The sequence below is a fragment of the Erythranthe guttata genome, chromosome 5 (genome assembly GCF_056151865.1).
Source record: "Erythranthe guttata isolate IM_541 chromosome 5, IM_541, whole genome shotgun sequence".
NCBI classification, from domain to species: domain Eukaryota; kingdom Viridiplantae; phylum Streptophyta; class Magnoliopsida; order Lamiales; family Phrymaceae; genus Erythranthe; species Erythranthe guttata.
In genome coordinates, this window is record NC_142537.1 from 7,824,448 (window position 1) to 7,896,536 (window position 72,089).

The 72,089-nt window shown below is 36.6% G+C and overlaps 2 protein-coding genes, 1 long non-coding RNA gene and 1 pseudogene across 6 annotated transcripts; 2 read left to right on the top strand and 2 right to left on the bottom strand.

The window, feature by feature from the left end:
- Window positions 1–5,266: 5,266 nt before the first annotated feature.
- Window positions 5,267–11,543, bottom strand: LOC105968190 (putative plant SNARE 11). The gene is made up of 10 exons (XM_012992812.2): window positions 11,054–11,543; window positions 10,703–10,795; window positions 9,458–9,551; window positions 9,323–9,360; window positions 8,770–8,858; window positions 7,813–7,892; window positions 7,283–7,339; window positions 7,112–7,204; window positions 6,954–7,028; window positions 5,267–5,701 (listed from the first exon to the last, which is right to left on the bottom strand). The coding sequence occupies exons 1-10, from the start codon at window positions 11,113–11,115 to the stop codon at window positions 5,612–5,614; spliced, it is 771 nt and encodes a 256-aa protein (XP_012848266.1). The 5' UTR covers window positions 11,116–11,543; the 3' UTR covers window positions 5,267–5,611.
- Window positions 11,544–23,026: 11,483 nt separating this feature from the next.
- LOC148770546 (uncharacterized) lies at window positions 23,027–24,815 on the top strand. The gene is made up of 2 exons (XR_016031403.1): window positions 23,027–24,130; window positions 24,530–24,815. It is a non-coding gene; the product is annotated as an uncharacterized LOC148770546 (long non-coding RNA).
- An 8,820-nt stretch (window positions 24,816–33,635) lies between these two features.
- On the top strand, window positions 33,636–34,333 carry LOC148770547 (uncharacterized; annotated as a pseudogene).
- Window positions 34,334–39,156: 4,823 nt separating this feature from the next.
- LOC105950313 (putative casein kinase II subunit beta-4) lies at window positions 39,157–44,855 on the bottom strand. 4 transcript variants are annotated; one of them, XM_012973664.2, is made up of 6 exons: window positions 44,358–44,855; window positions 41,214–41,432; window positions 40,141–40,250; window positions 39,891–40,056; window positions 39,594–39,734; window positions 39,157–39,422 (listed from the first exon to the last, which is right to left on the bottom strand). In XM_012973664.2, the coding sequence occupies exons 1-5, from the start codon at window positions 44,479–44,481 to the stop codon at window positions 39,604–39,606; spliced, it is 750 nt and encodes a 249-aa protein (XP_012829118.1). In that variant the 5' UTR covers window positions 44,482–44,855; the 3' UTR covers window positions 39,157–39,422; window positions 39,594–39,603. The 4 variants fall into 4 exon arrangements, with proteins under 4 accessions (XP_012829118.1, XP_012829119.1, XP_012829117.1 ...); XM_012973665.2 differs by having other exon boundaries at window positions 40,141–40,235; window positions 41,214–41,435; window positions 44,358–44,812; XM_012973663.2 differs by having other exon boundaries at window positions 41,214–41,435; window positions 44,358–44,812.
- Between the last annotated feature and the right edge of the window lie 27,234 nt (window positions 44,856–72,089).

Genomic DNA, 72,089 nt, shown 5'->3' on the forward strand with positions numbered 1-72,089 from the left:
GTAATTTTACCATACCTCGAGGGTGGTTGTAATTTACCCTATAAAATAAAGAAGTGGTAGGGCAACATTAAGCAACCCTAGTCATAATAGAGTTATATGATTATGTTTTAGGAATTAAGATTGTACATGAACATAGAACACGATTATATAGTTATCAAGGCCCCGTTTTGGTTGGCAAGATAAGATTAAATAGTCTAATGAAACCCAATTATTTTACTGGAGCTTGCGACGTCCAACAAAAAAAAACACACTAGAAGGCGAGATAAGTCATGATTACATAATTTTGGTGGATCGACCCGGTAATTGATTGAGGATACCCAACATCAAATGAAGTCCTACTATTTAGTTAATCTTAGCTTATATATATTGACAACCAAACGAGCCTATTAATTAATTATGACATATTTTTGCGTAGAATGATATATGTTTCAGGCCCACGCGCTCATGTTGCAATTGGGTGCTATTCAAATCAAGCAAGGAGAGATATAATTACGTGGATGAATATTTTCGTGTTTCGTTGTATTATGAAAGTTATTGACCCGCATTTAGCTGTCATTGGTCCTAATGAGTACCAGCCTAAACGTGGTACAGGAATCCTTCAAGAGGACCCAATGTCAGATGCATGCACATTTCCGTTAAGCTTAAAGTCATTTATTTAATTATTTTTTCCTTTTTTTTTTGTTTTTCTTTTTTAAAAAAAAAAAAAAAGGATAGATAGCTACTGGTTCTCCAATTTCCTCACAGTGACTCGAATATTATCACAGTCATTGGTGGATACCGATCCACTTCAATTTTGCGAATTGGAGATCGATCAACAACTGCATAATAGAGTACGTAGTTATATATATATATATAATCATGCTAATTAATAACACAATTTCTTCTGCTAAAAGTTTGCCCCATCGCAAACCCTGATAAATCAATCGAATTTGGAAACCAAAATTCTGTGAAAATTGGAATCCAAATTCATCGGAATATTAATGTCAGAAATATGCATGTATTCTTTTCCGAGTTCTTTCAGTTCGTGAATTATTTTGAAAACGACGTTAGCATCGTATCCGAGTGATGTATGTAAGTTCTAGAATGAATTTTATCCCGTCATCAACACATCAAGAATTAAATTGCATGCTTACAAAATTTTAAATAAATCTTTTGTGAATATATATCACTAGCTCCTGGAGTTTGTTTTCCAACAATTGGTATCGTATAGCTCTTTTCGTAAATTCATTTAAAATTTTATTGAATGTATAATTTTTTTTAGGGATAATTAGTGAAACCCCCCTAAAACATTTGATTATATTAGGATGGATATACCCTCATTTTGCATATTAGTGAGAACCCCCCATATTTATATTTTAATTTAGCATAAATCCAAATTTTATATGGTATGTCTATATTACCCTTAAATTACTATATAAAAACACCAAACCCTATTTCTCTAATTCATTCTTCATTTTTATTCCACTAGCCGTCACCTCTCTCGCTTCTCTCCTCTGCCATCTCGCTTCTCTTCCTTTCTCTTCCCTGCCATCGAACCCCATCTCAGCCCAGCGCCTCTCAATTGCCATTGCTCCCCACCATCTTCTCGATATCCCCATCTCCCTAGACGAGGATTGGCGGCGCGACAACGGCGGAGATTACACTGCCCGACAACATCTCAAAGAGGGAGGTATGGAACAATGTTTTAGGCTTCCTCGGCGGCGATCTGATGTGGTGGATTGGTAATGGGCGGATGACACCAGAAGGTTTTTGTCCTTGCTCCACTTGAGAGTGATTGGTAGGTCGAAGATGTGGAGCGGCTGAGACGCGGCGCGGGAACCCTGACATCCATAGCACACTAACAAAAGCTCTTCGAAACGGCATCGTTTGATTTCACGAAGCCTGTAGTCAACTCTCTCTGAAATGAGGGTTTTTTATTTTGTGGTTGATTTAGATAAATTATAGTTGTTTTCGATTTTTATAGTTGATTTCAATAATTTTATAGTTGATTTCGACAATTTTGTAGTTGATTTTGATTTTTTTATATATGATCGAGATTATTAATTTGTAGTTGATTTTATTTGGTACACCTGCTATTGAAAACCACTACTTTTTGTAGTCGTTTTACAAGTTTCTTGTAAACCACTAATTTTTGTAGTCGTTTTACAAGTTTCTTGTAGTTGCTTCGGGAAATAAAGAAACAAAAAAATAGTTGTTTTAGTAATTTTATAGTTGATTACGAAGAAAATTGAGCCAAAAAAATTATAGTTGATTTCAAAGAAAAATAGTTGTTTTCGGAATTAATAGTCGATTTGAAAAACCAATGAAAAAAATTAAAATTATAAAAAAAGAATTAAAAAAATATGGAAAATAATATATTTAAAAAAACAGTTTTTTTAAAAATAATTATTTTTTAAAATAAATAAATGAATATTATAATTAATATATATATATATATATATATATATATATATATATATATTAATTATAATATTCATTTATTTATTTTAAAAAATAATATATTTAAAAAAACAGTTTTTTTAAAAATAATTATTTTTTAAAATAAATAAATGAATATTATAATTAATATATATATATGAGTAAAAAGCAGTTTGCCCCCTAAAGTAAGGCTCGTTTTGCACTTTGCCCCCCAAACAAAAAAAATTTGCACGTTTTTACCTAAACTCGCTATTTTGTTGCACAATACCTAAAAATTGCCATTTTCCGGCAAAATTCACCGGAAACCCGAGCACGCGCACCACACGTGAGATTTACAGGGGTAATATTGTCTTTCTCTTACATTCTTGACTAGGTTTAATTTTCTCTCTTTTTTTTCCATCTTTTCTGCCTATTTTTCTGTTTCTTTTTTCTTTTTTCTTTTTTCTTTTTTTCTTTTTTCCCTTTGTTATTTGCGTGCCTTTCTCTATAAAATTCATTGAAATTCTCCTGTTCTTTTTCCCCTCATTATTCTTCTTCCCCATCCTTTCATCAGTTATCGCGGTAAGAAAATTCTTACCCCAACTTCTTTATCCCCACCATTTCATCACCTATCGTAGCAAGATATTGTTAGTGAATATTATATTATAGAATTATCCTAATATTAGGATTCTATTATGATTCGATTACCTAGATTAGTTAGGATTTAGTTAACTAGTCAAACTCTATTACCTTGCATTATTTCTCTATATATATTCCATGTAATCAACCCATAACACAATGGGGGTTTTCTAGTACGTATTATTTCTCTCCTTTCTCAAATCTCTATTCTTCCTATATGGTATCAGAGCACCAGGTTTAGATTTTTTAACCTAGCCGTCTTTCTTCTCCATGGCGGTGAAAACCTAGCCGCCTTTCTTCTCCATGGCGGTGACCACCCAATTTTCTCCCTCCCCCGGTGGTGGTACTCTAATATTTATCTTTTTCTTTTCTATCTATCTTTTTATGAACACCACCCGAATTTTCTCCCTCCCCCGGTGGTGCTTCTCTATCTTTTTCTATCTTCTTCTTCTTCTTTATGGCCTAAAACCTAGCCGCTGCTTCTCTTCTTCTCAATGGCCGGCGACCACCAAACCGAATTTTCTCCCTCTCTCGGTGGTGTATTTTCTCTATCTTTTTCTTCTTCTTCTTCTTCTCCATGGCCTAAAACCTAGCCGCTGCCTCTCTTCTTCTCCATGGCCGGCGACCCCTCTCTCATCTCTTCTCTCTATCTCGATTAAAAAAAAAAAAAAAAAAAAAAAAAAAAAAAAATATTCTTATTTTTCTCTCACCCGTTATTATTATTATATTTTTTTATCAATTGGACAGATATTTCTACAGAGGAATTCTCTAGCGATGTGTTTCGCGATTACTGTCCAGTCTTCGCGTTTGAAGTTTCCAGTCTCCAGTCTTCACGTTTGAAGTTTACTCGTTTTGAAGTTTATTCGTTCCGACTGCGGGAGCGTGCTAGCAAGTGATTGTCCAGTCTTCACGTTCGTCACGTTTCGACTGCGGGGGCGTGTTAGTGAATATTATATTATAGAATTATCCTAATATTAGGATTCTATTATGATTCGATTACCTAGATTAGTTAGGATTTAGTTACCTAGTCAAACTCTATTACCTTGCATTATTTCTCTATATATATTCCATGTAATCAACCCATAACACAATGGGGGTTTCAATTCTATTCTTCCTATAGATATTATTACCCAAATTGTCATAGGGAGAGAAGCGAGTAAATCTTGTGGATTTCTCTCAAGATTGTTGTACAGGCAACGACGTTGAGAATCGACCTTTTGATTATTTTTTATTCCTCCAACAAGACGGTGTGATTCCGACGCATATTCGGTGCCGGAAAATAATATTATTTGTAGCCAAAAGTGGGTGTATTATGAATTCGCGTCCATTTCTCGATCTCGCAAATCGGGGAAGAACAGCTTTTGACGATGATGATGTGAGAGAAACTAGTTTTGTTGTAGCACTCTCCAATTGAAGCAGCAACATTAATCTATGTAATTTTCTTGATTTTTTTTCCTTTTCCCTTCTCTCCTCTCTCTCTCTAAAGTACCCACATGCTGATGTAAGTAAAACACAATTTGAGTACAGGTGTCTGACAATTATTGGAGGTTTTTCGAGGATTTTGTTGCAAGGAAATGTTTATCTCAAAAAATTGATGAAAGAAGAGGTTGTATTATGCGTTGTGTTTCAGCACTCTGTTTCACTTTATTCGAACAGGTGAGTTGAGAAAGAAAAAGAGAAAAAAGGAGAAAAAAAGAAAAACAAAAAGGAAAATACAATTTTGCCCCTGTTAATCTCACATGAATGGCACGTGCACAACATTCCGGTGAAAGTTACCTGAAAATACTACTTTTAGGGTACTGTGCAACAAAAAATCGAGTTTAGGTAAAACCGTGCAAAAAAAAAATTGTTTGGGGGGTAAAGCGCAAAACGGGACTTAGTTTAGGGGGCAAACTGCTTTTTACTCTATATATATATTATAGTAATGGAAAGTGAATAGGAGAGAGGGTAAATTTGGAATAATAGAAAAGTTGGATCTATCACTAATAATGAAAAAGGGACTGGATCTCCCATTATTAAAAAAACACTAGAGGGGGTTATGACTAATAGTCCCTTTTTTTTTAACTATGTTTCGCATAACAGAAATATCGCTTTTGATAAGTTCATTTAAATTTTAATTGGATGTATAATTTTTTTAACTAATTACAACGCATGCATGCACACTCTGTGTCTAAAGTGAAGGCAGCTTGAAAGTTGACATTTTTCCAAAAGAAAAAGGGAGCAGTGAATCTGGAAATAATGGTAATATATAAGTACATAGACACCAATAGATTCAGAAGAATACAAACCGCATATACATCAAATATTCCTCATCCAAATGCAAATTAATTTAATCTTTAGAAAAATTACAGGGGAATTAACACAAACAAATTCCCAGTTCCATTTAATTTTGATTAAAAAAAAATAAAAAAAAAATATGGTAGCTGCCAATTGACAAAAATAATTGTGATATGGATACACATAATCGTACCGATTAATTTTAGTTGATCAAACCTTGTCTTTGGTTTAACTCCGATTGCCTCCAGTAGTGCACTAACCAAAGCCAGGTAATGTGTAATAACATCAAAGTTGATCATCAATCAGAAATCCATAGTAATTTCCGGGCGGGAGCTGGAGGAGCTAATCCTGGTATATCTCGAATATCTTTGTTTTGTGGGTTCACTATCTGAAAAATTCAACCAAACGGGGTTATGAACTAGCGATGGAACGATTAAAGTTTAAATTAGCTTGCATTGCCTTCCAGACAGTATTTATTTTCTACTTCGGTTAGGTTGAATGTTCGAAATTGTTGGGAACTGAAACAGTTATTTGATAACTATTTCTCTAACAAAAGCATGGCAACAATCTGATTTTTCCATGCCGACAAAGCAAAGAAACACATATCTTCTCTCCTTAATCTTCTATTCTGATTTCCATGTGCCTTATTACTTCTGCCATTGTGTATTTCATCTTCGGAGTAAACCTTTTCCCGAATACAAGGTGATCAAGGTTTGGATGTGTGTCTCACTAATAATACTGTCATCTAAGGCCGCGTATGGTTGCCACGATAGGATTAGCCAAGATAAGATTAAATAATCTAATGAAAAGTTCAATTGTTTTATTGGAACCTGGAAGTTCAAACAAAAAACCTCCTAAAAGCATGCTAAGGCATGATAACATAATACTTCCGGCCCGACGCGGGAAGTTATTGGGTTTACCAAACATCAAAATAAAGTCCATTTTTTTTCATTTAGTTACTCATGGCTAATCTCTCCAAACAAACGAGGCCTAACAGAACATACAACTTTACTATATACTAAAAATCATCCTAACATGAACCAGGTATAGCTTGTCGGAAGTGCCAAAATACCAACTTAATATGCAAGCCTACTACAAATATGCAAGTATATACTAAATTCATCAAGAAATACTAATAGATTGAGCTACATTTGGATTAGCATATACCCTAGAATAGGGGTGGTAAACGAGCGGCTCGATAAAGGATCGAACTCGAGCTCACGAGTTTGAGGTCACGAGTTCGAGCTTCGGACGAGCTATATATATATATATATATATATATATATATATATATATATATATATATATATATAGAGTTCATTATTTATTTTATATTTTTTTTTTCATTTTACTATAAATATTTTTTAATAAAAAAATTAAATGATTTTAATAAAAAATTAAATAATTATTAAAAAAAAAAAAAAAAAAACCCTATATGAGCTCGAGCCGGCCAAAACAGCCGAGCTCGGCTCGTTCACACCCCTACCCTAGAATCCACTTCTATAGGTGACTAAGAAAAATTCAAATGGTAAGTTGCTAATATAGGTTATAGAATGCGTTGCATATGGTGAGAAATATGAGGACAGCAATTTAATCGGGAACCAGATAAGAAAATTAGTGCAAACGGATGTATGTCTGACCTTCACTATAATGATAGTTACAACACCAATAACAATAAGGAAAAGGAGCGCCATGATACACCGATCAGTTGCAACCTAATTAAGAAACCAAAGTAAGTACGATGACCAAAATTAGACATATATGAAAAGAAGAAGGGATGTGTATTGTAGATATTGACCTGCCTACCGATTTCCTTTACTAGCTTTGTTGCCTTCTTTATTGAAAAATGAATGGAGTCCAGCTCATTAACAATTCTGCTCATTTGTTCTGTCTGAAAAATACACGAAAAATTGGATAAATTATTGTCATATCTCAAACTAAGAAATCTCGGGTAAGCCAGAACACACACCTGTGCTTTGAGAGCTGCAGCTGTTTCGGTCCCAACATCAATAGTCTCATGGACAACCTATAATAATAAACAAAGAATCAATTATCATATTTTGGAGTAACAAATAGCACTTCTAAAACAATTTTCTCACACCTCTTTTACCAGTATACATCCTTTAGACTCGTCTAGATGTAAGCAATGGGTACGTTTGTGTACTAATTCAAGAGACCACAATCAACAAAAGTAGACAAAAGGGTTTTCTTTCTTCTTTTAAAACTCGTAAAAAGATAGACCAGATGCAAATAAAGTTGCTAGCCTTATAGCTTTTGAAAACAGTCAAACCCTCCTTATAAGAATCATTTCAGCCTCCTAAGAATCATAGACAAAACAACTAAACAATGAAGAAATAAAACTGAAAGGGAGAATTTGGCTTTTATTAATTTTATCACTAAAACTGAAAACATGAATTGATGATAACAGATATCACCCAGCGAGAGAACTGATAAATTCTCTTACGTAACAAGAATCTTGAAATGCACTAAAGAACACACCTTTTTTGCTCGGTCAATAGCTTGATCCGTTTCATCCATCATCTGATTTCCATGATCCATTAGCTGCTGATTATTCATATCTGCAGTATCGCATTTGCACAAAAAGGATTGAAATCGAATACAAAAAGTACATCGAATTGTTTCGGCCAAAAATGTCAAGTTTCTCTATATATTTAAAACTAAAGGTTAATTTTACCTGGACCCCTCTTACCCCTATCTACGAGGAATTACAAGGACCTCCTCTTTTAGATGAAAAATTACCCAAACGGAATGGGTGAAATGTCAGTTTTACTATCAAAGGTTAATTTCACTTGGACCCCATCTTACATAGTAAAATCAAGGGACCTCCCCCCTCAGATTCAGAGTTATTTTTTTCTTTTCCACTTTTAAATTGCTGCAGGAAACTTTTCATATGACCTTTCAGAAAAATGCATTGAGAAATGTGAACTACATTTGCTTTAATTTTGTGAATATGGTTCTTTGTATAATTATTAGGATATTTCTTCAAATATTTTGAAGGAAATATATTGTTTTGGAGAGAAATGTATCAGGAAATTTGTCATATATTTGTTTTAATTGGTGGAAAATGTATGATTCTTCGAAAGAAACCAGAACTTCCCTACATTTTTTAACCTCACACAGTTAGATCAGCAGCTTGAGATAAGTATATTAATTGTCATCCTAGAGAAGCATAATTCATTAAGTCAGTCTACCTCTGAATTAGCTTGAATCTTTTTTTCTCACTGCTGATCTATTATTTCTACTACCCCTTTCTTTATGCCATTATTATTATGGGTACAAAAGGTGAATGCAAATAACTGTAATATCGATTCCTCTAAATCGGTACCAGGGAAATTAGGCACTCCTTAAAACTATAATATATTGCCAATTGCTGTGCTAACAAACGTTATAGGGTCATCAGTCTTCTTTTCTTTAGAATGATAAAAAAAAGCATACCGGAAGCAAGTAGCACATTCTCTTCTACAAATCCTTCACCTGGACCCTCGAAGAGATCAACTCGCTTGTTTTCAAGATTACTTGCATACCTACAGCATCACCAAGAAATTTGTTGAACTACAAATAATAAAGTTTCAAGATTTAATGTCATACATTAATTTTCAAATAATGCTGATAAACATAACAAACATAATTTAGAAGGAAGATAGTGGGAAAGCAGGACGGAAAACATCAGTTAATTACACCAAGGTATAGATAGTGTCAGAAATATCAGTAGTTACTGCTAAAATAGAAAATATGGATCCCGAAAGGTGTAATTATTAAAACAAAGTCCGGTGCGATTGTTGCTGATATGCAAACAGGCATTTTCAAGTTGAAGCTTTCAGAAAAATGATTTTATTTACTACAAATAAAAATAAAAAACAGCACTGAGACATTACTTAACCAAGGGTAGAGGAGAACAAATAAACTGATGTAGTGAAACTACAACAACCAGTTGCATAGCATATTAAATGCTACACACTCTAATACTGATGATTCCAGGTGAACTTACTGTTTCTTGAGAGCAACATATGAATTCAATTCTTTGATCTGCATAAAAAGGCAGAGAAATCCGTATATTAAAAAAATATATAATAATTATTTTGTAGCATCAAGAAAAAAACAGACTGCATGAATTAGAGCTGACCATCGATTGCTTTTTCTCAGTAAGCATCTTGTTTGTGTTGGGGTCATTTTTGTAGTCTGAGTCCTTTAACTCCCGGTCAAACTCCTTAATAAGCCTGGATCACGGAGAAAGATCATCTTATACATTTGAAATTCATGGGTCTACTACACCTATGTGCATTCACAAACAGGTTTGGATGTGTGGGGTTTGAGGGTGTGGGCATGATGGCTTGTGTGTGAGAGAGAGAGAGAGTGTGTGTGTGTGTGAGAGAGAGAGAGAGAGTGCGTGTGTGAGAGAGAGGGGGGGAATGTTTTTGGTTCGATGGCATATTATGATGTAGATAAATGAAATTAAGAGGGTGTTTGGATATTTTAAGCTCCTTGAAACATATACGAGGTATAAGCTCAAAAAACAAGATGTTATGTTTTATGAGAACCTTTAGAAAAAGTAAAAAGTTCCTAATTATCTTAAGATCTCAACACATCCCTTCTGTTTTTTTACAATTCAAGGAACAAAATTTTCATTACAAAATCCACAATGTTATTTGACCAAACATTTTGAGACCTTATTTTTAATCAAGGTATAACATCTTTCGAGTTCCATAAATCATCTCATAGGAACATCTCCAACAATAAATTTGTCTCGAAATTAACATTTCAAGGTCAAGTTATCCATAACTAGTCTTGTCATCTCAATGTTGTTACTTCTCCAATTACAACACTCTCGTTGTATCCTCATTCTTCAAAGGGTCAAATCAACATCAAATCCCATATGCAAAATCACTACATAAACGAAGATATTAAGAAACCAAAGAGTAATAAGTTACACTATTTACTAAAAGGCTCAACAAAAGTCTTAAACCATGAGAGTTCCAAGACCTTCCCAATTAATCATTTGCGTCCTTTTTTCAACGTCCAATCACAAAACCGAAAGAACTTCTTGTTTCAAATGTCTTTGATTCGATATCCAAGTTTTCCAATAATTTTGTAGCAAATATAATGGGTGTTGCATGTACCAATGCGACAGAAAATGGTAATTGTTTTACGGACAATGTATCTCAATTCAAATGAAATAAATAACGACTCCCTCAAAATGCCACATCTAATGTATCTCAATTCAAGCCCCCATGGCGAGAGAACCTAAAGTTGTTATCTATTAACTATTATAGCATCGATAATTCATCATTTAATATATTTTAAGAAAGAAAACACACACACACACACACATTCATGAACAAGAACGAAATCCATTGACGAAATCAAATACCTCTTACATTCACGCATCTTGTCCGTGAGCTCCTCCAGCTGCCGGCTCTGCCTGCTGGAGTCTTTAATCTTCTCCAATTTTTGGAATCCATTCCTTCATTAGACAAATCAATAATATAATTAACACAACAATGCTTACAAATTCAACATTTATATAATTCCACTTCATTGACTTTTGGCTTCAAAATGGTTCAGGATTTCGTCTGTACATTTATATGTAGATATATACATACACACGCACATACATACATATTTATGAATAAACATTCAACAAAATGTCATATATACACATTCGCATCTCTTCATCCTTTTCACGAAAAAAAACAATCAACAATGGGGAAAAAAAACTTACGAAAGAGCTCGAAAAATATCCGAAATCTGGCCTTCGATCTCCGCGAGCTCTTCGCTCGCCATTGATCCAGAGAGTCAAAAACCAAAATCGGGAGTCAAAGATCTTCAAAAAAATAAAAAAAAAAAAACTTTAATTCAAACAAACTTCCGCCGGGAAAAAAATGATAAAAAAACAACGTGGAGATGAATCAAACAAGCGCAACAATGGCGGAAAATAAATTGGGATTAACGAAATGTAGGTAGGGTGATGGATGGATCTGATTGAATTTTTTTGGAGGAGAGACGGCCTGTTGTTCTATGACCTGGCGCTCTCGTGATTTACAGACATTTCTCTCATTCTTTATACTCAGATTATTATTTCTCATCCATTTTTTTAAAATAAATAAATAATAAATAAAAACAATTGACACTACTAATTTTTTTCTTAGGGTAATTTTTTTCTTTTATTTTCGTAATGTTTTGACTTAGCCGTTTGGGCATTCTTCTAATCTAATCTGTATGGTGACAGGCCGATTAATTTATATTAAAAAAATATATACAAAAAGGTATTTTTTATAGTTTTGTTAGCATAGTATTGGTTTAACAAACAATAATGTCTTTTTCTTGACTTATTACATTTGAGTTTAACTTTGGAAATTACAAAAAAATAGAACATAATCTTGTTTCAAAAAGTCTTATGAAGAAAATAAAAATCTTGAGATGCATGAAATAATCTACTCTCTAACACCTCGTTCGATCGTTTGATACGAAGAATATAATTAGAAACTATATAATTATTTTGATTCATGGTTCGTGCATCGAATCATAAATCATTTTATCTAAAATACAAATAGTATATGCTAAGAGCATCTTCCATTTATCATCGAATCCAATCTTTATCATCTAATTTAAGTGTTTTTAACTCCCAAACTAAAATTTTAAAGGGGTAATATGCAATACCACTCATTTAGAAAATATTTGAAATTAAACCCAATTGACTATAAAGAGTCCAAAAATCTCAATCTGAATTAGTGAGACCCTCCTGACCAGACATGATAAAACTAAAGTGCTCTTATGTGGTTAGGTTTTTAACGTGATATAATTTTATATGTGTTGGCGCCATATTTCCGGCTATTGAAGATCGAGGAAATCCGCCAAGTTCTGGAATTAAAAGATTGGCAAAGATTTGTTTTCCATATTTATTTTGGAATTTATTAGAGTCCTATTCTTATAATACTTCTATTAGGACTTAGATTTATTTGCCATTTATCTTCCATAGGAACTATGAATGCTCATATGGAAGGCGGTTTCACGACTCGCCCACCAATGCTTACTGGAACCAATTACTCTTATTGGAAGACCAAGATGAAGATGTTCATCAAGTCAATGGATGAAGATGCATGGCGCACAGTTCTGACTGGCTGGAAACGACCTGTTGCCACAGATGAAAAAGGAATTCAAACTGAGAAACATGAAAAAGACAGGAGCAAAGCTGAACAGTTTGCCGCAAATATGAATTCCAAAGCATTGAATGCCATATTCAATGGAGTTGATATCAATCAATTCAAAATCATCTCAGCATGTGAGTGTGCCAAAGAAGCATGGGAAAAATTACAAACAGCTTATGAGGGAACAACCTCTGTTCGATTATCAAAACTTCAGATGCTCGCTACTCGCTTTGAGGATCTTCGAATGGAAGAGAATGAAACCGTAAGCGATTTTAATTCGAAACTATGCGATATCGCGAATGAAGCTCATGGGCTTGGTGAAACCTATCCTGAAGTCAAGCTTGTTCGTAAAGTGTTGAGATCAATGCCAGACCGATTCGCATACAAGGTCACAGCTATTGAGGAAGCAAGTGATGTGGACTCATTGCGACTTGAAGATCTGATGGGAAATTTGCAGACCTTTGAGAACAAGTTGAACATCAGCAAAATAGATAAAGAAAGAAAAATTGCTCTACAAACAGTCGCTGTTACAACTTCATCAGTGCCCCCAGTTCCCATGACAGCACTCGAAGTCGAGCTAACAAAATCCATGTCTCTAATAGCTAAAAACTTCGGAAAACTCGTGGATATGAATGGACATCCTACAAGTTTTGAAAGAAAACCCGTAAGTCCTACAAATAAGCAAGAAGTGAGGAAGGGGATTCGATGTAGAGAATGTCGCGGCTATGGTCATATTCAAGCTGAATGTGCAAACACTCTAAAGAAGCAAGGAAAATCACTTGCCACAACCTGGAGTGACAATAACTCTGAATCTGATGATGACAGTGAAGCAAGTGATGTGAAACAAGTATTGACTTCTGTGGTACATGCAGGGTTACTGGTGCGACACAAAATGATATCACATGCACTGAGCCGTCACACCTTAGGATCACTAAAGTAACACAGGATGATGTCTCATGCACTGAGCCGCCACACCTCAGGTATGCTACTCGTAATCTCGAAAATCATAGAAACTTAAACACAATTTTTTTGCCCACAGGAGAAGAAGATTCAGAGGATGATGAAGAATGCTCCATTGAGATGATTCAACAGCAACTGGATGATCTTCTAAAGCAATGTCATGAGGTTGGTGATGAAAACAAGCGTTTGAAGGAGAAAGTAAAGGAACTGGAAGAGGAGAATGAAGCAGTTAAAGTCAACCTGAAGGCCAAAATCGATGAGCTTGAATTGGAAAATGAGGTACTGGAGGTAAAACAGGATTTTGCTTTGAAAGATATTGACAATCTAAAAGAATTGCTGAGACAATTGCGAAACAACGATTGCAATAAGACAAGGCAGATCAAGAAAAATCCTCCTCCAATGAGAAATGCTGAACCCTGCCTCAACCTGAAGTGTGACAACTCTCCTGTCGCAACAACGTTAGAGGCATCAGTCAGTAAGTTAAATCGCACTACGATTCTTCCTTCAAACAGGTTAGATGAAATTTTAAATGCTCATCCCTCAAATCCTGATAAACTTGGTCTTGGCTATATTGGGAGTAAGTTCGATGGTAAACCTAATCCAAATCGAAAAATTAATTTTGTGAATAATACTGTCAAACCTACTCCACAACATGTTGCCTCACAGTCTTATACAAAAAAGTTTGTGCCAACTTGTCATTTCTGTCACAAAGTAGGACATGTTAGGCCAAAAATGCTTTAAAAGATGGAAATTGATAAATAAGAGTTTAGCATATCAATCACGCGGAGTGGAGCTGCTAGAGAGAGACGCGGAGTTTGAGTTGTGTACAAGAACGGCATATTACATAAAGAGGGAGTCTTTAGTATTTTTAATAAGTCCTATTAATGTACACTGTAAATCTGAACTAGTGAAATCGTGTTTGCAGGTCCACGTGGATGTAGGGCACATTTGTGTCTGAACCACATTAATTCCTTGTGTTCATTTATTTGCTTTAAGTAGTTTATAACTGTGTTAACACAAGAATTATAGTTGTAACTGAATACTGTTTCCACAACTTAACTGTTACAACTTAGGTTAATTGATTTCTATAGGCATATAAATCAACAATTGGCATCAGAGCGGGTCACTAGATATACTTAGTGTCTGATTTTGGGTTTTGATTTGTTTGCTTTGCTTATTGGATGACGTGTGTTCACAAGGAAGGTTGAGACGGAAGTCTGTCACGGCATTCACCCAATTCCGCTGCGTTGTAACGTGCCCCGTGATGGGACACTCTGATAGAAGACCAAGACGGGTGAAGAAAAGTGATATCTTTGTTGCAGGGGGAGTAAATCTCATCTGCAGGGGGAGTTCTTGTTAAACATGGATTCTAACCAATCTATGCCAAAGGGGGAGATTGTTGGCACCAAATTTCCGTTAGTGAAGATTGAAGAAATCCGCCATACGTGGAAATTAAAGATTGGCAAAGATTTGTTTTCCATGTTTATTTTGGAATTAATTAGAGTCCTATTCTTGTAATATTTTTATTAGGACTTAGATTTATTTCCATGTATTATATTCTAGTTAGGTATCTTTTGTACTTATCTAGAATAGAAGTAGAAATCGACTAGGATTCTATTACCTAGTTAAATCGATTTCTTAGGGCCCAAGTTAGGTTTAGGGTGGTGATTTCGTGCCTATATAAGGCCCTCAACCTCATATGAGTCCGATGGAGCTTTAATAAGAAAAATCCCAGCATAAAGGCTTTGAAGGGTGCAGCCCGTGCTGCAGCCCTGTCTGCACGGCAGGTGTGGCAACAGAACAGGTTTCTTCTACCAGGCCATAAAGAAGATCGGCGTTTCGGGAGAAGTGCTTAAAAGATCTCGGGAGAGGTCGATCCGCCATTTGAAGGAAGTTCAACATTGGAGGAAGTCCAAGAGTGCGGAGGAGGAATTGCTTTGATTATCAACAAGTTCGAGTCGTGTGCAAGAACGGCGTATCACATAAAGAGGGAGTCTTTAGTGTTTTATTAAGTCCTATTAATGTACACTTAAATCTGAACTAGTTTTGCAAGTCCTCGTGGATGTAGGGTACATTGGTATCCGAACCACATTAAATTCTTGTGTTCTTTATTCTGCTTTTAGTAGATTAGTTACTGTGACAACACAAGAATTCCGTTACCACACCTAATGTCGTAACATGTAGTCTGTCTCAACAGATGAGTGGACTATATAGGCATTCAAATTCAACAATATGTCACTATTATCTCTCTCTTTCTCTCTGAGTCTTTTTTTTTCTTCTGTTGTTTCTGCAGATCTGTAACCGCCGCCGCCTTCCTTCCTCTATTTTATACCACTAACGTAGTCCACTCACCCTAGCCACCGTTGTTCGTGCACTCATCTCCACCGGAGTCAACAATACCTTTCAACTGTCGCCCAGCCGAAACCCGATCCAGGAGGTCGTCCTCCGCCGATGTTGGAGATCATTTCCCCCCTCGTCCAACACCACCACATTGACGTCTTGTACAAGTGGTGGCGGCGGTGCCTCCCCCACCTCGTCGCCGCTCTTCGTCGGATTCGTGATTTCTACATGGAGATTCCCCTTTTTCGTTATCTCTCGATTTCTCTGGGTTTTTTTCTTCAGTTCTGTCCATCAACACCACCGTAGCCGCCTCCCTCACCCTCTCTTTCATTCTACGTCGTTGTCGTAGCCTCGCCCTCCATCCCTTTCGTTTTTTCAATTCTTTTTCTATTTTTTTCTCTCCTGATCTGAAGCAGCCATAACGTGACTATAGTCTGGTTCGGATATGACTATTGTCGATTCACTCGATTAGTGATTTATTAATTTCTTGTTTGTTACGCGAATCACGAATAGCAGAATATATGATGATGAGCAAGAGTGGTTCCGATCAATTCTCAAGAATTCGAAGAAAAAAGATGCGATTCAAAACGAATACGAGTTTTTTCACAAAAAATGGGAGGGCCTCCGTTGTAAACCAAAGAAGAGGTAGCTAAGCTTCTCGTTTTTTTCCATTAAGTTCGATATTCTTGTTTTTTTCCAGATCTATCCACTATAATCATATTCGAATATGACTATTGTTTAATGTGACTGCGGTCATATTCAAATATTTTCTATATTTTCGTTTTAAGTTGTCTTGTAATAACAACATTCAAATTGTGATTTTGGTGTGGATGTTGATCAGATTGTTTTCATAAACAATAGGCAATCTTCTTTGTTTTATATAATTTGGTAAACATGATTGTACCACACTATATAATCGGAATTTTAAATTGAAAATGTAAAAAACTGCAATATAAAGAAAAAATATGACTACAGTTGATATAGTCCAATATATAGTCATATTCAACTATAGTCATATTCGGCATAGTAAACAAGTCGAGAAAAAAAATTCAATTTTCTATTTAAAAAACTATTTTTATTAAAAAAATATTAAAACAAAAATGCGAAATAAATCCGAAATAATAAAAAATAAAAACTAAAAAATTCAATTTTTTTTTATTTGGTAGCATTTTTTTTAGGAATTTGGAAGTAGATTTTTTGGAATTAAATTGTTGTTATGGAAAGAGAGAAAAAAAGAATAATTGAGACAAATTATGTTAAATGACATAAGAATAGTATTGGAAATACAATTTCTAGGGATTTATTACAAATAAAGATTTAATGGATGGACATATCATTATTTCTTATCTATATGAGTGGCTTATTGCTAATGACTCCATTTCTAAATCACCGGTACACATAAAACTATGGTGATTTGATTTAATATCACCCTCTCAACCCATATTTTCTTCTACAAAATAGTCTTGACTATTATAATTCAAATTAGAGAATGTCCATCGCCAGTAGGTTTACCGTAGTTGCATTCTCTGTTGCAGTAACGGTAGCTGATACATGTATATGAGATGCATTTTTCGGCTTCCCAAGTACAAATAGCGATGTTAATGTCTTAAAAAAAATCAACTTTATTTCAAGCATTGGCCAATGGTACATCTGTATCAGTTAATTATTCAATCAAAGTTAGGAATTATAATGACGGTTATTATTTATTTGACGGTATTTATCCTAAATGATCATTTTTTTAGTACAAGTTATTAGTGTACCCAAATGCACCAAAGAAAAATATTTTGTGCAGAAACATGAATCATATCGCAAAGATGTAGAATGGGCATTTGGAGATCTTCAAGCTTGGTTTGCAATTATTAGCGGAGTAGCTCGATTCTGGAAGAAATAAGACTTACATGAAGTCATGTTTGCATGCATCTATAGTCCCGCTTGCTAACTTTTCAAGAGATTTAAGGAATACAAAATATGCTAATTATATTGATCGACATTGAAATCTGATAAATCAAGGATGACATAATGAACTAAAGAGAAGATTCGTAGCACATTTGTGGGATGAACGTGATCAAATAGATGATGTTGAAGATGATGATGGTCATGTTGATGATAATAATGATGAATGAGAACAATTTTCTAATAAATAAGGGATACTATTGTTGGAAATCAGGCACGTCTACACAGTGAAACATAAAAATTTTAAATAATTTTATTTGAAAAACAATTTAATGAAATAAACACGTGCACAATAACAATAATCAATCCGTACCTTGTCTTGCTATCACTATATACATGATTGCGGGAAATTTAAATAAACTTAAATGTAAATCTACAAGCATCCTATAGAAAAAATAATTTTAATAATCTTGTTCAGATAATCAAATCAACCACTTATACAATTCATGTTTTAATGTCTACGTATAATCACTATTAGATGGATAATCAAATCATTGAAAAAATGGATCTACCTTTTTGGAGCCTAATTTCGCACGAGAATAATTGAAGTGATTGCTACCTGCTCCACCGTGGCAAGCCGATTTCTAGTAATGACGAACTCTCGCTCCATTCGCCTTTGAAAACGGCAGTCCGAACTTGTTCGGACCCTCGGGTGGAGCTAATTGTTGGCCATCAACGGGTTGCTCTCCACCATGGATGGGTGCCTTGAATTGTCGGGCCGCAAGGTTACTAATCGGCTTCCGAATTTGTGTGACAATATCCGTCGTTTTGGTTAGGACCTTCGCCTTCTTGCATAGGCCGGTAACGAGGCAAGGGAAATAGAACCCCTTGGAGTTGTTGATCATGGAGATCCAAAAACGGTCGGATATGATTTCGCCAATATTCATCAGTGTGCCCTTTAAAATGTAATATGCAAGAGCACACCGTTCATGGTCCACTTGAGTCCACGAGCGGGTGGGGATGAGGTTGGCGCATATGAAAGTAAGGCACGCCTTGCCTATTTGGTGGATGCTTTTCCACTCCAACTCGTATTCCTCCTCGGTGGAGAATTCGGACCAAATTGGGGGCCCATCGCACAACACCTCGCCTAGTTGATCTCTTGTTACAGCGAGTTGCATTTGTTCCCAATTGAATGGCTCATGTCGGATGTTGTAGAAGGAGTTTATGGCCTTGGCACTCCAATCGACCCGCTTCCCTCGAACCGTGCTCGTCTTGCAATCCATCGTAAAATATTTGCAGTTGGCGCCACTCTTGAAGTCCGTGATTCGGGCGCCTCCTTATTAACTGCTTGAACCACTCCCACGTCTCGAATAATGCTTCACCGGCTTCTTGTATGAAGTTTTGAATTTCTCTTTGGATTCTCTCAGTTTTTGTTGGGGAGTTGTATGTGTTCATGAAGAGTTGTGCTAGTTGGGGCCAAGACGAGATGGAGTGCGGCGCTCGAGTTTGTAGCCATTCCCGGGCTGCTCCTTGTAAAGAGTGCTTGAACAGGCGGAGTTGCAGTGCTTCGGGTGATACTCCGTTCATCTTGTGCGAATCACACGTTTCGAGAAAGTTGACCAAGTGGAGATGTGGATCTTCGTGAGCCAATCCGCTGAATAACCCATTGTTTTGGAGCATAGTGAGGAGTCCCGCTCGAATTTCGAAATTGTTGGCTTCAATGGGGGGCTGCTGGATGCTTGATTGAAATCCATTGAGTGTTGGAACGGTGTACTTTTGCAGTGCTCGTTGACGAGGTGGTGGATTAATTAGCTGGCGTTGCTCTTGCTCATTGACGATTTCCCCCACCGCATTCGGTAGGCGCCCTTGGTCATCTCCCCTACGATTAATCTCTTCTTCCATCGTTGCTGGAGCGTTTTGAGCTAACCGTTGATTTCTCCTGGCTTGCCTAAACGTTCGCTCAATTTCGGGATCAAGAGGTAGCAAGTTCGTGTCGTGTCCTCTTCGCATAAAAAGTACCTAAAACAAAATAATAAAAATAAAATAATTAAATAAAATAAATAAAACGGCTGAAGTAAGAAAAATTGCTCAAATTTAATATTAGGATAAATAAATAATTTAGCCGTATTCCCCGGCAATGGCGCCACTTGTTGGGGCTAAATACCTAACACGCAAGTGCACGTATCGCAAATAATTAGTAAAGTGGACTCGTGAGAGTCGGATGTCGATCCCACAGGGGGAATACTCAAATTATCTAATCCTAAGTACCAACTCTAACAATTATGATTTTTATCCAGCCTACGCAAGTTTGTCAAATTAAATCAATTAAACAATTAAACTAATTAAGAAAGCAAATAATCACGAGAAAATATCAATATAAAAACGGATCTAGGATTTTATCTTCTCCCTATGCGATAATTCTTCACCCAATTAATCTTCTATCATGCAAGTTACGATTCCCGATTATTAACCCAAGACACAAAATTACCCATAACCCGTTGTCGCGTGTATTATAAGTCTATTATTCATAAACGATTCACTATGTGTCTATGCAAACCTAGTATGAATAAAGCATTAAATAACAAGTCTCGAAAACGGCTACCTAAGGTATTATCTGTATGTCTACGATAATACATGCAATTAACACACTCATTCGGTGAAAACTACTCGAAGGCTCTTCTATCCCTGTTCTAATTATTAAAACGATCTGTCGATTCAATTCTAACAATAACACATAGCAACATAAATTAGCTACGTTCATGCGCTAAATAAGATCAAGATAGAAGAAATAATCGAAGAATTTAAACTTGCATAATAGTAGAAAAATAGGTTCGAATTACCACATAGGGTTCCAACAAAATCCTAGATTTAAAAACTTAGCTACTCATGTTCTCTACGAAAAACATAATAAAAATACGAAAAATCATAAAAGTTGTTGAATAAAAGTAAAAAGGGAGAACTATGATGAAGATTCGTAAGTCTTCGTCTTCGTTACTCCGTTCTCTCGTCCTCGATTGCGTGTATTCAAAGATAGATTCCTAATTGTGTGCTTTTTGGCCTTTAAATAGGGTGCAAAAATATAAGATGGCGGTTTCCTTGTGTAATTAAACTTCCTTCACTGCGCCACTTCGTGAACCCGGACGCCCGTGCGAGAAATAACTCTGAAATCCGGACGGCCGTCCGGTCCTTAATTCTTCAGAGTTTTGATTTTTTTACTTTTGGCACACTTTTCTCTGAATTTGCAGTTTTTACCCCATAAGTTGCCAATTCTTCGATTTGTACCTAAAATACAAATAATAATCATTTTAAGCACCAATTATCGTTAAAACACACCAAAAGCTCCAATTAAAAGGTACAATTAAGTGTAAAAATATACACTTAACACTACCTTGCTGCCTCATAACAGATCCGGTTATGTAGCAGTCAAACGGCGGCGCATGGACGAGATGCGCGATTTCGATGGCGGCGCGTGAATCTCACGTGCGGAGGAGCAGTGGCGTGTGCTAGCACGTGCGACGGCGGTGTAGCGACGATGCAGCAACCTTGTCTTCCTCCTCTTGGATTTCACCTCGTATATTGAATTCTACAACTTACGTGGCACTGGACACACAAAAATTAGAACAAACGATGAAAAACAAGAAAATGAACTACCAACAAGCGGCAGGGGCGCGTGGAATCGATGATCGGCGGCGACAGTTCTAGGGCGGAGAGGTAGCGGCCGAGCGTAAGAGAGAGAGGAGAGCGGCTAGGGTTGTGTGTATTTGTGAAAAACTTATAAATATTGTATTTATAGTGTCTTGTACAAACTCTAAGGGCATTTCCAAAATCTTGTTAAATTAGACAATTTAGGATGATTATTAGATGAGTATGTGTATATTGAGCATTGAATATTGATTAATTGTTGTTAGGTGCACTTGATTTGGTCTATTTTGTCTTGAATTTCATTTGAATGCTTCGTCTCTTGTTTTCGACCTGAACATGTCGATTTTGGAGTCTTTTTCGACATCTAGATTTCGATTTTAGAGTTTCTTTCGACAATTAGCTGTCGATTTGTGAATAAAACTCGATGAGTTGCAGTAGATTTGTAACATGAACAGCTAGTTGTCGAAAGAAACTCCAAAACTGACAGCTAGTTATTGAAATTGATTGTTTCATTTATTTTTTTCCAATTTTATTAAAGGGGCTATTTGAGATAACCCTCTTATATAGTTTCATAAGAGGGATAAATCCAATTTTTAATTCCATTTCACGGATAATCCCTTCCAATAGCCCACTATCTCATTAACCACGGTTATATTCAATAAAAAAGAAATAAATTATGTATACATAATATAAACCCAAATTAAATTTCATATTTGAGATAATCTCTTGAATTACATATATTTAAATTTGTTTCATTTTTTTATTTTGATTTTATTTTTAACTTTTTTATAAAAAAAAAAATTAATTTCAATTTTATTTTAAATAGTTTTTTATTATACTTTTTCTCACTATGTAATTAACATAATCTACTATGTAATTTTTTTTTTTGAGTTTTTCTTGCTTTATTTTATTTTTATTTATTTATTTCAGTTTTTTAAAAAATCAATTTTTTTCCTATAGAATTACCAAAAAATGAAATCAATTACGATCATCAAAATTTATGAACATTCACTATTTAAAAAAATATGGAACATAAAATTCACTGAAAGATTATCGTAATCCACTATAAATTTAACGTTATTCACTATTCACTGCCTGAATTTCAAATGCACTATTCAGTGTTTGAATTTGAAATCCACTATTCACTGTGCGCGTTGTCAACCCTCGTCCCTCTAACGTAATCCACTACTTAATGTCCCATGACAATCCAAAATTCACTATTTACTGTAAGTGCATCGACACCCACTTCTCTATTGCTCGTGCATGTATCGGGTATATTTGTCGACAACAACGGCGACTCCAAGTCAAATCTGGAACACCGTTTATCCCACAAATCCGATTGACTTTAGGCGAAGCCTGCTCCCAAAAACTATAACCTCAAATTTTGGTAGAAAAATATGACTATTATAATTAATCGATATATACATCTTCTAAGAAAATGGTGATCAGATTTCACCCACATAATAAATTAGCAATAAATTAATGAAAGTATAATTGCACATCACAATAGATAAGAAAGAGTATATCTCTAAACAAAAATCTTATGGAATTTACTAGTAGACGCCTTAGGAAACTCATCCTTGAACACCACCATTTTCGGCACCATATAAAAAGGCAGCCTTGTCTTGTAAAAATCCCTTATCTCCCTTTCCGCATTTTGGATATGCCGACGGGAGATGAGGTCTATGTCGGGTTGCAGAAGTGCAGGGATTTTTTTACCACTGCAAAGAGATTGCACGGCGGCGGTGGAGAGTGAAGGGGAAGAGAGGTAACGACGATGGTGGAGAGAAGAGATAAAGCCGGCGGTGGAGAGAAGAAAGAGGACGGCAACCGTGAATAGAGAAGATGATGAGAAAACTAAGAAAAAAAGCTACGATCTTGCGATGAATATATGGTTAGAATAGGGTGTAATTGAAGTATTATAATTTAGGGATTATTAGACAAACCCCCCTCATTAGATAAGTACTTATTGAGATAAATCTAAAATATTTTTATTTAGTCATAAATAATACAAATTTCCTATAATATCCTTTCTCAGTTTATTTTAGCCTGGTAACCACCGTCTCTTTTTTCTCAATTTATTTTCTCTCTTAGAGCAACTCCAGTGGAGGAATTAAATGGGGAATTAAACGGAATAACTTCTATTTTGATGCTCCAAAACATAAATTTTCATCTCCAATGGGGGAATTAAATTGGTAGTTATTTTGATATTCAACTTCCCGAGATGCAAAAATGCATCTGAAAAAAGAGGTATCAAAACATTAACTACCCAACAAACCAATTAAAAATTGACACGTGTCAATATTAAATATATTTATGCTTATATTTAAAATTAGATGATTCATTTAATGCTTGCGGTTGGAGTAAATGAGTATCAAAATAATAAAACGAGTATCAAATTAATATTTGATGATCAATTCTGATACTTTACCATTGGAGTTGCTCTTACCACGCTCCCATGTCTCTTTCATCACCGCCGCCCTTGCCTCTCCTCTTTCTTTTCTATCTCCCTTCTCTGCACAACCAATGCTCCCATGTCTCTTTCTCTCATCACTGTGCCGCTGCCCCGCCCGTCAAGCTGATTAGGAATGATTCGCAGATCTAAATCCAACTCAAGGACGATCTTCCAAATCTGACTCGAGGTCGCCGTCGTTGCCGATAATTTTTTTTTCCGTGCATACAGGTGACGCAGGCGACATCTTCTTCGGCAAAAGATTCGCCATCTTCAGAAAAAGTCGTCGGCGAAAGAAATCGAGGCAGTCGGCGGCGAAAAAATCAGTGGTTGAATCGGTTGTTCGGAAAACTGGGAAACGATGGTAAGTGGTCGTTGCCATTTTTTCATTTTTTTTGTGTTTCTGATCTTTCGTGAATCGTCCTTTTGATTGAGGGATTTTGGAACAATTTTGTAACAATTTTGGCTGTGAATTAAACAATTTTGGAAGTGATAATAAATATTGAAATGCAAAATTATCCTGCAATGAACGCATTGGAAAAAATGCAAGGTTATTTGTTCTCGTAAAAGGTGTTTTATTTCAATATTTTTTGCAACATCAAACGTTGCAAACGAAACCCTTCCCAATATTTTTTGTCAATTCAATTTGTTTTTGGCAAACTTTTATTTTATATATTTTTCTAATTTCTAGAGCTCCTGTGATTATAAGTTGGATTGGGATAAACTTGTTTTGTGGTGATTCAATGGTTGACCCATTGTTTAGGCCAGCAAAGGTGAATGCAGTTTGTTGAGAGTCCAAAATGATATCAACGGGATGACATGCTATGGGTTTCATTGGAGATAAGATGGTGTCCTTTATACTGATTTTATAGTTTTTTTTTTCACTGAAATTTGATGTTTCCTTCTTAGAATTTATAGTGGTTTCCGATAAAAGTAGGTGGTTTTGTTGTTTTTGGTAAATGTTTAGTCGTTAGATACGTTAATAGTGAATTACGTTTATTTAGTAGTGGATTTGCGTTAATTTAATAGTGAATTTACGTTTTTTTTTATTAGTGGTTTACGTCGGAATATTTTGTTTTTGTAGTGGGTGATGTTAATGGTATAGTGGATTCCTATAAGTTTGTAGTGGGGATTACGTTAATTTTATATTTTGATTAAATTAATTTCATAGTGAATTTCGATAAATATATAGCGGATTTCGATAATTTTATAGTGGATTTCGATATATTTATAGTGGATTTTGATAAATATATAGCGGATTTAGATAAATATGTAGTGGATTTCGATAAATATGTAGTGGATTTCGATAAATATGTAGTGGATTTTGATAAATTTCTAGTGGATTTCGAGAAATTTATAGTGGATTTCCAGAAATTTATAGTAAATTTCGATAAATATATAGCGGATTTCGATAAATTTATAGTGGATTTCGATATATTTATAGTGGATTTTGATAAATATATAGCGGATTTCGATAAATTTATAGTGGATTTCGATATATTTATAGTGGATTTTGATAAATATATAGCGGATTTCGATAAATGTGTAGTGGATTTCGATAAATATGTAGTCGATTTCGATAAATATGTAGTGGATTTTGATAAATTTCTAGTGGATTTCGAGAAATTTATAGTGGATTTCGATATATTTATAGTGGATTTTGATAAATTTATAGTGGATTTCGATAAATATGTAGTAAATTTCGATAAATATATAGCGGATTTCGATAAATATGTAGTGGATTTCAATTTGATGACCTCGTAGAAAAATAAAAAGAAAAAATAAAAAGAAAACATTGTAAAAAACAAAAAAAAAATAGTTTTTTAATCGAAATTATAAAAAATGAAAAAAGATAATTTAATAAAATATTTTATTTCCAAAAAAAAATGAAAAGAAATAAAAAAAACCAATTTTTTAAAAATTAAAATTAGAAAACCGAAAGAAAAATAAAACCAACTTTGTATAATAAGAAAAGAAATATATAAATAAGAAAATAAAATTTAAAATAAAAATAAATAAAAATAAAACATAATTAAAAATATGTATAAAGATAAAGAAATCCAAATGATACAAGGTTGAGATAATTAACGTAATTTACGCCTAATGAGTTCAGTTAGGGTATTTTGGGTAATGTGAGTCCATTGAACTTATGTCAAAAATTTAATTAAAATTTGGATTTATTAAGAAGTCAAAATGCAATTGAGGGTGTTTATCAAATAGCCTCTATAATTTAATATGAAATTATAGATTTAGTCGAATAGAAAAATAAAATTGGATCTATTCCAAACAATAAATAAGGGTGTTATAGGGAGATCCTAATAAAAAAGTTGGTAAATAAAACTTGAATTTATCTAAAAAAGGGAAAATATTTTTGGGTCTACACTAACTGTAAAATGTTATGGTGGGGTTTTCGCAAATAACCTTTATTAAACTTGTTTGATGAATTTAATTCTTTTTATTGTTTGCCGGGGAAAACGTCTACCATCGGCTGTTTCGGACCGTATCCAAGAAGGAAAAACTAACTAGATGTCAAAAACTAACTATTCATTTTTCCACAGTATTGCTCCCCCCCCCCCCAAAAAAAAAAAAAATCAATTGGGATAAATATTTTCAAGTGTATTTTACTGACTTTTATGTGTTGTTCTCTTTTTTAACAAAAAAATAATTTAAAAAACCATTTAAAAAAAACAAATTGATTTTGACACTTAGGTGTCGAAAATACTCACATTTTCGACACCTTAGTGTCAAAATCAATATGTTTCAATTTTTTTAAAATGGTCTTTTGTATTATTTTTTGTCCTAGGTAGCGGAGTAGCGGCTCGTGTGTGCAGCCGAGCGGGAGAGCGGCTTGGATTTTGGGACTCGTCTTTAAATTGTATTTATACTAGGGTTCTTAACCCTAATGGGCTTAAATTATGGATCGGATTCATTAATTTGTTCGGCCCATCTCCGCATGCTTCGTTTCTAACAAACGACCCCACAGAAAAATATAACAATATATTTGCGACGAGCATAAATTTCTCGTCAATACGAGTGCCACTTGAAATTTTCTTATTTCTAAACTTGGAAAATTCCAATTCTGTGCACCTGCTAAATCGGGAAATTTTTCCAAGTTAGAAAGTTCACAAAATTCCTGTTGATTTCTTTCTCTCTATTTATTCCAATTCGCAATTAACAGTTACGAACCTTGGATCCAATGACATTGACCTCCAATTATGCAAAGAATAACAACTTAATCTTAGCTATATTCAAGGATCTCTAGTACATGAGAAGTGTGGCCCTCAATGGTTCATGTGCAAGATAGTTGTGGGCTCACAACTCTTTGTAATTCGAACAACTCATTGTTCTTATAGAGACTCATCCCTAGAGTCTCAATTAAGATATAACTTATTTTTAACTTAATCTCCAATCAAATCGGTGAATGCCCAACGAATCAAGATTGACGTCTAGTAGTTGGGCATCATGATTCCTTAGATACAAATGAAGTGTCTGCAAAAATTGTTTAAGATAGTTACGTACAATACGATCCCTCTGACGCATATGTCCCGATTAAACTTGAGGCCAGGTCAATCGAGACCTTATCATTGTTTAATAGTTGTACGAACATTCTAGGTAATATATATAATTCATTCGTGTCTGACTTAGAGAAACTCATTTCCCTAATCACCCCACTATTAGCTCTGGCCAGAGACTCCATAGATTATAAACCATCAGAACACATGGGACATCCATGACTGATCAAACACTCGAATCCCCTACTACGGTGCACACACTTCACACTAGATTTCGGATTTTGCGAACTTTGGCCCTTGGAGCGGTCTTCAATGAGATTTAGGGACAAATCACGACACAACTGGCCATCTAGTGAAGCCATGGTAATGTTTGGGTCTCAAGGATTAATGTGTACAACTATAACATAGAAAATCTCTACTCAGTAATTAGGAACCACTTAGAGATTTGTAGGGAAAGAGAGTTCACTGAATCCATCTATACATGAGCACCCACTCAAGTATGTCAATGTCACAACATCGATGACTGACGAGACGCATTACACATACACTAAGTTCTAGTCCCATAAGGGAAATACAAATATCCTTAATGGCGTAACACATTGACTAGGAACTTGGTTTAACAGTTACATTATTGATATTGAATTATCTCACGATTCTACTAGACCAATTCAAAGTAATAGAGTAACTCATTAGGACTATATTGATAGTCTTGCATGGAATAACATATATAGAATGCCAAAAGATGAATTTTGTTAATACAAATTAAATTGTTATTACAAGAATATGGAAAGACCACAACCACAAGTTGGTTTTTTGATCACCTACTCTAACAATCTCACGCTTGACCTAAAGCCAACTACTCTTAAATCTAAGTCCCATCGACTCTTGGTGTTTCTCGTGGACCGATCCAGATAAATGCTTGGTGAAGGGATCTGCAATATTTTCCTCCGAAGTGACTCTCTCGACTTTGACGTCACCTCTTTCAATGATCTCTCGCCTATATCTGGCAGTTTTGTGATTCGGGTGATTCGAAATTCTTTGGAAGCCAACTTAAATATCTAAAACTTTACGGTTTTGATCGGAGAGAGGTTCGGAGTGGAAAATGTCATAAATTGAGTTTGAAGTCAATGCACGTGCACAACCAAGTGTCTTCTCGAGTTAGTAAAAAATTTTGTGTCGTCGACTTGATGTTTGGAGTTTCTATCTTATTAAATCACATTTTTATTAAGTATTTCACAATTACAAAATAAATATTATAATATATCATGTGAATAGTATTGAGTACGAAATGATATCATCAAAACATTTACCTCATCCAAAAGATTGGCACCACTTGCGTATCTACTTGATGCTTGGCGAACTGCCGAGTTCCATTTATTTAAATATAGACTAAGAGGGTGTTTGGCTACGCTTATAAGATGTTAAAAGGAGCTTATAAGATGTTTTAGAGCTTATAAGCTCTTTCAAAGTGTTTGGTAATTTTTTAAAAAAAGATCTTATTTTTTATTAAAATAAGCTGTTGAAAACCAAATAAGATCTTTTTAAATAAGTACCTGTACCCCACCTTTTTATTTAAGATCTTATAATGTGTAAAAATAGGAAATAAGTTCATTATCCAAACACTCTAAAAAATAATCATAAAAATAAGATGTGACAGCTTATCAGCTCTAAAAACATCTTATCAGACATAAGAGCTTATCAGCTGTTTAAAATAAGCTTAGCCAAACACCCTCTAATTTTCTTTTACCGACTTTTTCTGGCCTCTTTTGTTCTATTAGAATACGTTTTTTCCTCAAATTCTAGTAATTGGTCCATGTAGGATATGACATTCTTCCATGGGACACCTTTTCTTTGACATGCGCCATGAATTGGATCCTCCGACACTGTAATGAATGTTTTGGTGATTGCAAAATCTTCATGTACGGACCAACTTGAAGTGGGAGCCATTATGTAATAAATATATTTTTACAATAGTTGAAAGAATGAAGATTTATTTGTGAAAATAGTGGCACTAACGTTTTCTTTATATAGTAGACATTTCTATAGAGGTCAAGTTTATTTGTTGTCCATTCTCTTTGCCCATTATTTTGCCTATTCTTTGTATAGAATTGTCTGCCCCAACACATTTAGGTTGTAGTATTTTAGAGTATTTTTATTGTTGTTAATATCTTAATTTCAAGTTTCCTTATTATACTTTAGGTAGGAGCTGATGGGGTTCGTTTTGACACCATAGAAATGTACTGAGTCTCTCGTGTATGCTTAAGGTGTTTGGGTGTACTTTTTCCTCAACTCTCTAGTTGGTTTCTGTGTTTCTCAGTTGTTGAGTATGTGTGTGTGCGCTTTTCTTGGCCGCCCTCCCCCCTTCCAATATATATATATATATATATATATATATTTATTTATTTATTTATTAAGGGTTGTTGATTTTTTTTTTGGAAGGAGGGAGAAGCTTTCTCTCTTTCTTCTCTTTCCCCCTAAAATAAGAGCATCCACGATGGGCTTAAAATTTAGGGCCTGTTTGATAGGATTAAGTACTGAATGCTGAATGCTGAATATACATCTGAATGTTTAAGAGTTGTGTCTTAATACTGAATGCTGAACCACTAAGTTCATTTGATAGTTGAATATTAGTAACGTCTGAATAAGGTTATTTTACTATTATAGCCTTGGAGAAATACTAAAATATTTGTTATATGAGCAACAAATAATTGTATAAATGTAATTCTTTTTCTTGATTAACCTGATTAACTTAATTAGCAAAGTATGTAATATTGGTTGACATTAAACACATTTACGTGTATTAAGTTTCAAGTATTTAAATAATAAATAAATTTGAAATATAAACACCAAATAATATTTGTTTGATAATTGAAAGTTTATTATATTTAAATAATGCAACTTTATTATGTTGTCCTTTATTTATTACGTAAATATTAAGAATACAAATAAAAAGAAGATAAAAAAATACAACACAAAATTTAACTATTATTTACTTATTTTTGAAGAAGAAGATTGTGGTCAAATAATTAATTAACTTCAAAGGGATGACGTATGTTACTGCAGAGATAAAGTTAGAATTTTAATTTTTTTATAAGGACAAATTTGCCTAATATTAATTCAGTGCACCACTTAATGAATCAGATGGAAATTTCCGTCTGGATAGGTAAGAGCAAAATTTTGTGATTCAGAAGTCTTTACCAAATGCACTTAATGAAAAGATATCTGACCGAATCAGACATGTTGCCCAATCAGAGGTGATTCAGAACCTATCAAACGGGCCCTTACTCATTAGTATCAGAAAAATAAAGCTCTCCAAATTTTGGAGAGGAAAAACTCCTCCAATGGGAAAAGTTAAACTCCACATAGCTCTCCAAATTTTGGAGCTTCTCTACACAACTCGCCACAATTAACAAGCAATCTAACAATAATTAATGGACCCCACATGTCACGCCCTCCTATGCTCATATCCACAATTTATTTTTTTCTTTCTAAAATAATGAGATCAATTTTTATTTTCTTTTGAACCATAACTAAAATATTAATTAATATGTTATTAATATTTTTTTCCTCTGAGATATTTTAGTTTACAAATTATATTTTCTATTATAATATAATTAGTTTCACACTAAAAGTTGAAATAAATTAGATTAAAGTAATAACAATTTTATCCTAATAAATGAATCTTTTACTATAATTATATTATTGTGACAGTTATTTTTTTTCTGCCATATGTAATAGTTATATTTTAATAATTAATCCATTGTATATACATATAGATAAAATAAATAAACTAATGAAACTTACAATATAATTAAATATTATAAAATATGTGTAATTTAAAATTTTAATTAATTAGGAATTATATATGATTTATTAATTAAATATATGAATTTAAAAAAAAATATTTTTCAACTTTTATGTTAATAATGAATATTTTATTATAACTTAATATTTAGAGAACTATTTTATAGAGAACTAAAATGTACCCACCGGAGCAAAAAATAATTAGGAGAGTGTATAAGTGTGATCCATTTTTATACAGAAGTTAAGGAGGATGAATGTGACTATGTGGCATATGGGCGTTTGGAGAGTGGATATGGAAAGCAACATTGTGGATGCTCTAATGCATGGCTCTTCTTTCTGTATTTTTCCATCTTATCCTTGCATATCATCTTTGTCTTGGGGTGTGTGCCCGAGAGAGAGAGAGAGAGAGAGAGAGAGAGAGAGAGAGAGAGAGAGAGAGAGAGAGAGAGAGAGAGAGAGAGAGAGAGAGAGAGAGAGAGAGAGAGAGAGAGAGAGATATTCTAGGTCTGGGCCGAAAGGAAGAGAAAATGGGGATGGTTGGTGGGCTTGAGCCTCATTTATGGCCTATTTGCTTTATGATTTGGGCTCGGGGCGAATTAGCCCAGATCAAGAGCTATTTTCCTTGTAAAAAAATATTTCTAGACTTTATAAATAGGTTGTCATTAGGCCTTATTTTTATGCATGAATAAATTGAGTTGTTGGGAGATTGATTCTCTTTCGATGTTGTACAACAAACTTCGAGATTTTACAAGTGAATTCTTGTAATTTTCTTTGCGACATAATATTGGTTTATGATTCTTAAAGCCACGGGTTCAATATATCACCATTATAGTAATAGTATCTACTTATTTATAGCTATGGGGTCATTATTCGTTTCCACCAATTTGAATCATTTGTTTTGGACGTATCAAGTTTTGGTTCCGCGTAAGTTTTTGGGTCTCGTAACAAGTTCTACGGAATTCATATCAGTTATCGAATAAAAAATATATCGAATATCGTTTCCTCCACATATCGTACCATACCGTGTATTGTTTTATATCGTAAGATATTTAACCAACTATTAAAAAAAACCAAATATATATATATATATATATATATATATATATATATATATATATATATATATATATATATATCCACATATACAATTAAATATTTTAAAGTCAAACTACTCATTTCAAAATAGATATTCTTTCAAGTTTCAACATTACATTATAAAACAGGACAAAAGTCATTTTGCTTATCAAATAACATCATTCAAATTAAAACTTGAGTCCCTAATTTCTAAAAAATAATCAATCACTTGTAATCTTCGAAACCGCTATCACTTAAATCTTCATCATCCTGATTTTCATCAATGTCTTCAAGTTCATCAACTTCAACTTTGGCTTTTCTCATGTCTTCTTATCAATATAAACTTTTGGTATTTAAATTTATTGGACCAAAAGTGCTGAAAATCGCACAAACTACCCCCAACAATGCTGAAAATTGCTCAAACAACCCCAATCAATGCTTATAATTGCACAAACAACCCCCAACAATGCTATATCGTACAAACAATCCCAAGCAGTGCTGAAATCGCACAAATACCCCAACTAATTAAGCTGAAAATCGTACTAATCCCCGACAAATCAATGAACCCACCTCAAATTGAACGAACCCATCACAAGATCCAATAATAATTGCGCTAAAAACGGAAGAATATGGCTCTGAATGGCGAGTCGTTCGAATGGTGTGAATCCCAACCAAAGTCGCACTTTAATCGGCCTTGAATGACTAAAATATATAGAAATTGAAATATGGTTCCGATATTTGTGAGGATTATTGAACAGAAAAATGTGTATTTTCAAATCACGGTCTATAACAGTTGTTTTGTGAAGAGAAACATCACTAGGGTTTGAATTGTTTAAGAAAGTTAAAGAGATTTGCTTCAAATCCGTTTCTTTTTTGTTGAATATCGCGTTGTTTTTTGATTTTTTTTATTTTGGGCTAATATTGTAAATAGTGTATCATGATATAACAATAGGATACGATATCTCGTGATAATTATCGGTATTTATGCAGAATCGATACATAACCCGGTTTTTGTCGTTTTGATTGGAACCGCACTGTATCGCAATATATATCACGAGATGCCACATGCTTAACTACCATGACTCGGACAAGATACGAGAAATGTATGATAATTCAACTATTGAGAAGCAAGCAACAATATACAGAGGATAACTAAACTTAGTATATCAAATACAATTATCCATGTTATCCAATTATATCATGATGTTGAATTAGAAAATATTACGCTTAATAGATACATACTTTAAGGGATTTGATAGGTGTCTAAATAGATAAGTCAATATCTAAGTATCAGGGTAATTAGGAATTAGTCAATGCATATATTTTTATTTCCTAGTTTAGTTTTTGTGTTGTTCCTATTTAAAAAAAACATCATGTAACGTTTTCAATACAACAATATAGAATGTTTTCCTATTCTTTCTGATCACCTACATGGTACTAGAGCAATTGGCGATATTTCTATAAACCGCCCTAGCCACTATGTCTGATGATACATCAGAACCTGTTTCCGTTATTACTCAAACAAAAATTACTAATTACCCTAACACCCACTCTATCCAAATCACCACCATTAATTTAAATGGTGAAAACTTTCTGCGTTGATCCCAATCCGTGCGGATGTATATTAGAGGTAGGGGAAATGGGCTATCTAACAGGAAAAAAAGAAAGAACCAGAGACCAAAGATCCGTCTTACCCGTTATGGGATGCAAAAAACTCGATGGTAATGACTTGGTTGTGTGAATTCCATGGAGGAGGACATCAACTCTAATTATATGTGTTACCGCACTGCGAAATAACTCTAGGAAAATGTCAACCAGATGTATTATAACCTGGCTAGTCACTCACAAGTCTTTGAATTAACGTTGAAACTGGAGAGATTCGTCAGGGAGATCAAAGTGTTACAAAATACTTCAACTCCTTGAAGCGTTTGTGGCAAGATCTTGATTTATTAATTGATTATGAATGGAAATCACCTGAAGATTGCAATCATTATAAAAAGACGGTTGAGAATAATCGCATCTTCAAATTTCTTATCGGGCTGAATCTCGAATTCGATGAAGTTCAGGGAACAATTATTGGGAGACAACCTCTACCTTCACCTGGAGAATTTTTTTCAGAGGTTCGTAGGGAAGAAAGTTATAGGATGGTCATGTTGGGAAAGAAGTTATCAAACTAATTTGAACTCAAGCCTTAGTTACTACTTAAGCAAATATCAGCAAAAAATTTAATGATGAGCTTCGTGTCTGGTGCGATCATTTTGGAAAGCCTCGCCATACTCGTGATACATGCTGGAAAATTCATGGAAAACCCATTAACTAGAAGAACAAACAGAAGACAAATCTGGTTATATAGCATCAACTCATGAAGTCAAAGCATTTCCCTTTAATAAAGAGCAGGTGAATCACCTACTAATTAAAGTTGTTGAAATCCGATTCTTCTTATGGTATTCCCAAGGTTGTAAAAAGCGGTAATCAGGTCCAAGTCGGTCAGGCACCGCCTCACGATTAATCGGTGCGGCGGTGATTAATCGGTGATAAATCGGAAATAAATCGGTTTTTAAAATTTAATATAATATATTTCTAAATATTATTTATAATACTCCAAACATAAAAAGATATTTAAAGATAGTTATATCTCCATCATGTATATATCCTAATAACATAATAAAATTTTAATAATTATAAGATCATAATACATAAATATCCTTATAAAATATAAATAAAAAAACATTTTTTTTGAATTTACATTTATTCTTGAACATTCCTGGCATACATCATTAGTTCTTTAACAATAACAATTAACATAAACAAAATAAGGCATAAACTCATATTTTCTTTTATTAAAATCCAACTTTTATTTTGAACTATAAAATTAAAATAAAATAAAAATAAAAAATAAAAACCGATTTTTAACCGATTTTTGCCACCGAGTTTGACCCGCCTTAAAGTTTGACCGCCTCAGACCGCCTCGGACCGCCTCAGACCGCCTAAAACCGCCTCACAGGCAAAAAACCGATTTTTCAATCCTTTACACTAAAATTGTAAAGGTTTTGGACCGCCTCCGCCTCGGAGACCGTAATCGGCCGCCTCGGCCGATTTTTAGAACACTGGGTATTCCTAATGTTTCCCTTGCTCAAACAGTTAACAATTCAAACGCCTTATCTTGTCATTTAAATCCCACTCCTAACCCATGGATCATTGATTCAGGGGCCTCTGGCCATATGACAAGTATTCCCCACTTATTCCAAGTATATACACCATGTTCGGGCTCTGAAAAAGTTAGAATAGCTGAGGGTTCATGTTCCCCTATTGTAGGAAAAGGTTTAACCAAACTTTCAAATATTATTAATCTTAAGTCCGTTCTTTATATTCCTAAACTTGTTTGCAATCTTTTATCTATCAGTAAGCTATGCAAAGAATCTAATTGTCGTGTTATTTGCAATGAATCACATTGTGATTTTAGGAATACAGTTTAGGGAAGATGATTGGTAGTGCTAAGGTCACAGATGGTCTCTACTATTTTTATGATGATATCTTCAGTAATAAAAAGGTTCAAGGCTTGAGTAGTATTAGTTCTACTTCTAATAGAGAACAAATAATGTTATGGCATCTTTGACTAGGACATCCTAATTTCATTATCTTAAGGACTTATTTCCTCTTTTGTTTAAAGTATTGGATTGTTCATCTTTTTATTGTGAAAGTTGTTTTCTATCTAAAAGTCAGCGGACTACTTATTCTTTAAATTCTTATCGATCATCGAAACCATTTTACTTAATCTACAGTAATGTTTGGGGTCCCTCTAAGATCACCACCATTTCTGGGAAAATATAGTTTGTGACCTTTATTGATGATCATACTCGTTTGTGTTGAGTGTGTTTGATACATGAAAAATCTGAGGTTAAAAAGTTATTTTTAGAATTTTTATCTGAAAATTGATAACCAATTTTGAAACTAATATTGGCATTCTTCACACTGATAATGGCACCGAATATTTTAATGAAGCTTTAGGGGGGAAAAATAAAAGAAAAGGGAATTTTGTCACCAATCCTCTAGTATCGATTCTCCACAAAAAAATGGCACTGCTGAAAGAAAAAATAAACATTTACTTTAATGTTCCAAAATATTTTTGGGGAGAGGCTGTTTTGACAGCACATATTTGATGAATAGGCTGTCAACTCGTGTTCTTAAATACAGTACACCTTTCGATTTTTTGATAAATCTTTTTGCTCAAGCCCAAATTTCTTCTAATCTTCATGTAAAAGTGTTCGGTTGCACTGTTTTTGTTCATCTACCTAACAGACTTCTGTTAAAATTGGACAATCGGACTGAAAAATATGTTTTCGTTGGTTATGCCCCAAATAAAAAAGGGTACACATGCTTTAATCGGACAACGAAAAAAAAATTTGTTAGTATGGACGTATCTTTTGTGGAAATCTTCCTTATTTTTGAAAATTTGTTTAAGGGGGAGAAACGAAATAGTGAATCAAATTTTTGGGATGTTATTTCCTTATCGAACACTATTCCTTTGGTATCTTTAAATATTAATTTTCATAAACAGGGAAATGATACTCAAGTATTGAAAAACCTATAATCTCTTGGCACTCTAATGTGCCAACATTATTGTTTCTCTACTAGGCGAAGAAATGCTACCAATGGCTTCACAAGAGCCAAATTTTGAACTTCAAGTTTATTCTAGAAGAACGAAACGTAAAAAAGGTAGATAGTCTGCTATTGTTTTCTAGCAAAGCCAGTCAGAATTCCCGAGCAATGATTCTCTGAATGTTCAAGGTACACATGATCATAACTTACCCACGGTTACTCCCACTATTTCTGAACATACATAACCTTCAAATGAAATTCCTATTGACCTTGATATCCCAATAGCCATTAGAAAAGGAACCAGAACATGCACTCAACATTCCATTACCAAACATTTGTCCTATAAAACTTTCTCATAAACATAAAGCATTTATCTCAAAGATTTCACAGTTATTTGTTCCATGAAATATTCAGGGAGCACTGGGCGATTTGAATTGGAAATTATCAGTATTAGAGGAGATGAATGCTCTTAAAAAAGTGGAACTTGGGAGATAGTTGATTTTGCCCGAGGAAAGAAAGTTATTGGGTGTAAATGGGTCTTCACTATTAAGTGTAAGGCTGACGAAAATGTGGAAAGATATAAGGCGAGACTTGTGGCTAAAGTATTTACGCAAACTCATTGTATTGATTATCAAGAAATACTTACCCATATATTAAAAATTAATTCCATTTGAGTACTATTATCTCTGGCATTCGATTCTAATTGGCCATTATACCAATTAGATATTACAAATGCCTTTTTGAATGGAGACTTAGATGATGAAGTGTTTATGAGCTTGCCGTCAGGAGTTGAAGGAAACCATGCTCAAACCGGCAAAATGTGTAAACTAAAAAAGTCGTTATATGGCTTAAAACAGTCTCATACGGCATAGTTTGGACGTTTTGGAAAGATGTGAAGGGATATGGATATTGTCAAGGCCATGCAGATCATCCTATGTTCTTCAAACACAATGAATACAAAAAGATTGCAGTGCTGGTTGTTTATGTTGATGACATCATTTGATAGGTGATAATTTAGAAGACTTGGTCAGATAAAAGAAGAGGCTCGCTGGCGACTTCAAAGTTAAAGACCTTGGAGTTCTAAAATATTCCTTGGGATGGAATTTGTCAAGTCAAGAGAATGAATTTTTGTAAATCAACGAAAAGATGTACTTGATCTACTTAACGAGATATGCTACTTAGGTATAAAGTTGTGGACACCCCAATAGAAGTCAATATGAAGTTAGAAGCTGCCAAACCCGAGAACATAGTTAATCAAGAAAGATATCAAAGATAAGTAGGAAGGCTGATTTATCTATCTCACACACGTCCCGATATAGCATTTGCAGCCAGTATGGTAAGTCAATTTATGCATTCTCCTCGACCAGAACACTTTGAGGCAGTATATAGAATTCTTAGGTATTTAAAAATCTCTCCTGGTAGAAGATTATTGTTCAGGAAACGAGATCATTTTCAAATAGAAGCCTATACAGATGCTGGTTGAGCAGGAAGTATAATACATAAACGGTCTACATCAGACTATTGTACTATTGTTGGAGGAAACTCTGTTATTTGGCGCAACAAAAAATGGAATGTCAGCGAGGAGTAGTGCCAAAGCTGAGTTTAAAGCACTTGCCCATGGAATTTGTGAAGTTATGTGGATAAAAAGACTTGAATAGGATTTTAATGTCACAAGCTCTTCTCCCATGAGAATCTATTGTGACAACAAGGCAGCCATCTCAATTGCGCCCAATCTAGTTCTCCATGATAGAACCAAACATGTTGAAGTTGATAAACATTTTATCGAGGAGAAACTCGAATGTGGCATGTGATTTGCATTCCGTGTGTGTCTACTATTGAACAGATTGCGGATATCCTCACTAAAGGATTACAAAAAAAACAAAAAAAACAATTTCAAGGTTTAAAAAAGCAAGCTACCTATGGAGGATATCTACAAGCCAGCTTGAGGGGCAATGTTTAATATAAAGAATATTCTGTTTAATAGTTGCAGACTTAAAGGAATTAGTCAGCGCACATATTGAATAAAAGAATATTCTGTATAATAGATACAGACTTAAAGGAATTAGTCTGTTCACATATTTTTATTTGTGCACATATTTTTATTTCTGGTTTAGTTTTTGTATCGTTCCTATTTAAAACAAACATCTTGTAACATTTTCATTGCAGCAATATAGAATGTTTTTCTATTCTTTATGATCACCTACACATGAGATCACATAAGATAAATTAAAACCTAGTTCAAACATAGATAAAACAAGATTACAATAACATAATAAATTGAATTTAAATATGTCCGATTTCTCTATTGTGAGAAGTTTAAGAGCTCAGTAGATCAAGTTTGCCATTCTTTAATTTTTTTTTTTTGTTTTTACATAAAATTGTTTCACTGGACTGCAAAACATTTCTCAAAAATATCTGGAAATACACGCTTAACCGAGTCGAAAATAAATACAAAAGGGAAACAGAAAAGAGGAGAAAAACTGTATACATTATCAAGAGAAAATAAAGGCACAATTTTGAAACTAAAAAAAACAAAGCATTCCTCTAAAACATAATCCAATTGCTTGATGTCAAGCAAGTACACAATTGAAGTAGACAAAGAACTTCAAAACCTACCGAGCAAATTATGTCTAGGCTCCAGAGAATATAGTCTGACTGGAAATCTTACTGTAAGAGAAATACGAGAATAGGTTATATAGAGCCTAGTAGAAAAATAAAGTTCCACTTAACAAAAAGGGTTTTACGTGTTTTGGGTGCGTGTTGTACAGCCATATTATAAGGCCAAATTTTTCTTTTTTTACAAACGAAAATTAAATAAAAGAAATAAGGGTTCTCCACCTGGAAGATATCACGGCTTGTGGACCTTGAAACCAAAGACTTTGGGGACATAGCTCTGAGAAGCCTTCTGTGGCTTTAGGTGTCCGTACGTCATCAGAAACAAGTTCGGAAATGTAGTTCCAAAATAGGATCCGTCGACACCTTTGTCCGGTCAAAGAAACAATGAAAACCGGGAAAATTCAAAAATAAAAAATCTAATTTGTCATTATATCTTTTGGCACGTAGTATTTCTTCATAGCAAAAATATATAAACATTTCTAGGATAACTATTAATTTGCCATAGTTAAAAAAGGATACTCTCCTGGAACCTGGAGCGAGGAGTGTAAATATCTTCACATCTGGGACAATATATTTTAACAGTGCCTTTGCGTGGAATATCCGATTCACCGACAGGTAGGCAAGGTTGGCCACAACAGTGAACCCTAGGGCATCTTCCAAACTCTGCATTCTTGTATTTCTCTAGCTGTTTTCATGGCCATACATTACATTGAGAGATTGCATAGTCTGATGGAATTAACTCGTTAAAGTAACAAAAAATGTGTCTTACCATTGCAGCCAATCCTTTAGTTGTTAGTATGTAACGCACGTGTATTAGACCATAAAGCATCTCGGCAGCAGATTCCACTAATTCATTCTGTTCCTCTGTAAATGAGTCACCTACAAATTTCAGCTATTATAGTAAAACCTAATAAAGTTCAAAGGAATAGTTTTGACGATTTTTTACGAGGATATAACCATTATATGAAAGCATATTACGCGTCAGAAAGTGAAATTCAACTAAAATAAGGATCTGCTGTTAAAATTGCATTTCATTTCAAATGCCACAGGCAATATTGTAACCCCCATGATACATTAGCACCATTCTTTTTCTTCTTATTATTATGCGTTGCGGGCTTTTCACTAATGTCTTTCTAATAAGTAGTAGTACTGCTCTCTAGATTTGTAGTTCAACAGCATTGCCCTTTTATAGAACTGGAAACAAAAGCATATATTTATTACTGTAATAACTAGATCTACTCATCGAAGACAGTCTCAATTAACGTAAGCAGACAACAGCTCATTTTCCAAACATGAGCCCAAAGATGGAATTTTCATCAAAATGTAGTACGACTAGCTAGAGGAAAATTTAAAAAAGAAAAAAAATAGGGTCTGCTTGGTTGAGCCTTCTCCAAAACAATTTTCGTTCAGACCAATATTTATGGCCAACGTAGCCGATTCTAGAACCATGAAACTTGTTTGTTGGGGTTTTGATTTACAAAATCGTACCAAAAAAGAAAACCCATTTTAGCAATTTGAAAAAAAAATGATCTTTAGTATAATTAGGGTTAACATGTTGTGGTCATGAGAAGCAAGAGCAGGGAAACAAACCCAAACATCCTTTTCAACTTTTCTTTTTCATTGTTCTTCCCGTTTCTTTACTTCTTCTCTCAGTGCCACTGCATCACTATTTGTCCATTTTTGCATGTGACTATAACCTTATATATCAAGAGTATTATTCAACATATTCCAAAGCTTGGTTTGACCCCCCCAATAGTGAAATCTTGATCATGCATACGTAACTGATAAATATCAAAAAGGAAACTAGTTATGCCAGTAGTAATACATAAAGGATTAACATACCCAGTGAAGATTCAACATCCAAGATTAAATCCAGCGCATAGTCATAGTACGGTATTTGACCGCTCAATCCGCACAAATTAAAGTCATCCTGGATATAGTCATCATCAACCTCACAAAAGAACTCGTTTCCACGCAGATTGCAATACCATGATATCCAACAGGTGTCATCATCTTCGGACCCACTAACATCTGATTCCTCAGTGTCCGTCGCAGATTCCTCTGCTATATCATCATAAAATAGATAACTCAGTGATGACATCAAGAGATATATACTCTATGTAAAGAAACATGCATGAATGGTAAAGAAAATTACAGTATGTACACACATCTCCTTACGAGGTAGCCATGCACAGTGGCGAGTCCACCCCTTTGGGAGGGTGGACTCAAGCCCACCCTTAAATTACAAAATTTACCCCATATTATACCTATATATCTATTAAGCCCACCCAATATTTATTTATTAGCCCACCCAAAATCCAAATTAATGCAAAAAAAGCCCCAATTATTATTAATTAGTCCACGAAAAATTCAAATTATGCAAAAAAGCCCTTTTTTCTTCCTTTTTTCCCCCTATTTTTTGATTTTGTCACAAAAAAATCCTAAATTTTTTTCCGTGGGCGCTGCCCCTGTACCCCCGAAAATTTAAGCCCACCCTGTATCACATTCCTGGACTCGCCACTGGCCATGCAGAACAAAAAGGGAATTATATGTCACACAGCCTAGGAACCCTTGTAATAGAGACACAGAAAAAAATGTGACTTCCCCAATTTTCTTGAATGGCTTGACTAATGGGGACAGGCTGTATGCGAATCTGTTTAAGGAGATTACTAAATTAGCCATATAAGTATGTTCACGTAGGTCACATATTAGGAACTTGACATTCAAAATTCATGAAATTGGTGCTAGTAAATTTACAGCAAATATTCACTCCTGTATGCAGCTTATATGCGATGAGCTTTCATAGTCCATATGGATATATAGACATGTCAAGTTTTTACAATCCAAATTTTAAAAAAGAGAAAAATGGAAAACAAAGTCACAAAAATATAGATAAAAAAACACAGATGGTGTAGGGTGGATGAGTTCTGTATCTCTAGTATTTGCGGAGCGAGTTTTTTCTGAAGTTGCCCCAATCAGTTTTATTTGAGGTTATACCATGAGTTTTGTTCCAGAGAGTTTGAAGAGGTATTTGTTGATTTAACTTTGGACCGGGAACAAGATTTTGATAGAATAGAAGAGAATTGTTCATTATAAAAGGGACCTTCGCCTTCGCTGCAAGAATCCATCAATCGGACAGTGAATCCTAAAATGATATGACTAAGATCAGTAGGAGAGCACACCATCCCAATCTACTTAGGCCTCATTTGGTTGGGTAGATTAGCCATGATTAACTAAATAATTGGACCTTGTTTGATTTTTAGTAAACCGAATAACTTCCCGGGTCGATCCGGAAATATTATGTTATTATGCATTATAATGCTTTTTAGGGAGTTCTTTTGTTGACCTTCCGGGGTCAGATAAAACAATTGGGTTTTCGTTAGATTATTTAATCTTATCTTGGCTAATAATATCTTGGGAGCCAAACGAGGCCTTAGTGATTATGAGCCAAGATAGTCAAATTTCATGTTCATAGGAAAACCACTTCTGGTAGAAAAAAAGAATGCAACCACTAATTGGACGCATCACATCATGGAGTATGATTTTACTGAATTTAATAATTTTCAATACTCTTTCAAAAGTGGAGAGGATCCAAACTACTTACATTTTACGTGACTACAGAATACGGGATTGAATGAACGAATATCTTTCCAGTTGAGGAATCAAGAATCTAAAATGTTAAATGTAACAATTTTTTTTTTGTCCTTACTACTCTAAAGCTAAATGATAGTTCTCTCTTTTGGAAACTCGGCAAATAATGGCTACTTCTTGACCTCTCTTTCTTTCCAGATGTTGAAAATTTACGTGTATCCTCCATAACACAGTTATTTTCTCCCTAAAAACATCTTGACAGAAAATCTATGGCATGACTGGCCAAGTTTTTGGCCCGTTTATCTAATATATACAATAAGTTGCAGAAGATACCAATGGCTTCAATATTAGCAAAGCTTCAAGCCCTCGAACCAATTAATAGCAAGATTTCAGCCACTGAATAGGGAAATTTCATTTGGTTACTAAACAAAAAGTTGCATGTTTTACATGCATTCTTCCTTGTTTAACTCTTTTTCTCTCTCACACTCTTCATGTTATCCACTTACTCCTATTTTACAACGAAGATAAATATTATGTCATATTAATCTAGTTAAATTGTCCGTAACAGAAACAACTAGTCAGTGCTGTACTTCGAAGAAACTTACCGTGTACATGTCAGTTCCTAAAGGATAGAAAAATCTTCTGTCTGAGTTAGATGAAGAATCTTTAGGCATAAAAAAACAGATGCGGAATCAACCCAGACAAAACCAAGGGGGAATCATTATGCAGAACAAACCAAGACGGAATGTTTAATTTCATAACTGCATATTGTTCCTATTGATTTATACATTTTCTGGAAACTTTTTATTATTGAACAGTTGTGAAAAGAAATGGTAAAATAGTTCACCGTATTTCCCTTTACATCAAATGATATAATAGCCATAGGAAGCTTAAGAAGTGCTTAAAGCTAAATAGCGAGTGCAAAATATCCCTTCGCGCAACTTATCTCTGTTACTATGAATAGATCAAACATACAAGTGTTTTGTAGCTTCAAAATCTTTAAACACAAATGTCTCACCACTAAAAAGTGCATTAAAATAATCATAATCCTTAAATAATCCTAGGTGCTAAATAATGATTTGGGAGATTTAAGTTCCTTAAATCCTTGGTACATGAAACTAGAAATTTAAAATAAAAGAAAAACGCAGATTGCATATGAACAAGGAGATGCATCAAAGAAAAGCCTATTACTAGTAGATTGTGAGCCTCCAATTCTCCACTTTCAATAACACAAAAGGCCCTTTTCTCCTAGGGTGCCCATATCTGCAACGCAATCACCAATCGAAATACATCGAGAACGTTCTATAATTTAACACACAGATTATGCCAAAAATGTATGTATGTATGCAAAAAAGAAAGAAAAAATAAAGAAATAAAGGGGGTTAACTAACTAACCATCAGAGGGCTTGGCGATATTGTTTGGGTTAGGGGCAGAAGGGAAAGAGTCCTTCAATTTGGGGGCGCGTGAATCCTTTTCTAGGGTTTCCTGAATTCTCTTTAGATTCGGAACGTGACCCATCTCTCCCCTTTGCTCCCACACTTCGTTCTTTCTCCTCTTTCTCTCTCCGTATGTGTGTGTAGATATATATGATTCGAACACCAATTCAATGTATGTATATATATAAATCTATATCGATATTGATAAAAACAGGATTGAATGAAGCAGAGAATTGATGTGAGAAACAGTGGGAAAAGGTAGAATTAGGGCTTTTGGTAGAGAAAATGAAGAAGAGTAGGAGAAGGTTATCCCGTTCTCCCTCGGTTCTCTCTCTGATTTTTGTTGGCTTTTTTTAATTTTATTTTATATATTATTTTTTACCTGAATGCGTGTGTATATACGTATGTATATAAAAATAAAAATAAAATAAGTATTTTTAGCTTACCGGCGGGAACAGCTGAGCTTCCGTTGTAGGTGTATTAAATTAACAAGCCCGGTAATAGTTGGCATTTGTTATTTCAAAGATAAAATCACATTTTTTTTTAAAAAAAAAAAAAAAAAAAAAAAAGATAAAATCACATCCTTTTAAATTAGGTGATGGGTGTGGCCCAAATATATTTTTGGTGAATGGGCCGTTGATAAATCTATCTTGCAATTCATTTACAAGCAGCCCACCTGATACTTAACTCCAAATTAAAGTCTTATTTTCACTTTGGATTTCCGTTGCTCTCTTCATTAGCTTTGTCTCTCTCTCACTCTCTCTTGCTTCTCGACTGAAGTATTCAAACCCCCCTAGCCATTCAAAATTTATTATATTTATTTATAGGGTAAATGTCATAGAAGGACATGACAATGGACTTAAATGCACATTGTTCACACAAAAGACAGTCTTTTCAAATAAAGGCATCTGCATGTCTTTTGTCTAAAATACCCTCCATAATATATTTTTTATCAATTTCATCTATTTTACTCTTAACTTCCTCAATGTTACACTTTGACCCTGGATTTAAACAAATATATCACATTAACTTCCATTTTAATAAAAAAAAATTCAAAGTACTTTTTTTTCAGAATATTTTTTTTCGGCCAGATTCCAGCGTTGACCGCGCGGTTCTCCGACGTTGATTTTTTTATTTTTGAAATTTAGTTTCTTCCTTAAAAAAATTCTTTTAATAAATATTATTGTCTTAGGCTGCTCAATTACTGTCTCATATAGTTATATTACTGTTTGGGACAATAATATCATGAATATTACTTTTCCGGACAGTAATATTACTAATATCAATGTCCCAAACAGTACTATTATTGCATGAGACAGTAATATTTCGGTCGAACACAACAAAATTGCAGGCCAATACGATAAAAGTAATTAATACAGTAAAATTACTGTCTCGGACACTAAAATTACTGTTTCTAACAGTTAAATTACGGTTTGAGACAGCAATTTAGCAGTCAAGACAGTAATATTAATTAAAATATTTTTTTTAAGAAAAAACAAAATTTCAGAAAAAAAAAAAGTCAATTAACAGTTAAATTACTGTTGGAGACAGCAATTTAGCAGCCAAGTAGTAACATTAATTAAAATAATTCTTTTAAGAAAAAAAAAATTATAAAAAAAAAAGTCAATTAACAGTAAAATTACTGTCTTCGACAATTAAATTACTGTTGGAGACAGTTATTTAGCAGCCAAGACAGTAATATTAATTAAAATAATTTTTTTAAGAGAAAAAAGTCAATTAATAGTTAAATTACTATTGGAGATGTTATGATTATTTCGTGCAAACTGTAATTTATTTGTATTGGATTAATCTCAAATTCAGTTTCATGTACTATTTTACGGAGAGTTGCAACAGTTAATGAAACACTAATAAAAGACACACATTTTAATGTGGTTCGGATACAATTGTACCCTATATCCACGGAACCTGCAAATGAAATTTACTAATTTTAGTTTTACGAATAAAATAATAGGACTTAATCAAAATACAAATACTCCCTCTTTGTTGATGATGTTCTTGTATACTACTTGAAATTATGAGTCTTGAATTTACAACACGTCATTTACTCCGCACAGTTGAAATCCCTTCAACGCTGAGTCCTTCAGTCGACTGATCGGCCTCCTCCCAAAGAACCGATCTTCTTTTCCTTTGAAAGAAGCAAACTTCGAATATGATTTTTTTTTCCGAACAATATCAAATATAGGAGTATCAAATATAGGAAGAAGCCAAATACACAAAGAGCATAAACTAATTTCTCTCTAACAAAAAAAGGACGACTTATTCAAAACGTTTGTGCTCATTTATTTATACTCCTTTATTCGAATAAGAGCCCTACGAGGAATTAGAGTCTATTAGAGTTATAATTCATTATTACGTAAAGGACATGAGTTGTAGAACAAGGGAATTTCTTGTTATAAGGTAACTCAACATATTGAATTTTCTTATTATAAGGTAAGTCAACATATTAATTAATAAATGACAAAATAAGGAATTTAAAAAGTACAAGGAAACTTCCCTATCTTTATGATACGGTATATTCACACTTGATGAATAAGTCTTTTATAAGTATTCCTTCTAAAGTCAGAATCCAACGGATTCTAACAACCTCCCCCTTTGTCATATATTTATTATAATCATGTACTTCCCCTAAGTCAAGTGCCTAAAAAAAAAAAAAAAAACTGCATAGTAGAATATTTGTTAGAACAATTAAAAAAAAACAAAAAACAGTTTCAAGCAACATTTGATCTAACTAACTATTACAGACCATTGTTCAGAATTAAAATTAGATGACAAAATCATATCAAAAAGTAAAATTCAAAGATCATCCTCAGCGTCGAGGAACAACTCCATCACCTTTAGCAACAGGAGTGGCATCAGCTGTTGCAAGAGAGGGTGCAATAATTTTACGAGAAGTTCCAACAGCTGCAGCATTGCCATCAGTAGTGGGTCTGGCTGGTGTATTCATAGTGGAGTGAGTTCCCCCTACATGTGGTGCTTCCCTTGTAGATGGTCCTCGGTCAGCTCCCCCTGCGGATGATCCGGGACCTCCCCCATTTTGAGCAAGGGCAGAAAAATAAGCAAGTTTTTGACAAAGTTCTTCAGCACGAGCAACGGCGGCCTCGTATTCGGCAGAAAAATGTGCCACGAACTTTGAAAGTGCAGGCGCAGGGGTAGTGGGGGAACCAGTACGGCGAGACTTGACGGATGTCGAAGCTGTAGTCGAACGACACGACAAATCGTCCACTCGTGGTATGCGCCGTGGTTCAGAAGTGGGGTCCATGATCTTTGAGGAAATAGAGAGTGGGAGTGGAAGAGAGGGAACTGCATTCCTCCGATTGCGTACATAACCTTGATCCCTCAAGAGATGAAATATCAGAGATGAGAATGGGAGGGTAAAGGTTGTGGACTGAGATTCTGCATCGGCAATAATCTCCTCAAACAGAAATTGGGCTAAATCGAACACAGTCCCAGTCCCAATATAGTAAAGTAGAAGGCCCCGTCGTCGAGTCAGGAGCCCTGATGTGCAGTGTGAAGCCAGTTGGCCGTGCCAATGGAAAAAAGAATCTGATAGGTCATGGTAAGATTGGTCGTCCTGAGTGGCCACGAGCCCTATCTACCCCCCAATGAGTGTGGAAATAACAACGTCAGCAGAAAGAACGGGGGCAACAACACCAACAATTTGGAGATCAAACAAAGCAGCAATACGAACATATTTGAACTCATAAACACGTTTGGCAACATACACACGTTCATAAAACAGACTTCCAAAGTCAGTCACCCCACTTGTTGGATTGGCATAAATATCGTGAATGACTTGAATCTGAAAGTGTTCAATCCGAGACACAGTCTCCATAGATCCCAATACAACGAAACATATTGGTAATCCCAAAATCATCAAAGTTAGGCCCCAACGTGCGTTCGGGAACAAGAGCACACTGACTTAACAGAAACCACCAGGTTTGATTAGATCGGAGAAAGAATTGGCCGTTGAATGGATCAGTAGTAGAGATAGGAAGCACCAGATTTGGGTCAGATGTGGCAGCGGCACGAGGTGCAACAGAAGACGATGCACCATCAGTGAATGGTGGAGGTCCGCACCAGCGAGTGCGGCATAGTGGTGGTGCAGCAGGAGCGGGATAGGGGTCGGAACCCTCGTCATCAAGGGCCTTGCCTTTGCCCTTGTTTATAGAAGACTGTGATGGCGGCGGTAGTGACGACGGCGATGGAGCAGAATGCGGTGGCGACGGTTGAGCAAACGACGATGGCGGCGGTGTAGTAGCAGACGGTGGTGATGGCGGTGTCTGAGGGGATGGCACCGGCGAAGAGTGGATGGGTGGTGACTGTGGTGAGATGGGCGGCGATGGTAAGTGAACGGCGACGACGGTGTGACGGGCGGCGACAGGGGTGAAAAAAACCTAGAGGCCGAGACTAACGACATATTCCCAAAATTGGAATCTGAGGGAGGCGTGAGGAAGAGCGGCACCTCGATGAACTGGAGGGGCATAGCAATCAAAAGGGCCCCGACAGAGGGACGATGATAGGAGCGGCGAGTGGGCGGAGGATTCGACGGAGGTGTGTGCGCAGGATGATGGGTATTCCTTTTAGACGATGAGGACGATACATCGGTAGCCTTTCGTTTTCCCATAGTTTTCCTGTTTCCATTTTTTTTCTGCAGAGGAAGAGAGAAAGACATCATAGAAGTAGGGAAGAGGAAGAAAAATCCGAAAGAAGAAGAGTGAACTCTTAGAGAGGTGACTGTTGGGTTACTTAGAGGCATTTTAGAAATTTATGAATAGTATAGAGATGGAAATTGCATAATTTATCACACCCAATATAAGTAAAATTAATTTAGTCACAATTTCAAGTTCACCACAATTTCAAGCTTTGTATATGAGCCCTCGCGCATTTCAATAAAAATGAGAGAAGAAAAAAATTTCCCAACGGAGTGGGTTACTCCAAAAAGAACCAATTTGCCGCCAAAAAGATAAGAATCCACCAAATAAATGTTTTTTTTTTTTTGTAATGAGAATGACTAATATGCACTTATAATGAATATGAAGGTAACCGTAAATGAGAAAAAAAAAATAAACGCGAGTGAGAAGACGAAGGTGAAATAGGATACTTATTGGACTAACAAACCCATGAGGTTTATGTTCAATTTGAACACAAGTGCAAGCCCCAACAGTCCTACTAACAAGACAAAAAACAAACTTAGTAATTTCAAATCAAGCACAAAAATGCTCTGATTTGGAAGCATACACATACGTCCAGTGGTAGCTGTTTCTCATGAAAAGCGGAGCATGTAGATGCTTTACGATAAAGAAGGCAAGAAATGAACTTGCATTGGTCGTGCAATGTGTAGTTCACTGGGCTTTCTAATTGAGTCGTGTAACGAGCTTTCTGCCAAGCGACTCCCAAACCAGATGGTTATGAGGGCACTAGATGTATAGGACACCTTGAAAAAGCTTACTGACTCGACTCAACTAGGCTTCGAACTTAATTAACACTGACCAAATTGAGGTAAGATGATGTGCATATATATATATATATATATATATATATATATATATATATATATATATATATATATATATATATATACATATTAGCAATCCAAGAGTAGCTTTCACTCACTGAAAGAGGTAGTTTTTCCATATAGGAACATCTAACCATGACATGACATGATTATACAGAAAAGTAAACAGGTTGGAGCCTCCACCTAGTGATTATTTGTAGACTGATGAAGTTTTACCTCGCAGAGTTAAAGTGTACAAAAAGTATCCAATTCACCGATGTCTCAGTCATATGCAATATGTCTAATGCAGAGCTTACATGAATGATAAGCATAGCGTATGATGTGTCCCTAACACTCTAAAAGTTGCAAGTCTGGACATAGACTAATGCAATAGTTTATGCAACTGCATAAATCAAATGACAGATTCCAAGCGAATTTCGCAAGGAATCAAACCTATGTACATCAAGAGGTTTATTAAAGATGTCAACAAGCTGTTTATCCGTTGTGACATACTATATTGAGACATTTCCTCTTCTACCAACTTTCTAATGAAATGATGACGGATGTCAATATACTTTGTTCTAGAGTGTTGAACTGGATTCTTGGAATTATTAATTGTACTCATATAGTCGCAATAGATATGAACCAGATCTTGACTAATACCATAATCACATAACATTTGGTTCATCCATAGGATTTGAGAACATCAATTACCTGTAGCGATATATTCTGATTCGGCAGTAGAGAGTGAGATATTGTTCTGCTTTTTGCTAGACCATGATATCAGATTATTTCCGAGGTAGAAGCATCCACCTGTTGTGTTTTTTCGATCATCGGTGTCACCTGCCCAGTCAGGACCACTAATACCTGCAAGTATTGCGTTAGTATCCATAGCCTTTACCAATAGGGTAACGGTTTAGGGTTCGAGTCCCCCCTCCCCTACTTCCCCTTGTAATGGACTTGAATTTACTCAAAAAAAAAAAAAAAAAAAAAAAAAAAAAAAAAAAAGTATTGCGTTAGTATCCATAGAATACCAAATACCAAAATTAGTTGTTCCACTTACATAGCGTATAATCCTTTTGACGGCACTCAAGTGACATTCCTTGGGATTTGACTGATATTTAGCACAAACTCCAACACTATAGCATATATCACATCTGCTAGATGTAAGGTATAGAAGACTACCTATCATGCCACGGTAGTGTGGGATCTACCGATGTTCCGTCCAACTATCGCGACAGTTTATCATTCGTCCCCATAGGCAGTTCTAACAACTTTCGCAGATTCTAACCCAAACCGTTTGACTAGGTTTCTAGCATACTTGGATTGAGTTATGAAAATTCCATCACTCAGTTGTAACTTGAAGACCTAAAAAACACGTAAGTTCTCCAACCATGCTCATTTTGAATTCGCTAAACATTTGTTTTACAAATTCTTCAATTTTTGTCTGGGAAGTAGACCCAAAAACTATATCATCAACGTATATCTGAGCAATCAAGATGTCTCCCTTTGATTTTTTAAATAAAAGAGTTCGGTTAACAATACCTCTAGTATATCCTTTGTCAACTAGAAAGTTTGTAAGACGCTCGTACCAGGCTCTAGGCGCTTGTTTCAGACCATACAAAGATTTTTTCCAATTTAAAAACATGCGTGGGATTATGAGGATCTTCAAATCCTTTAGGTTGTTCAACATAAATTTCTTCTTTTAAAATACCATTTAAGAAGGCACTTTTAACATCCATTTGGAAAAGTTTGAATTTTATAAAGCAAGCAACAGCAAGGAGTAATCGAACTGATTCTAGTCTAGCTACAGAACCGAAGGTTTCATCCATGTCAATGCCTTCGATTTGGCTATATCCTTTTGCAACTAATCTAGCTTTGTTACGAACGATATTTCCATGTTCATCAGAATTATTTTTAAAAACCCATTATGTGCCTATTAAATTGACATTTTCAGGCCTAGGAACCAAAATAAAAATGTCATTTCGAATGAACTGTTCCAGTTCATTATGCATGGCTTGCATCCAATACTCATCTAACAAGGCTTCTTTAACATTTTTGGGTTATATAGCCGAGGTGAAGCAAACATACCTTGCCATTTTCTTGTAGTCAATCTTGGGTTTACCTCTGGATTGGATTCCTTCTTCTACCGATCCACTGACTTGATCCACCGGATGATTCTTCTTGACTCGTTATGAGGGTTCTTTTCGAGTCTAATTATCCAATTCGATAAGGCTGACTTCTGCTTCATCTCTAGTTTCGGATCCAGCGTCATTATCTTCTGAGGTGGTAGGATTTGCATCAACTGTTGAAACAATTGTGGTGACACTAGAGTGACTATCTGATTCTTTGTTGGTTCATCTTCCAGTAGACCTGCATCATTAATAAAATCATTAAATTGAACATACGCAGATTCCATAACTGACTTTGTTCTCAGATTGAATATTCCATTGGCATGGCTATTTCGAGAATAGCCTAAGAATATTCCCTGGTCATTTCTTGCATCAAATTTCCCAAATTGTTCTCTGTCATTTAGAATATGACAAATACAACCAAAAGTACGAAGATAGCTGAGTTGAGGTTTTTCACCTTTCCAAATTTCGTAGGGAGTTTTAGTAGTATCTGGTCGAAGAAAAACTCGATTTATAATATAGCATGCAGTGTTGACTGCCTCTTCTCAAAATCGAGGAGTAATATTTTATGCGTTCATCATGACCCTGTCTATTTCTTGCAGGGTACAATTTTTTTGTTCTACCACTCCGTTTAGTTGAGGTGTTTTAGGAGCAGAAAATTCATAAGATATTCCATATTTTCCCAAAAATTAGAAAATAAAGAATTTTCAAATTTTCTCTCATGATCGCTCCTAATTCTCTCAATATCACGCTCTTTTTCAACACACACCTTTTTGCACAATTTTTTAAACACATCAAAAGAGTCAGATTTTTCCCTAATAAATTTCACCTATGTAAATCTAGAGAAATCATCTACACACACAAATATGTACCATTTTCCACCTATACTTTCTACCTGCATTGGTCCCATAAGGTTCATGTGTAGAAGTTTTAGGTTTCTACTGGTTCTAACATTACCTAAAGCCATGTGTGAACTTTTGATTTGTTTGCCTATTTTGCAATCACCACATATTCTTCCTACTTCTTTAACAAGTTCGGGCAAACCTCTCACACACTCACTGCTGGATATATTTATCAAATTATCAAAGTTCAGATGTCCTTGTTAGAGTAGGTGACCAACAAGCCAACTTGTGGCTGTGGTCTTTCGTATTTATTATTGTAATAAACGAACCTTTATTCGTATTAATGATAAAACACATTGGCATTCTATATCTTTGTCCCTTTGTCACAAGCATAGATATAGTCCTTACAGTTATTACAAGTACTAGTAATTGATCGTAAGGATCGTGAGATATTTACTTAAGTATTATAACTGTTAAACGTGTTCCTAGTCGAAGGGTTACGCCACTAATGAGGATATCGGCCTTTCCCATTAAGACTAGCACTTAGTGTATGTGTACTGCATCTCATCAGTAAACGGTATTGTGATATCGGCATGCACAAGTGGGTGCTCGTAAGTTGACGAGTTCACTGAACTCCCTCACCCTAGAAATCTCTAAGTGGTTCCCAATAATCGAGTAGAGATATCTATGGTATAGTTGTACACCATTAGTCCTTATGACCTAGACATCACCGTGACTTCACTAGAGGACCAGCTGTATCGTGACCTGTCCCTGAGTTCCACCGAGGACCATCCCAAGGGCCAGTGTTCGTGCAGTCCGAAATCTAGTGGGAGGTCTGTGCATTGTAGTCGGGGATTCGATCGCTAGAATAGTCTTGGATGTCCTGTGTGTTCTGAAAGTTTGTATTCATTCTAAGTCTCTGGCCAGAGCTGACTAAGTGATGATTAGAGGATTCGATTCTCTAAGTCATGCACGTAACGATTACAACACTTAGAACGATCGCACCGTTATTGAACATATAAAGAGGTCTCGATGAACCAATGCCTCTAGTTCGATCGGGACATATGAATCGAAGGGACCGTACTGTACGTTAACTATATCTGAAGGTTCTTGCAGGCACTTCATTTGTATCTAGGGAATCATGACGCGTAGTTGCTAGACGCCAATCTTGATTCGTTGGGTGATTAAGGTGAAACGAGCTTCACCTTAATTGTAACTCGAAGGGGACGAGTTTTGACCACAAAGAGTTGTGGGCCCACGGCTAGCTTACACCTGAACCATCGAGGGTCACACTGCTCGTGCACATGAGATCTTTGAATAAACGGTCAGAGATAAAATAGTTTATCTTTGCATAATTGGAAGTCAATATGATTGAGTCCAACATTCGTAATTTGGAATTATGAATGAGAATAAGAAAAGGAAAAGAATAAGCGAACATGTTAGTGAACTTTCTAAATCGGGAAGTTTCCAAATTTAGAAAGTCCACTGAACTAGGGTTTCCACTTTTGGAAAGTTGGAAAATAAGAGATGGCACTCGTAATGACGAGAAAATTATAATGACTCGGAAATTGTAATCGTTACAATTTTTCGATCATTGAATTGAGAGATACGAGCGATTAAAGAAACTAACGAGCTTAAGCTGTTGGGCCCAGTCCAACTTAAGCCCGCTAGGGTTTCATGCTAGGGACTATAAATACATGATTTATAACCCTAGCACACACACACAAAAACCCTAACCCTAATCGGCCACCCTCTCTCTCTCGCCCTCTCTTCCGCGCGGCCACCACCGCGCCACCACCGCCGCTCCGTCGCCGGAAACGGCCGTTCCTCGGCCGGCTTTTGTTCGGTATTCTTTCTCCTTTATTTTCTTTCCGTTTTATTCTAACTACTTCGTGTCTAGTGCCACGATTTAGTAGATCGAAGTATACGAGGTGAAATCCGAGAGGAGGAAGACCGTAGATCGAAGAATCGAGGAGCAACGCACGAGCCGAAGCCGCACGCTGCCCCACGCGCCGCCTCGCATAACCGCGCGTGCTGTACACGCGCCGCCGTGAGCTGCCACACCGCCGCTGCTGCTGCTCCATTGCTGCCCCGATTCTACGGATTGGTTTCCGTAGTAATCACGACGAATCGTTCGCTCCTACCTCACGCGTCAAGAGGTAAATACTCGAAACCCTAGTTTCGTTTTAGGGTTTAATTTAAACTATGATTTCATGCTTGTGTTTGTATGATTTTATGTGATTATGTGTAATCGATTAAATCGTTGCGAGCATGTTATTTGGTTTAAATTGCGAGCATGTTAATTGATTTAAATTCGGTTAAATTTATTAGCATGTATGTTGTTTTTAATTTCGCTGGAAGCGCAAAGGTACGCAATTAATTGATTTAATTTGTCGGGCATGTACTTGTGTGCTTTAAAGTGGTTTAAATCACGTAAAATTTTTGTTTTCCGCTGCGTATGCGTGCCCGAAACCCAACAGTGGTATCAGAGCTCGTTGCGCAATTAATTGCGTTTCGTTTTAATATGCATGTTCGATTTATTAAAGTAGCGATTGTCGTATTATGTAATTGGGAGTTTTCGTAAGTTTAAAATATTTTTGAAATATTGTTTAGAATTTTTCCAGCTTTAAAATTGTTTAAAATTGGAAAATCGGATCTGAAATTGTTTTTAAAATGTCGGTTTTTAAATGTTCGGATCGAACCGGCCGAACCGGCCGGTTCGATGGTTGTGTGCGGTTTAGTTGACCGAATCCAAGTGGATTCGGGTCGGTCAGACCGGTTCTCGGTCCGACTGACCCGGCCCACTGATTTGGGTCAGCTGGACCGGACAGAACCGGCCCGATTCGGTCCGAACCGGTCAGACCGGTTGGGCCGAACCGGACCACTGAAAAATAAATAAAAAAAAAAAAAAAAAAAAAAAAAAAAAAAAAAAATTTATTTCAGATTTCTAAAATTAAACTTAAAACAAATTGATTTTAATTTTTGGAAAATTATTTTCAATTAATCCCAATTAGATAATTGGATCGACAATCATCTATTTTAGTAAATAGGTGTTAGATTAATTAATTAATTTAAATTGTTAAATTGATTTCAATTAATAGAACACATATATAATATTGATTATAAGTTCAACTTAATTAGTAGTACCTCAACATTATTTGAATGACTTATGCTAGTTGAGGTTCTATAATTATTTTGAAAACTCGATAATTAATTAATGTAATTAATTATGAAATTAGGTCGTATGTTCCTCTTAGGACAATATGCGTTTTCCATATACCTTTAGAGAACATAGATGTAGGAATCACATAGACCAATCCAAAACCTTCTGATGAGATAAAACACTTAATCAAAACCCCTCATTCTTTTAATTAAGAATCATTTCAAGCTATAAAGAAAAACCCAATCTGTTGAGTTATTTCTTTCCTTCTGCCAACGGTTGGATTATGTGTAGCCCTTTACTATAGTGCAGTAAGCCGTGTTAGCGGGGAGTGCTATGGTAGAGTAAGCTGTAATTCAATTGACATAATGATGAAGGTAGCCATAGAAAAGGGTTATGTTGAATTAACGTGGTCGGCTAGATTAACTAGGGACTGCATTAGTTTGGCATAATCGAGTTCTATGAGCATCTTTGATTGGTAGGTTAGACTTGACACACGACGATTTTGATATTCGCGAGATTAACTTAGGTCATTATCAAGTGTGAGGAAAATTAATTTAGGGTCATATTGTGGATATGATTGATTGTGATCTACCTTTGGGCAAATATAATCGGGCTAGATTAACTACGGGTTATATTTGTCTATTGGACCTAAAGCCCATTAAGAAAAATCAGTTTTCTCGTTTGTCTACTAGAGGGAAGTGGAACTCGATAAAATTAGTGGGAGAACAATTAAATAACATAAGTCCAAACATTTAATTGTAACAATCATTTAACGCGAATCTCTAATAATCCTCTTCTCTATATGTCTCAGATAATTATGTCTAAGAATCCCATAATGTCAATCCTCGACAATAAACTCAATGGCCCTAATTACCTAGATTGGTTGCGTAGTCTTAAGCTTGTGCTAACTGTTGAGGGGCGTCTCTACGTTTTGAACGAGAGGCTTCCCGCCACTTTACCTGCCACAGCGACTGATGCTGAAAAGGAAACTTATGAAGTTTGGAAGAAAGATGACACTCATGCTAGGTGCTATATGATAGCCGCCATGGAGCCCGCTCTTGCGAGGAAATATGAGTCTCACTTACATGCTTTCGATATAAAGGCTCATCTCGATAGCATGTATAGTGAGAATATTAGGGCATCGAGATACGCTGCTACAAAGGAGTTGATCACAGCGAGATTGCGCGAAGGGGTTTCGGTCCACGAGCACTGTCTCAAAATGATCACTCTCCTTGAAAAGCTAGTGAATCTCGATGTCACCCTCCCGGCCGAGCTCTCGTTGGATTTGATCCTGTTGTCTCTTCCTAGTTCCTATGAATCGTTCATAGTGAACTTCAACATGAACAAACTAGATCCTCCCTTGGATGAGTTAATGAACATGTTGGTCAGCTTCGAGTCCACCATTAAGAAAGAGAAGTCTGTTCTCATTGCTGCTCCTTCTGGAAAGAAGAGTTCTTTCCAAAAGAAGAGAAAGGAAAGAGTTTCCTTCCCAAACAGCAAGTTCGAAGTGGGTGAAGGCAGTGGGGGCCCCAAAGCAAAGATTAGCAAACAAGTTGATGATGCTTGCCATCACTGTGGAAAGAAAGGACATTGGCGCCGCAACTGCCAGGCTTACCTAAAGCAGAAAGGTTCTGAAAAGGGTACGTATTTCATTGACGTAAATTTGTCTGTCAACTCTTCTTCTTGGGTATTGGATACGGGCTGTGGCTCACATTTGTGCAATGATTTGCAGCTAATGACAAGAAGTCGAAGACTTAGAGCGGGTGAGACCTACCTAAGGATGGGGAATGGAGCAAGAGTTGCTGCTGAAGCCATTGGCACAATTTACTTAAATGTTTTGGATTCTAGTTTTCCTATTGTTTTGAACGATTGTTTATTTGTTCCGTCGCTCATTAGAAACCTTATTTCTATTCCTGTATTAGATATTGAAGGTTTTACTTTTGTTTTTGGAAATTCGATTTGCATTATACAAAAGAATGAGAACTTAATTTGCAAAGGACGACTATTAAACAACTTATATGAACTAAATCCAAGTCAAATACCTATTAACGTTATATCAGCAAAACGTAAGGAGATAGATCAAAACCCCGCACAACTTTGGCACGCTAGATTAGGTCATGTCTCTTTAAGAAGGATGAACGATTTTGTTAGTGAAGGATTGTTCTCTTTGGAGGACGTGAAATCACTACAAACTTGTGAATCTTGCCTTAAAGGGAAAATGACCAAGTCACCCTACAAAGGGGTAATGGAACGAGCCGAAGGTCTTTTGGATTTGATCCATACAGACGTATGTGGTCCACTAAGTGTTAGTGCGAAGGGTGGATATAACTACTTCGCTACCTTTACCGACGATTATTCTAGGTATGGGTATGTGTACTTGATGAAGTACAAGTCTGAAACATTTGAAAGGTTCAAAGATTTTAGACACGAAGTGGAAAAGCAACTCGGACGAAGTATTAAGAAGCTGCGATCCGATCGTGGTGGGGAATACTTGAGCATCGAGTTCATTGACTATCTAAAAGAAAATGGGATACAGTCCCAATGGACTCCACCGGGAACTCCTCAACTTAATGGAGTGTCCGAACGTCGGAATCGAACTTTATTAGATATGGTTCGATCAATGATGGGGTTCACAAACTTACCGGCATACTTGTGGGGTCATGCACTCCGTACTGCCGCGTATTTGCTGAATAGAGTTAACACCAAAGCAGTTAAATCCACACCTTATGAACTTTGGCATTCCCGGAAACCCAATTACAAACATATTAGGATATGGGGTTGTCCCGCTTATGTGAAGCGATTAGTGGGAGATAAGTTGGATAGTAAATCCGACTTGTGCTATTTTGTGGGGTATCCCGAAGACTCAATGGGATACGAGTTCTACTATGTCAAAGAAGCAAAGACGTTTGTTTCGAGAAATGCCACCTTTTTGGAAAGGGAGTTTCTATCCGATAGAAAGGGCAGCATGATAGAACTTGAAATAGTTCAAGAACCACAAAATGAAGTTCAAACGCAAGAACAAGTAATCGAACCAATACAACAAACCACTAATATACCTCCTGAACCTACGGTACGTAGATCCGAAAGAGTTCGGAAAATACCGGACAGGTTATTCCTCCTCGAAAATGATGAAGATCATGTTGATCTTGGACGAGATCCAAGAACATACAATGAGGCCGTATCGGATGCGGACATGGGACATTGGCTAACTGCCATGAAATCCGAAATGGACTCCATGTACTCCAACAAGGTATGGACCTTGGTAGATCCACCTAAAGGAATTGTTCCTATAGGCTGCAAGTGGATCTATAAGAAGAAAATTGGAGTAGATGGAAAGGTGTCGACCTATAAAGCTAGATTGGTAGCAAAAGGATACACTCAAAGGCAAGGTGTTGACTATGAGGAAACCTTTTCGCCGGTCGCGATGCTGAAGTCCATTAGGATTTTGCTGGCCATAGCTGCGTGGTACGACTACGAGATATGGCAAATGGATGTGAAGACCGCCTTCCTTAATGGAGATATTGAGGAAGAAATTTACATGGCGCAGCCGGAAGGCTTCATATCTTCTGGAAGTGAGCAAAAGGTTTGCAAGCTCCAGCGATCCATTTATGGATTGAAACAAGCATCCCGTAGTTGGAACATTAGATTCGACTCAACTATCAAAGAGTTTGATTTTGAGAAGAATCCGGAGGAACCTTGTGTATACAAGAAGGTTAGTGGGAGGGCAGTAATATTTCTAGTGCTTTACGTTGATGACATTCTACTCATTGGGAATGACGTAGGAATGTTACAGCAAACGAAAGCATGGTTGTCCACACGTTTCTCAATGAAGGATTTGGGAGAAGCATCTTACGTATTGGGAATACGCATCTATAGAGATAGAGCAAGAAAGATGCTTGGCTTGTCCCAAAGCCTGTACATAGACACCGTTATGAAACGTTTTAGCATGGAAGAATCCAAGAAGGGATTCTTGCCAATGTCCCATGGGGTTCGTCTCTCGAAATCTATGTGTCCCCAAACACCTAGTGAAATCGAGGAGATGAAAAGGACGCCCTATGCTTCTGCCATAGGAAGCATAATGTATGGCATGCTATGTACTAGACCCGATATTGCGTATGCTGTGAGTGTCACAAGCAGATATCAGTCTAACCCCGGCCCGGCTCACTGGAAAGCCGTGAAAGATATCCTCAAGTACTTGCGAAGAACTAAGGATATATTTTTGGTCTATGGGGGTGCCGAGTTGAAATTAGAGGGTTTCACTGACTCTAGTTTTCAATCGGATGTGGACGACTCGAAGTCGAATTCTGGATTTATATTCACGCTTAATGGTGGTGCCGTGTGTTGGAAGAGTTCCAAGCAAAGCACGACGGCCGATTCCACTACCGAAGCGGAATACATTGCAGCGTCCGAAGCTGCAAAAGAAGGGACTTGGATAAGGAAATTCATCCAAGAGTTGGGTGTCATTCCTGATGCTAGTGATCCAGTACCGTTGTACTGTGATAACACCGGAGCCGTGGCACAAGCTAAGGAGCCGCGATCTCATCAGAAGTCGAAGCATATTCTGAGGAAGTATCACGTAATCCGAGAGATCATTGATAGAGGTGAAGTTAAGGTAGAACGAGTCACCTCGGAAGAGAACGTTGCAGACCCCTTCACGAAGCCTTTACCAAGATCGGTCCATGAGAAACATCGAGAGTCGATGGGATTGCGGTTTATGGGTAGTTGGCTTTAGGTCAAGTGGGAGATTGTTAGAGTAGGTGACCAACAAGCCAACTTGTGGCTGTGGTCTTTCGTATTTATTATTGTAATAAACGAACCTTTATTCGTATTAATGATAAAACACATTGGCATTCTATATCTTTGTCCCTTTGTCACAAGCATAGATATAGTCCTTACAGTTATTACAAGTACTAGTAATTGATCGTAAGGATCGTGAGATATTTACTTAAGTATTATAACTGTTAAACGTGTTCCTAGTCGAAGGGTTACGCCACTAATGAGGATATCGGCCTTTCCCATTAAGACTAGCACTTAGTGTATGTGTACTGCATCTCATCAGTAAACGGTATTGTGATATCGGCATGCACAAGTGGGTGCTCGTAAGTTGACGAGTTCACTGAACTCCCTCACCCTAGAAATCTCTAAGTGGTTCCCAATAATCGAGTAGAGATATCTATGGTATAGTTGTACACCATTAGTCCTTATGACCTAGACATCACCGTGACTTCACTAGAGGACCAGCTGTATCGTGACCTGTCCCTGAGTTCCACCGAGGACCATCCCAAGGGCCAGTGTTCGTGCAGTCCGAAATCTAGTGGGAGGTCTGTGCATTGTAGTCGGGGATTCGATCGCTAGAATAGTCTTGGATGTCCTGTGTGTTCTGAAAGTTTGTATTCATTCTAAGTCTCTGGCCAGAGCTGACTAAGTGATGATTAGAGGATTCGATTCTCTAAGTCATGCACGTAACGATTACAACACTTAGAACGATCGCACCGTTATTGAACATATAAAGAGGTCTCGATGAACCAATGCCTCTAGTTCGATCGGGACATATGAATCGAAGGGACCGTACTGTACGTTAACTATATCTGAAGGTTCTTGCAGGCACTTCATTTGTATCTAGGGAATCATGACGCGTAGTTGCTAGACGCCAATCTTGATTCGTTGGGTGATTAAGGTGAAACGAGCTTCACCTTAATTGTAACTCGAAGGGGACGAGTTTTGACCACAAAGAGTTGTGGGCCCACGGCTAGCTTACACCTGAACCATCGAGGGTCACACTGCTCGTGCACATGAGATCTTTGAATAAACGGTCAGAGATAAAATAGTTTATCTTTGCATAATTGGAAGTCAATATGATTGAGTCCAACATTCGTAATTTGGAATTATGAATGAGAATAAGAAAAGGAAAAGAATAAGCGAACATGTTAGTGAACTTTCTAAATCGGGAAGTTTCCAAATTTAGAAAGTCCACTGAACTAGGGTTTCCACTTTTGGAAAGTTGGAAAATAAGAGATGGCACTCGTAATGACGAGAAAATTATAATGACTCGGAAATTGTAATCGTTACAATTTTTCGATCATTGAATTGAGAGATACGAGCGATTAAAGAAACTAACGAGCTTAAGCTGTTGGGCCCAGTCCAACTTAAGCCCGCTAGGGTTTCATGCTAGGGACTATAAATACATGATTTATAACCCTAGCACACACACACAAAAACCCTAACCCTAATCGGCCACCCTCTCTCTCTCGCCCTCTCTTCCGCGCGGCCACCACCGCGCCACCACCGCCGCTCCGTCGCCGGAAACGGCCGTTCCTCGGCCGGCTTTTGTTCGGTATTCTTTCTCCTTTATTTTCTTTCCGTTTTATTCTAACTACTTCGTGTCTAGTGCCACGATTTAGTAGATCGAAGTATACGAGGTGAAATCCGAGAGGAGGAAGACCGTAGATCGAAGAATCGAGGAGCAACGCACGAGCCGAAGCCGCACGCTGCCCCACGCGCCGCCTCGCATAACCGCGCGTGCTGTACACGCGCCGCCGTGAGCTGCCACACCGCCGCTGCTGCTGCTCCATTGCTGCCCCGATTCTACGGATTGGTTTCCGTAGTAATCACGACGAATCGTTCGCTCCTACCTCACGCGTCAAGAGGTAAATACTCGAAACCCTAGTTTCGTTTTAGGGTTTAATTTAAACTATGATTTCATGCTTGTGTTTGTATGATTTTATGTGATTATGTGTAATCGATTAAATCGTTGCGAGCATGTTATTTGGTTTAAATTGCGAGCATGTTAATTGATTTAAATTCGGTTAAATTTATTAGCATGTATGTTGTTTTTAATTTCGCTGGAAGCGCAAAGGTACGCAATTAATTGATTTAATTTGTCGGGCATGTACTTGTGTGCTTTAAAGTGGTTTAAATCACGTAAAATTTTTGTTTTCCGCTGCGTATGCGTGCCCGAAACCCAACAGTCCTAACCTTTTGTGCCACAACACTGTAGTGTCTGATGAACTAGTGAAACAGTTCACACCAGTTGACAGAATATAGCAGTTGTCAGACGATCTGGTTCCTTGAACAACACACTTCCCGTCTTTGTCTAAAACTCGACATGCGAATTTGTTGATTCTGACTTCAAGATCTTGATCGCACAGCTGACTAATGCTTATCAAATTTGACATGAGTCCCTCTACGAGTAGTACATTCTTCAGTTTTGGCAGATTCTCATTATTTAGAGATCATTTCCCTAGTACGTCACCCTTTTTCCCATTTCCAAAGGTAACAACTCCACCGGTTATTTGTTGATAATTTTTCAAAAAATCTTTAACACTGGTCATATGTCTTGAGAAGCCACTGTCAAAATACCAATCATTAGAAGTACTTTATTTTAAAGAAGTAATGGCAGATAAACATTTAAACACGGACTTTTCAACCCAATTTTTTTGTTGAGGCCTATTTGAAATATCAACTTTGGTTTTGGGTTTTTCTGGGGGTGCAGGAGAGTACCCAGTCCTAGCAGAATACAGTGAGCAAGCCACTAGTCTTTTCACAAGTTTTAAGTATTTGAAGTATCTAGGTCGTATATGACCTGGATTTTGACAAAAGAAGAAAATATGAATAAAAATTTTCTTTGAATGGAACGTTGTTTCTTCAACAGTGGCAACTGTTGTGATACATGAATTTGTTTAACAAAGTTGATCTTTCTTATTTGATCTTCTTTCTGTTTTACGTCAACTTTGGGTAGCTGACACGCTCTTATGCCTAGACGATTATAGTTTGGTTTATTGTTTTTGAGAATTTCATCTAAATTACCTCTACCAGTGTTCAATTTTGCGATTGCTTCTTGGGTTTGAGTAAGTTTAGCCTGCAAACTATTTTTTGCATGATCACTTGATATGACTTTCTCCTCAAGAGTAGAAATTCTTACCTTAAGTGTCTTGTTTTCCTCTATAAGCACAAACTTATCTTTTTCTAAGAATTCATTTACCTTAACAACGTCAAGCCATGTTTGATATATTCTTTCGTATACCTCTTTTACTTCTTTTAAGGTTAATTTTTCTTTATCACTGCTGCTATCGGAATGATCTGCAAAAGAAGAGGTTGTGTTTAGTTTCTTGTCATTATCAGAACAAACAATTTCATACCTGGATTATGTTTCACCGACTGTTGCAACAGTTGAGTCTGAACTGTTCAGAGGAACTTTGCTACTGAAGGCTACAAAGTTGGTGACCTGATCGTTATTTCCTTGATCATCATCAGAATCTTCTTCATCGCTCCAAATAGTGGCAAGCGACATTCTTTTCTTTTTCTTCAGGGTATTTGTGTTGGGGATCGTGCATGTATACGCAGCAAATTTAAAAATTTTAGATCGAACTAGTTTCGATTACATGCATAAACTAATCACATAGTCAACGTACCTTAACGCTTCCGCCATACATATGGTAATTATCGATTAAATTGAAAAACACGTAAAACCGAAAATTACGAAACATGCTTGTTCATTATTCAATAAAATCGAAACACGTAATCACATATTACTCATAATCATAAATTATAATTCATACAAACATGCTCGAATTAATTTACGAAAGTTTCGATTTATTTACCTCTTGTAGCGTGAGATTTCGACGAATCGAAACCTAGAACCAATCACGTACAAGCTGCAAATTACCAATCCTCGGGGCTGCAATTCACGGCTCGAACAAGCTGATCCAGCAAGCGACGAACGGCGGCGCGTGGTAGCAGCAGCGGCGGCGCGTGGCAGCAGCAGCGGCGGCGCGTGAGCGGCGTAACGGCGCGTGCGGCGGTGCAGCGGCGGTGCGTGGATTCGTCGGGGTAGCAGCTCCTCTCCAATTAGGTTTCACCTCGTATCTTCGACCCACTCGAACTACAGCACTAGATGTAAACGAGTTAGATAACAACAAGAATAAAACGAAGGAAACGAGAGGAGAAAACCGGCGGTTTTCCGGCGGTGGTCGGCGGTGGTGCGGCAGGGCAGCAACGGCCGAAGGGGAGAGCGGCTAGGGCTTGAGCGGCTAGGGTTTGGTGCTGAAAATCTGATCTCAAACTCTTGTTTGAGGTCTATTTATACCTAGGGTTTTCAACCCTAGTGGGCTTAAGTCATTGGGCTTGACCCACTGATGCATTAAGCCCATTCTCTCGTCGGCCTCGTTTCTAATAAACGATCGTTCACAAAATTATAACAAAATTATATTTGTGACGAGCTCAAAGTCCTCGTCGATACGAGTGCCTCTTCGAAATTTCCAATTTCCAAAATTGGAAACTTCCACTTTAGTGGACTTGCTAAATCGGGAAACTTCCCAATTTAGAAAGTTTACTAAATTCCGCATTTCTCTCTTTCTCCACGTTTATTCCAATTCGCAATTCACAATTACGAATCTTGGATTCAATCATATCGACATCCAATCATTCAAATATTAACACATTAATCTATGCTTGTTGTTATCGAGGATCTATATTACACGAGAAGTGTGACCCTCAATGGTTCAGGTGTATGCTAGCCGTGGGCTCACAACTCTTTGTGATTCGAACAACACATTGTTCTTATACGAACTCCTCCCAAGAGTCCCGATTAGAGTAAAACTCATTTTACCTAATCCCCGATCAAATCGGTGCCCAACGAATCAAGATTGGCGTCTAGCAACTACGCATCATGATTCCCTAGATACAAATGAAGTGCCTGCAAGAACCTTATGATATAGTTAGCGTACAGTACGATCCTTTCGCAGCACATGTCCCGATTGAACTAGAGGCATTGGTTCACCGAGACCTCTTATAAACTTCAATAACCGTGCGAACGTTCTATGTATTATAAATCCGTTCGTGTGCGACTTAGGGAAACACATTTCCCTAATCACCCCACTATCAACTCTGGCCAGAGATTCCATGGATTATAAACCGTCAGAACACACAGGACATCCATGACTACTCAAGCGCTCGAATCCCCTACTACAATGCACAGACTTCACACTAGATTTCGGATTGCACGAACGTTGGCCCTTGGAGTGGTCCGCGGTGGGACTCAGGGACAGGTCACGATACAATCGGTCCTCTAGTGAAGTCACGGTGATGTCTGGGTCTTAAGGACTAATGGTGTACAACTATATCTTAGAAACCTATTACTCGATGAATGAGAACCACTTATAGATTTCTAGGGCGAGGGAGTTCAGTGAACTCATCCAGTATGAGCACCCACTCAAGTATGCCGATGTCACAACACCGAGGACTGATGAGACGCAGTACACATACACTAAGTGTTAGTCTCAAAAGGGAAAGGTCGGTATCCTCATTATTGGCGTAACCCATCGACTAGGAACAAGGTTTAACGGTTACATTACATTGCTGAGTTGTCTCACGATTCTACTAGATCAACTCACAGTAATAGAGTAACTCGTTAGGACTATATCTATGCTGCTTGCATGGGCCGGGATAACAGATATAGAATGCCAAATGAAATTTTTTATTATTACGAACGAAAAACGATTGTATTATTACAAGGAAAAGAGAAAGACCACAACCACAAGTTGGCTTGTTGGTCACCTACTCTAACAATTTGCGCATTCTGACTGAATGTGACTGAAACCCTCGCATTCTCGGCATTGTATTATTCTCGGTTTTGAATCCTATGAGTTGTCTTGATTCGGGTTTCTCCTAGGGTTTTGAAAGTTCAAGGGTTTCCCTGTGTTGGGAGGATTCCCCTATTTAGCAATTTTCGTTAGAAACTTCTCGAAGTTTTTCAACAGGAGTGCCAAGGGCTATTCAACAGTCTGATCATCTTCTTGAGTAGACCGATCTTGTAGAGTTACATGTGAAGTTTCTGCTTGAAAGGATATCTTCTTTTATCTAGGGTTTACACGATGATTCTCATCATAATTGAGTTCTTGTGCTAGCAGTTTCCCCATGAGCTCATCTAATTTGAGAGTATTAACGTCTCTGACTTCTTCTATGGCAGCAACTTGGTAAGTGAATCTTCCAGGTAGTGAACGCATTGTTTCCCCCACTAGTTTTTTTTATGAGTGGGGTTCACCGAGTGCATTGTTTTCATTTTTTTTTTAATCTACTTAAATGTAATTTATATTTTATTTGTTTAAATTTAAATATTATTAAAAATTCATCCGTGGATTAATTGTTTCATGAGTGTTGATTCAGAGGGGTAATTTTGTTGTTTCACGCACAAAATGTACAAAAATCCCACAAGTAATCACACACACAGCGAGTGAATGACACGCACAAAGGTTGGGGGTGTATGACTTTGACTATTGATTACAGGGGGATTTTTGTCACTTTTTTTATTCCATGGGGGGTTTTTGGTGTTTAGTATTAATACAAGGGTTTTTTTTTTGCATTTAACTCTATACAAGAGTATATTTACCCAACACACCTATAGTTAGTTGCGGGTTTCAACGTTAAAAAAAAGAAAAAAATCAGTTAAAAATATTTTCGGATATAATAAAAAGGACAACACCAAAACACTGAAGTTTATTGAAATGAAGCAAAACAACCGAACAACACATTGAAATCGAGTGTGAATTTAAACACTCGAAACTATGAGATATTTGTCTCTAACAAGTGAACCTCGGATTGGAAATACCAACCAACGGTGTAGCTTTTCTCAGGGCAGTCCCGAACGCCTCGGACATATCAAGTGTTTCGCCGTTTGGTATCTCCCAATCGAAAGAATGCAAAAGTGTAGCAAGTAAATACATTAGCATTCTCTAGGCGAACGCAATGCAAAAGTGTAGCAAGTAAATACATTAGCCGATGTCACAACACCGAGGACTGATGAGACGCAGTACACATACACTAAGTGCTAGTCTCAAAAGGGAAAGGCCGGTATCCTCATTATTGGCGTAACCCATCGACTAGGAACAAGGTTTAACAGTTACATTACATTGCTGAGTTATCTCACGATTCTACTAGATCAACTCATAGTAATAGAGTAACTCGTTAGGACTATATCTATGCTGCTTGCATGGGATAACAGATATAGAATGCCAAATGAAATATTTTATTATTACGAACGAAAAACGATTGTTTTATTACAAGGAAAAGAGAAAGACCACAACCACAAGTTGGCTTGTTGGTCACCTACTCTAACAATCTCCCACTTGACCTAAAGCCAACTACTCATAAATCTAAGTCCCATCGACTCTCGATGTTTCTCGTGGACTGATCCTAACAATGGCTTGGTGAAGGGATCTGCAATACTGTCCTCCGAGGTGACTCTGTCTAGCTTGACTTCACCTCTCTCTATGATCTCTCGGATCACATGGTATTTTCTCAACACGTGCTTCGACTTTTGATGAGCTCTTGGTTCCTTAGCTTGCCCTACGGCTCCGTTGTTATCGCAGTACAGCCGTACTGGATCGCTAGCGTTTGGAAATACACCCAACTCTTGGATAAATTTCCTAATCCATGACCCTTCCTTTGAAGCATCTGATGCTGCAATATATTCAGCCTCGGTGGTGGAATCAGCCGTCGTGCCTTGTTTGGAACTCTACCAACACACGGCACCCCCGTTGACTTTGAATATATACCCCGAGTTTGACTTCGAGTCATCCACGTCCGATTGAAAACTAGAATCCGTGAAGCCTTCTAATTTCAACTCGGTATCCCCATAGACCAAAAACAAATCTCGAGTTTTTCGCAAGTACTTGAGAATGTCCTTCACAGCCTTCCAATGGGCTGGGCCGGGGTCGGACTGATATCTGCTTGTGACGCTCACAGCATACGCAATATCAGGTCGTGTACACAGCATGCCATACATTATGCTTCCTATAGCGGATGCATAAGGTGTCCTTTTCATCTCCTCGATTTCCATTTGCGTTTGAGGACGCATGGATTTCGAGAGACGAACCCCATGGGACATTGGCAAGAATCCCTTCTTGGATTCTTCCATGCTAAACCGTTTAAGAACGGTGTCTATGTACGTGGATTGGGACAAGCCAAGCAATTTCCTCGATCTATCTCTATAGATCCGTATTCCTAATACGTAGGATGCTTCTCCCGAATCCTTCATCGAGAAACGTGTGGATAACCATACTTTAGTCGACTGCAACATCCCTACATCATTCCCAATGAGTAGTATGTCATCAACATAAAGTACAAGGAAAGTCACTGCACTCCCACTAACCTTCTTGTAGACACAAGGTTCCTCCGGGTTTTTCACAAATTCAAACTCTTTGATAGTTGTGTCGAACCTTTTGTTCCAACTTCGGGATGCTTGTTTCAATCCATAAATGGATCGCTGGAGTTTGCAAACCTTTTGCTCATCTCCAGAAGATATGAAGCCTTCCGGCTGCGCCATGTAAATTTCTTCCTATATGTCCCCATTAAGGAAAGCGGTCTTCACATCCATTTGCCATATCTCGTAGTCATACCACGCAGAGATGGTCAGCAAAATCCTAATGGACTTAAGCATAGCAACTGAAGAGAAGGTTTCCTCATAGTCAACTCCTTGCTTTTGAGTATAACCCTTCGCTACCAATCTAGCCTTGTAGGTCGATACCTTTCCATCTACTCCAATCTTCTTCTTATAGATCCACTTGCAGCCTATGGGAACAATTCCCTCGGGTGGATCTACCAAGGTCCATACCTTGTTGGAGTACATGGAGTCCATTTCGGATTTTATGGCATTAAGCCAATGTCCCTTGTCTGTATCCGATACAGCTTCGTTGAAAGTTCTAGGATCACATCCTTTGTCAACTTCATCAACGAGGAATAACCTATCGGGCGCTCTCCGAACTCTTTCGGATCTACGCAGCGACGGTTCAGGAGGTATATTAGTGGTTTGTTGAATTGGTTCATTATCTGATTGTTGTGCTTGAACTTCAGATTGTGGTTCTCGAACTTCTTCGAGATCAACTACACTGCGATTTCTATCCGATAGAAATTCCTTCTCAAGGAACACGGCATTTCTCGAGACGAACACCTTTGCCTCGGAAACATAGTAGAATTCGTATCCCATGGAATCCTCGGGATACCCCACAAAATAGCATAGGTCGGATTTTCTATCCAACTTATCTCCCACTAGCCGCTTCACGTAAGCGGGACAACCCCATATCCTAATATGTTTAAACGTGGGTTTCTTGGAGTGCCAAAGTTCATAAGGTGTGGAGTTAACTGCTTTGGTATTAACCCTATTCAGCAAATACACGGCAGTTAGGAGTGCATGACCCCACAGGTATGCCGGTAGCTCGGTGAACCCCATCATAGATCGAACCATGTCTAATAGCGTTCGATTCCGACGTTCGGAAACTCCATTAAGTTGAGGAGTTCCAGGAGGAGTCCATTGAGACAGAATCCCATTCTCTTTAAGATAGTCTATAAACTCAGTACTTAAGTATTCGCCACCACGATCGGATCGTAGTTTCTTAATGCGTCTACCGAGTTGGTTTTCTACTTGGTGTCTAAAATCTTTGAACCTTTCAAAAGTTTCAGACTTATACTTCATTAAGTACACGAAATCATACCTAGAATAATCATCGGTAAAGGTAATGAAGTAGTTAAAAGCACCCCTAGCACTAACGCTTAGTGGACCACACACGTCTGAATGGATCAAATCCAAAAGACCCTCGGCTCGTTCCATCTTCCCTTTGAAGGGAGTCTTGGTCATTTTTCCTTTAAGGCAGGATACACAAGTTTGAAGTGATTTCACGTCCTCCAAGGAGAACAATCCTTCACTTACAAACTTGTTCATCCTTCTCAAGGAAATATGACCCAGTCGAGCGTGCCAAAGTTGTGCGGGGTTAAGACTTACATCTTTTCGTTTTGCTGATATAACGTTAATTGGTCTTTCACTTGGATTTAGTTCATATAAGTTGTTTATAAGTTGTCCCTTACAAATCATATTTTGTTCCTTTTGTATAATGCAAATCGAATTTCCAAAAACAAAAGTAAAACCTTCACTATCCAAAACAGGAATAGAAATAAGGTTTCGAATAAGTGACGGAACAAATAAACAATTGTTCAAAACAATGGAAAAACTAGAATCCAAAACAGAAAGATAAATCGTCCCAATGGCTTCAACAGCAACCCTTGCTCCGTTGCCCATTCTTAGGTAGGTCTCACCCACATTAAGCCTCCTACTTCTTGTCATGAGCTGCAAATCATTACAAAGATGTGAGCCACAACCAGTATCCAATACCCAAGCAGAAGATTTAACGGACAAATTAACTTCAACTAAATACGTACCCTTTTCAGAACGTTTCTGATCGAGGTAAGCCTTGCAGTTGCGTCGCCAATGGCCCTTCTTTCCACAATGATGGCAAGCGTCATCAACTTGCTTGGTGACCTTGTCATTCTTCACTCCGCTCGACTCGCCCTTCTCAAGTTTCTTGCTCGGGCCGAAACTTCTTTCTTTCCTTTTCTTCTGCAAAGAACCTTTCTTCACAGAATGAGCAACTAGGAGAACAGATTTCTCCTTCTTGATCGTGGACTCATAGCTGACCAACATGTTCAACAACTCATCCAATGGTGGATCGAGCTTGTTCATGTTGAAGTTCACTATGAACGATTCATAAGAACTAGGAAGGGACAGTAGGATCAAATCCACCGAGAGCTCGGCCGGGAGGGTGACATCAAGGTTCACCAACTTCTCAAGGAGAGTGATCATCTTGAGACCGTGCTCGTGGACCGAAGCCCCTTCACGCAGCCTCATGGTGATCAACTCCTTGGTAGCTGAGTACCTTGATGCCCTAGTATTCTCACTGTACATGCTTTCAAGATGATGCTTGATATCATAAGCATGCACGTGAGACTCATACTTCCTCGCGAGCTCTGGCACCATGGATGCTAACATGTAGCACCTCGCATGGAGGTCGTCCTTCTTCCATGCCTCGAAAGTGGCAGTCTCATCAGCAGTAGCAGTCGCAGGGAGAGCAGCGGGGGGACGTTCATTGAGCACATAGAGACGCTCCTCGACTTGGAGCACAAGTTTCAGATTGCGAAGCCAATCCAAATAGTTTGGACCGGTGAGTTTGTTTTGGTCGAGGATTGAGGAAAGGGGATGTTTGGACATTTTTG

Coding starts and splice junctions, on each gene's coding strand:
- LOC105950313 (XM_012973663.2), bottom strand. CDS start 44,481: ATGGGTCACGTTCCGAATCTAAAGAGAATTCAGGAAACCCTAGAAAAG. Junction 40,251..41,213: donor GGATGTTGAATCTTCACTGG/GTATGTTAATCC, acceptor TGAAATTTGTAG/GTGACTCATTTACAGAGGAA. Junction 39,735..39,890: donor TCGCTCCAGGTTCCAGGAGA/GTATCCTTTTTT, acceptor GACCGGACAAAG/GTGTCGACGGATCCTATTTT.
- LOC105968190 (XM_012992812.2), bottom strand. CDS start 11,115: ATGGCGAGCGAAGAGCTCGCGGAGATCGAAGGCCAGATTTCGGATATT. Junction 9,552..10,702: donor AAGATGCGTGAATGTAAGAG/GTATTTGATTTC, acceptor TCCGTGATCCAG/GCTTATTAAGGAGTTTGACC. Junction 9,361..9,457: donor CTGAGAAAAAGCAATCGATG/GTCAGCTCTAAT, acceptor CTTTTTATGCAG/ATCAAAGAATTGAATTCATA.